Genomic DNA, 71,521 nt, shown 5'->3' with positions numbered 1-71,521 from the left:
CGCCTTCTCACTTCTGAGTTGCCACTGCCCGAAGCCAGGCCGCCCGGCCGACGCAGACGCCACTGTCGCGTCTCCTCGCGCCAACGGCCAATGCCAGAAGCTTCTCTTCGCCTCTGCCCGATCCTCCTTGCGTCAACTTGGAGCCCTAGAGCTCTGCCACCTCGCCGACGCCATCAAATGAACCTAGCCGAACAATTCCAGCCGTGCCCTAGTTCCGAGTCTAACTCAGCCATCGATCGCCTCTTTTGGGCCAAGTTTTGTGCCAGTGAGGTAACAGAATTTGTGGGATACAAGTTTGGGATTTTTGGTATTCAGCCTTGATGTCAATTGATGTGGAATGAGGATTTCAATGAGTGACTTGTTTTGGAATCTTTGTAGGTGTTGTTAGCCATTGCAGCTCTAGCTGTGCTGTTCGTGGACGATCCATGGCTTCGACCAACCTTCCGATCTGAAGTCATCCTTTGATGGTGAGCTATCAGCAACCCACTTGCATTCGGGTAAGTGTTGAAGTTGATTCATGATGCTTAGTAGTTGATGGTAGTGAATTTGATTTGGATAAGTGGATCATTAGTTTATGTGTTCTTGGATTAAATTGATGTGAAGGGAAGGGATGGATCAGATTAGAGGGATTAATAGTTGATATGTTGATCATAGATTCTAAGTTTTGTTGAATATCCTGTGTTTGTAGGATTTGAGATGGATGTGATTTCTTGGACCTGTTGAAGACGGTTGATACGACCTGCGTATGAAGGCGGGTACCTCTTGACTTATCTTTTATGATATTGTCATTGGATATGCATAGTATTTTATAACTACATGCAATGAACATGTTTGCCTTTGGTATGTCACTGTTTGATATCCATAGCATGTTAGGTTTGTCACCTGTGATGTATCCGTGCTTATATCTCGTGATTTGTTGCCATGATTATCTTGTTACCATGAGTATCTTAGTTTCTAGAGTGACATACCATGCTTACTGAGGTTAGGACTAGGATTTGGATTGTTGTTTCTGGCCTGTGTATCTAGATTATCTGATACTTAGGTTTTTGTGCCATATCAGATTTGTGTACCTCTATTTGTATATCATATATGATTCGGGTGTTTAGACCCTGATTCTTTGATCTGTGTATATTGTTGGTACATATGCTATGGAAGAGGGATATGATTTGGGTCTAGGTTGTTATACCTTAGAGGACTTGTATACCCTAGATCCGTGGATTGGCTTACTGATACTGTGGTACCCATATTATGTATATATGGATTTTTCTATGCTGATCAGGATATTCCATACTTATTATGTTCAGGACATAGGTTTTTGATATTCTATCCGACCTGTGTACTCTAGATCTTGGTATGTGACCATCGCTTTTACAGTACCCATTTTGTATGTATGGATATGGTTATGTTGATCGTTTTTGCTATGCATAGTGACATGCATCATGATTGCATCTGTGCGATTGTCGGCTCCACTATGGTTGAGCCCATCGCCAGTTACTGCGCACACCCCCACTCATGGTTTAGTGGTATATCGGACAGGTGTGTGGTTCTGCTGTTTAGCTCCGTTGGTCATATGACCCGGCGTGGTAGCCGGAGTCGGTTCCGTTCTGTTTGGCTCTAGTGTAGCAGAGTAGTAGCCGGCAGACGGTGGACTCTGTTGGCTCCGTTGGTCGGGTGACGTGGTAGCCGGCAGAGATACCTCCCGTCATCGTACTAGGAGTTGAGAGCATTGAGCTCCCCATTTATGATTTGGGGTCACGGGACAGGAGACAGCATCCCGTCCACTCGGTCACTCATCAGGAGTAGTGACGACAGAGTGCATGGTTGTCACAGCCCTACCCACTCAGTCTCACCATTTGTGTGTGAGATGACTGACTGGCGTCAGGGGTGACCAGGACGCATCATTAGCATCATATGCATTGATGCATTTATATTCTTATGATTGTGTTTGCTGCATTTGGTTGATGCATTTTGGTTGGATGCATACTTTTGACCTGCATACAGGATTATTGACACTTTCGGTTTGACGACCCTTTTTGTCTGGATAGGAGTTCCTGGTGAGTACAGCTTCCTCTGTTACCTTTCAGTTTTGCATATTCCCTATATATGATTAGGAAGCTGTATTCCATGTTTATTGCTGTTAGATATATCTTGCTACTCATGTCCATTGGTATTCGCTGAGTTGTTGAACTCACCCCCGTTGACACTATCTTTTCAGGTTGTTTATGGTGTCGCTTGGAGCATCCTGTCTGCTGGTCCCCACGTCACATCAGAAGACATATCTCCGCATTTTTGTTATTTGATCTTGGTATATGAGATGTATGTATTTGGCTTTGTGTGTTCCGGTTTTGTGTTCGGAGTGTTGATGCTGTTATGTGATGTTTTGTACTGGTTGTTGGTGTGTAAGCCTAGCCGGCTAGCAGTCTTTGTGTTTTGGTTTGTATTTGGTTTCTGTCATTTTTTTTCGTGTTTTGGTTTTGTTCCAGCCGAGTGGGCTGATGATATATATATAACTGCGTGGTTGTGTGTATATATATTCCAGCCGCCTGTGGCTGATGTATATTGTGTATGTAGAAAGTTTCAGATTGTCCGCCGTACAGGGGAGGTGCTGCCGAAATTTCTTCGGACAGGGACTCCTCCGGGGCGTGACAATTTATTCTTTGCTTCTGCAGCCGAAGTCATGTGGCGCGCCAAGGCTACCGAGCGGCTGAAATTGAGAGCTGCTGAGATTGAGGCGGCAAAGAATAGGGAGGTCACCGAACGGGGCTTGGTCTTAGCTGGCCCAGCCACCGGAGAGGGTGAGGGGACTCAGATTGTCCGCGAAGCCTTAGCCGCTTCTGCTTCTCTCAACGAGGCCGCGGGCGATATAGCGTCCTCGGCTCAAGCCGGGGTAGAGGGTCGCTCGGCAGATGAAGCTCCCCTAGCAACTCGGAAGCGCAGACGGCAAGAGCAAGTCTCTCAGCTGACCCCATCTGATGAACAGCGTTCCGAGAGGGGTGATGAAGCTCCCGTGATCTCCGGGACGGTTTCTATAGAGAGTACTCCCACGCCGCTCGGCTCTCCTATGGCTACCTCCGAGGTGCCGCCTTCCAGTCCTCCTCGGACTATGCGTCGCCTTAGACGATTGGACGACCGTCCTTCCTCAATCGGCGAGCCGTCCGGTAAAGCAGCTGCGCCCCAAGGGGACCCGAGCGGCCCGCGGTTGATAAAAACTATTCTGCGACTTCCTTCGGAGGAATACTTAGCGGCTGCTGATCGACCCACGGTTCCCGAGCAGCAGATCACTCTCACGGGTTCCCTCGCCAAGGCCTGGGAGGACGCTCGGCTCCGTATCGCGCTTATGACTCCCAGTCAACTAGGCGACAGCAATTTGCAGCAGGCGACTGGGGTATATCCTTTGCCTTGCTGGTTACTTTGATTTAGCTTCTAACTTGATCATATCCATTTGCAGAACTGGGTGGAGCAGATTGCTATCAGCAACCGCTTAGCCGAGCTGGAGGATGAGCTGAAAAAGCTCAAAGCTTCGGGGGAGAGCAGGGGACAATCCACGGCCGCTCTGGAGAAGGCCAAGAAGCTCTTGGAAGTCGAACGGAATAAGTCCTCTGACTTGTCGAGTGAGGTGGCTCGACTCGAGGCTTTGGTCAAGCAACGTGACAAGGAGATAAAGACCGCGACCACCCGGAAGCGCAAGGCTATCGACGATATGGACATGATGAAGGTGGAAAACCGGGGGCTGGAACAACGCGTGAAGGACTTGGATGCCCTATTGACCACCGAACGGGAGGGCCGCTCGGCCGACCAGGCTAAATCTGAAGGGGATTTGAAAGATCTCCAGGCTGCCCTTGACGCTTCCAAAGCCACACTACAAGAGTATCAAGATGGAGAGCCCGGTCGGTCAGCTGAAGTGCGCAAAGCTTTCGTCCGCTCGGACGAATTTGGTGAAAAGTTTAGCGACAAGCTGTCCCTAACTTTTGAAGAGGCCATCAAGGTGACGGTTGATTATCTGAAGACTAAGGGCCACCTACCAGCCGATCTGTCTGTCCCAAGATTTGGCTGTTATGATGGGCTCTATCCCTGACGCCCTTTTTAATTTTGATGAGTGAGGAGTCTTTGGAGTATCTCTCTGCTGTTTCTTGTACGCCCGTCGTTCGGGTTCGACACTGTTATTACTTTTGTCTGTCCGCTGTTCAGCGTAAATGAACTCCTTTTTGTTATTCGTTTGTTCGGCTAGCATTCAATACTTAACTTTTGTTTCAGTCCAAATTTTCTTGCGCTAAGTACGCTTTATAAAGGAGCCGCTCGGTCGTACGATGTCTTTATTCTTGCCTTAACGGCAGGCCCGATCATGGGTCGGCCTCTACAACCGACTAGGACCACGCAGAAAGCTATCCGTCCGGAGGCTTTATAGACTCTGGTTGCTCGCTTTTTAACGTCGATTTTTACCGTCGGAGCTTGACGGTCTTCCGCCCGGGGGGTTTATAGGCGCCGGCTCGTCTCTCGATTTTTAACGTCGGAACTCGACGGTCTTCCGCTCGGAGGGTTTATAGGCGCCGGCTCGTCTCTCGATTTTTAACGTCGGAGCTCGACGGTCTTCCGCTCGGAGGGTTTATAGACGCCGGCTCGTCTCTCGATTTTTAACGTCGGAGCTCGACAGTCTTCCGCTCGGAGAGTTTATAGACGCCGGCTCGTCTCTCGATTTTTAACGTCGGAGCTCGACGGTCTTCCGCTCGGAGGGTTTATAAACGTCGGCTCATCTCTCGATTTTTAACGTTGATTTTTACCGTCGAAGCTTGACGGTCTTCCGCCCGGGGGGTTTATAGACGCCGGCTCGTCTCTCGATTTTTAACGTCGGAGCTCGACGGTCTTCCGCTCGGAGGGTTTATAGACGCCGGCTCGTCTCTCGATTTTTAACGTCGGAGCTCGACGGTCTTCCGCTCGGAGGGTTTATAGACGTCGGCTCGTCTCTCGATTTTTAACGTCGGAGCTCGACGGTCTTCCGCTCGGAGGGTTTATAGACGCCGGCTCGTCTCTCGATTTTTAACGTCGGAGCTCGACGGCCTTTAAGGCTAATTTTAACACAGCCGTTCGGCGAAGCTATTTTCCATCCTTTATCATTTCTGCTTCCTGCATTACAAAGACATAGGCGACCAAAACATATATAAAATTACATCAGCGCACCTCTCACCCAGCCCGGTACGGCTGGAGATGATTCGCGCTCCATGGTCGATCTAGCCGTCGTCTGTCTTCATCCTCCAAGTAGTAAGCACCCGAGCGGAGTTTTTCGATGACTTTGAAGGGGTCCGCCCAAGGAGCCTCCAGTTTGCCGACGTCGCCGACCGGCTTTACTTTCTTCCAGACAAGATCGCCAACTTGGAATGCTCTAGGGATTATACGTCGATTGTAATTCTGCTTCATTCTTTGCCGGTACGCCATCAGCCGGACGGACGCCTTGGCTCGCTCCTCGTCGACCAAATCAAGCTCCATGTTCCTCCGCTCGGCGTTATCATCGTCATAATTCTGGACCCGGACGGGCTCGATCCCAACTTCAACCGGGATCACTGCTTCGCCGCCATACACCAAGTGGAATGGTGTGACGCACGTTCCCTCCTTCGGGATCGTTCGGATGGCCCATAGGATGCCCGGCACTTCGTCCACCCAGCTTCCTCCCAAATGGTCGAGCCGAGCGTGCAGAATTCGAAGAATTTCCCTATTGGCTACTTCAGCTTGACCATTGCTTTGGGGGTACGCCACGGACGTGAAGTGTTGCTCGATGCCATAGCTTTTGCACCAATCTTCGAGCAACTTGCCCGCGAACTGCCGCCCGTTATCGGAAACGAGTCGACGAGGGATGCCGAACCGGCAGATGATGTGCTGCCAAATAAACTTCTTGACCATCTGCTCGGTGATCTTGGCTAGCGGTTCGGCCTCCACCCATTTGGAAAAGTAATCGACCGCCACTAGTAGAAATTTCCGCTGCCCGGTCGCCATGGGAAACGGACCCACTATATCCATTCCCCATTGGTCGAATGGACAGGACACAGTAGCTGCTTTCATTTCCTCCGCCGGTCGGTGTGAGAAGTTATGATACTTTTGGCAAGAAAGGCATGTCGACACGGTCCGAGCAGCGTCTGCTTGCAGGGTTGGCCAGAAGTATCCGGCCAACAGAATCTTTTTAGCCAGTGATCGTCCGCCCGGATGCCCGTCGCATGATCCTTGATGTACTTCTTAGAGGATGTACGCTGCGTCTTCCGAGCTCACGCATCTCACAAGCTGGCGGGAGAAAGCCTTCTTGTAAAGTTGGTCTCCAATGAGTGTGAACCGACCGGCTCTCCTCCTCATCAGCTGGGCTTCATCCCGATTGGATGGCGTAGCTCCCGAGCGGAGATATTCCATGATGGGTGTTCTCCAATCGCTCGGAAACGAGAGGCCCCCCATCCGGTCGACGTGCGCTACTAAAGATACTTGTTCAATTGGCTGCTGGATGACAACCGGCGTTATTGAACTTGCAAGCTTGGCTAACTCATCGGCCGTTTGATTTTCCGCTCGGGGTATCTTCTGGATAATGACTTCTCTGAAATTGGCCTTGAACTTTTCAAAGGCTTCAGCGTAGAGTTTGAGCCGAGCGTTGTTAATCTCAAAAATACCAGAGAGCTGCTGAGCGGCCAACTGAGAGTCTGAATGCAGCGTCACCCGTCCGGCCCCCACGTGTCGGGCGGCCAGTAAGCCGGCTATAAGGGCTTCATACTCTGCTTCATTATTTGTAGCTCTATAATCAAGACGGACGGATAGATGCATCTTTTCTTCTTGGGGAGAGAGCAATAATACACCAATCCCGCTCCCGAACCGAGTGGACGATCCGTCTACAAATATCTTCCACATGGCTTCGGGCTCTGGCCTTTGCACTTCGGTGATAACATCTGCCAAGGACTGAGCCTTTATCGCCACTCGGGGCTGGTATTGAATGTCGAATTCGCTCAACTCCGTTGTCCATTTGATGAGCCGCCCGAACGCTTCTGGATTCAACAGCACTCTTCCCAATGGGCTATTCGTCCGGACGATGATAGTATGAGCCAAGAAGTAGGGACGGAGGCGCCGAGCGGCGAGGACCAAAGCGAAAGCCAACTTCTCGAGCCCAGTGTAGCGAGATTCGGCATCTTTTAAAATATGGCTTAGAAAATATACAGGTTCTTCTCCGCTCGCCCTTATTAGTGCCGAGCCGACTGCTTGCTCAGTTGAAGATAAATAGATACAAAGTGGCTCACCCATAGTTGGCTTGACTAGCACAGGCAGAGAGTTCAAGTATGCCTTCAGATCTTCGAACGCCCGATCGCACTCTTCGTCCCAATGAAACTTAGTGGCTTTGCGCAAGATTTTGAAAAAAGGTAAGCTCCGGTCGGCAGTCTTGGAGATGAATCTGGACAAAGCTGTTATCCGCCCGGTCAAGCGCTACACTTCCCTCAGATTTCTTGGGGGCGGCATATCTTGTAATGCTTTCACTTTGCTGGGGTTTGCCTCGATGCCCCGCTCAGTCACTATGTATCCCAAGAAACGTCCGCCTTTTGCTCCGAAAAGGCACTTCTGAGGGTTTAGCTTAACTCCATATTTCCGTAGCGCTCGGAAAGTCTCCTCTATGTCTCCAAAGAGATCGGGCGCTCGGACTGACTTGATGAGAATGTCATCCACATATACTTCGAGGTTCCGCCCGATCTGCTCCTTGAACACTTTGTTCATCAAGCGCTGATAAGTGGCTCCTGCGTTCTTCAGTCCGAACGGCATTACATTATAGCAGTAGGTGACGTCGGCTGTAACGAAGCTGACTTTTTCTTGATCTTCTCGGGCGAGCGGCACTTGATGATAGTCTTGATAAGCGTCAAGCATACATATCAACTCGCAGCCAGCTGTGGAGTCCACCAGTTGATCGATCCGAGGCAGAGGATAAAAATCCTTCAGGCAAGCTTTGTTGAGATCCCGAAAATCTATGCACACTCTCCACTTGTTGCCCGGCTTGGAGACTAATACTACGTTCGCCAGCCAGCTCGGGAACTGAACCTCGTATATATGGCTAGCCTCCAGGAGCTTCTCAACCTCCGCTCGGATAATGGCATTCTGTTCAGCGCTGAAATCCCTCTTTCTCTGCTTCACCGGCCGAGCGTCCGGTCGGACATGTAGCTCGTGCTGCGCTATGCTCGGCGAAATTCGGAGCAGCTCGTGCGTCGACCAGACGAAGACATCACAGTTTCTCCGGAGGCATTTGATCACTTCCTCTTTCTGGCTTGCCTCCATATCGGCCGCAACGAACGTGGTGGCCTCCGGTCGGGTCGGATGAATCTGCACTTCCTCTTTTTCCTCATACACCAAAGAGGGAGGTTTTTCAGTTATGGCGTTTACCTCAATCCGGGGCGTCTTCCGAGCAGAATTGGCTTCTGCTCGTACCATCTCGACGTAGCATCGCCGAGCTGCCAGTTGATCTCCTCGTACTTCTCTCACTTTGTCTTCGACTGGGAACTTGATCTTTTGGTGGAAGGTGGAAACGGCCGCTCGGAATTCACTGAGGGTCGGTCGTCCCAGGATGACGTTGTATGCCGACGGAGAGTCCACCACGACAAAGTTTGCAGTCCGCGTCCTTCTGAGCGGCTCTTCTCCCAGCGAAATAGCCAGTTGGATATGCCCGACCGGCAGAACTTCATTGCCCGTAAACCCGTAAAGGGGGGTTGTCATGGGCAGCAGCTCGGCTCGATCAATTTGTAGTTGGTCGAAGGCCTTTTTGAATATGATATTGACCGAGCTTCCTGTATCAATGAAAACGCGATGAATAGTGTAGTTGGCTATTACCGCTTTGATGAGGAGAGCGTCATCATGCGGCACTTCGACTCCCTCCAAGTCCTTGGGCCCGAAGCTGATTTCGGGTCCGCTCGCCCGTTCCTGGCTGCAGCCAACCGCATGGATCTGGAGCTGCCGGACGCTCGCCTTTCTTGCTCGGTTAGAATCGCCTCCAGTCGGCCCGCCAGCTATAATGTTGATTTCGCCTCGGGAAGTGTTACTTCTATTTTCTTCTTCCCGAGCGGATGATCGAGGCCGCTCCCTAAACATCTGGGGATTCTCAAGCCTCGGAGTGTGATGTCGCTCGGGAGTCTGTTGTTGTCGCCTGTCGGCTACCATCCGATCGGCTTCACGAGGCCTCTGTCGCCTGTCGGATGATGGCGATCGGCGATGGCCACCCCGGGGCACGGGATGAGCGATCAAGGGAAAACTCCGGCATTCTCTTGTGTTATATGTGTCCGTCCGGTGGAATGAGCAAAACATCGGGGTCCACTTCTTCTTTGGCTTGGGCCGCTCGGCATCTACCTCTTGCACATGTGACCTAGTATGGGGGGAGCGGATTGCTTCGGCCCTCGGTCCTCTGGGTGGGTGAGGAGCGGTGTGAGGCTTCCGCTCGGTAGGAGTAGCCCGCTCGGTAGGCATTTCCTTTCTTCGAGCCGCTTGGGCTTCCTCCACATTGATGTATTCGTTGGCCCGGTGTAGCATATGGTCGTAGTCTCGGGGCGGCTTCCGAATGAGTGATCGGAAGAAATCCCCGTCCACGAGGCCTTGTGTGAAGGCATTCATCATAGTCTCCGAGGTGGCCGTAGGGATATCCATGGCCACCTTGTTGAACCGCTGGATATAAGCTCGGAGCGACTCGCGGGCTTCTTGTTTGATGGCGAACAGACTGACACTAGTCTTCTGATAGCGCCGACTGCTGGCAAAGTGGTGAAGGAAGGTCGTGCGGAAGTCCTTGAAACTTGAGATAGATCCGTCCGGCAATCTCCGAAACAACCGTTGAGCCGACCCCGAGAGGGTGGTTAGAAAAACCGGACACTTCACCCCATCTGTGTATTGATGAAGGGTAGCCGTGTTGTCGAACTTACCCAAATGATCATCCGGGTCGGTAGTTCCATTGTATTCACCGATCGCCGGGGGCACAGTGTTTTGGCAGAGGGTCTTGTAGAATAGCCTCTGAGAATTGACGGTTGATCCGTTCAGGCGAGGCGTCCGCTCGGGGGGCTTTGCCTTTTCTGCTGTCTCGTCTTTGTACTTCATCTGAAGAAGATCCTTGATCACGATTAACTGCTACGGCTTCAGGAGTGCGGAATAGAGCCCGATGGAATGGAACTGTGGCTTGAGGTGCTTCTGCTCGGCCTCCTGATACTGATGTTGCTTGTTGCTCAATCCGCTCGGCTTGCAACTTCTGTTTTTGTTCCACAAGCTTAGTTGCCCTTGATTCGATCAGAGCGTCGAGCTCCTCCGTGGAGAGCGCCACTGTATGCGGTCGTCCAGCTTCATCCATTGCTTCCGATCGGATGCAGGAGTGTTCCCACAGACGACGCCAAATTGATCCTGTCCGAATCGATGAATCAACGGGCGCTGGGCACATGGCGCTCTCCTTCTCGCTGACGTAGATCTACGGCAGGACGTACGGAGCTCCGGCGGACCTGTACAGAAGTCGGGCCGGGAAGGGATTCCCGGCGACGACCCTCCGACGCTCAAGTCAGAAAGGTGAACAACAAGAAAATGGCTCCCGGGATCAGAGATCTCATACCTCCGGTGAAGTCTAAGGGCTCTTTATAGAGCCATGGGAGCTTGGTGCACACAAACCGAGGTGTACACGTGTCCTACACCATACCGCAACATGGGCTTGTCAGAAGAGCATGTCTGACGCCATACTGCTACAATCTGAGTGTCTCCTTGATGGGACAGCAGAACCTTTTGTCGTACGATACTGAGTATGGCCTGGTCTTCGAACATGTCTGTTGTCAGCAACAGGGGTAACTAAGATGACGTACCCGCTGTCCCATACTCTTTGACTTCCTCTTCCCGGATCGGCCATCAGGCCACTTGGCCAGAATATTCACCTTTGGTCCGGCGTAGGTGGTCGTCCGTCGGGGAAGGTTCAGAGTTGTCGCCCGCTCGGCTCGCATAGTCTGACACCCTGGCCGAGCGGACAACCGCTCGGCTTTCACTTTTGATTTGCAATGCGGCCGAGCGGACTACCGCTCGGCCATATGATCCGAGCAGACTATCCACTCGGCCATATGATCTTTTTCCCTTGGAAATTTGGGCTCACGGCCAGATGGTTGTTCTCTCGGGTGAAAATCATTGCCTAGTGATCGGCCTGTCCCCCCCCCCCGCTCGCCGAGCCCATAGGGTTGACCCCCATTTGACTGTTGACCTTGCCCTCATGAGGGTCCCCCAGCCTTACCACCGGATCAACCCTTGTCCTGTTTGTAGATATTATTGGTGGATATAATTATCAATATCTATTAGTGGATATAATTATCTTTATTAGATTAGCTTATTTATAAGTTGTATATGTAAATACGATCTAAACCCTTTAAAGTGATCTAACTTATGTTTATTGGGTTCGATTGTTGGATATTGACCTTGTATGTGTATAACCTTTAGTCCCGTATTTATTATCATTTATATACTGATAATATATGTTCAGTATATATATAGACTTATAGTCCTGCATTTATTATTATCTATGAGCTGATAATAGATGTTCACTATATATAGAATTCGTCCCCAAGGGCTTACGGAATCATCTTGACATAGTTTCTTATTCCCCATTGACAAAAAGCTTTACGGCGTTGTCATCCTTTAAGCCTCTTGAAAGACCTTCCTTTCTGCTGCATCTTCTTCCATAGAAATCAAGCCGACGATGCTAAAGAAGATATGACTCTTCAATCAGGTATCTTTTGTTACAACTTTAGGTTATTCTTAAAGTTCTACATTTATACATATATATGTACAATCATTTTCTCATTGTCTATAATCAGGTAAGATTTTTATATTAGAGTTTAGGATCTTCACCTTATCATCACTTGTCATCATTAATAAAATCAATTCTTCAATCTTATTATTTAATCAATCGGTATACAAGTTATCATGGTAATATCGACATGTATATCCATAGTCTAAATATGATAAATCAACTAAAAAGTGAATCATCGGAGCCAATATCATCAGAGTGTAATATCATATGGATAGGCTAAATGTCTCCTCAGAGTATAAAACTGTCGCATACGTCATCTGACGTACGGGCTATCAGCCCTCACCGGTGGAAGACATAATAAACACAGACCGAGGGTTACATCACGCCAACACGCCTCGGGTGTACGGTCAGGTACTCTGGACCGCGACCGCCACACTACCACAATAACATGTGGATGATCCAGTACTCTAATATAGAGCTCTGGTATAAAGCTAGGCTCATAGTCTTCACTTTTTAATTCTTCATTTACTATCTTTATTATTTCACCTTTATGATTATATTCATCCATTTATCATAATTATTCTCTTTTCAAATTGAATGGTCAATTAAGGTAATATTTTCGTATCAAGTCTATTAATTTATCATTATAGGATCCACAGATAAAAAACTACAAGTATCAACAGATAGAGTATCAAAAGCATAAAGTATGAGAGATCAAGCAAGTCAAAAAGACAAAGTATCAACAGAAGAGTAATTCAAAATATTTCTTTAAATTTAAAAATAACCCTTCCCATATAAATCCCAGTATGAACCCACATGTGAACAAGAAATAATATCAATTATTTATCCTCCAATGATTTAATTATTTAATACCCATTTCACTATTTAAGTATCATTTTAATTCCCATTTTGAAAACAATGATACAACATATACATAATACAATTTATATATTTATTCATGCACAAGGAAATATACAAGAGTAGATGTATCCACCTTATATACAACAAAATCTGCGGGTGTCGGCAGGTCACCGCGCTCCACTCGAGCTCGTGTCTACAAATATAATACAACATAACTCAAATAGTCAAAATACTATCTAATAAGAACCCTGACATGAACATCTAAATTTTTTATCTACAACTTTGATCTCGCTTTCTCGTACCATTTCACATTCCTAAAAGACACCTCCATTATTATCTAATTCTTTACCCATCTTAACCACAATTCGATCAACATAAGGTATATAAAATATACCTTTTATGGATCACTGTGGTTGCTTGTGGCCGTTGGAGAAGAGAAAAGCATAAGAAAAAGGGTTTGCAAGCTTGGAGAAGAAGAACAGAGAGCCCTGTTGTTCGTCGCCGCTGGAGAAGAAAAACGAAGAAGAAGAGAGGGGGAAGGGTTGTATTTTTTTTTCTTTTTTTAAATACTTAACAAGCCAGCTTATTGGAATATCCATTTGTCACGGAACTTAGATAAATACAAAAGCTGAGCTATTCCATAAACAAGTCTTAAGGAAAAAAGACAACAAAACAGAATATTCCTAGATGCATAAAGATGGCAAAACGTGTTCCATATCATTTTACTAGTAAAAACAAAAATTCCAAATAAGACAAACTGTATTGAAAATTTATGTTGTGTCTTTAGTTAAGGAGTAATATAATCAGCAATCAAGTGCTTATAAGACTCAAGAACTGCATAACCACCAGCAATAGTACAATTATGCCAGATTAGAAAGAAGAATAGATTGTTAGGCTATTATTCTAAAAAAGCTAAAGATCGCCTATCAACATTTTCACAATAAAAATCCACAATGTAATTTACCAAGCATAATCTTGAATCTAGACCCTCCGTAGAAATCAAAGATCTTCAAAAAACCTAAAACTATGACAATGACTTGTACCAATGATGCATGTAAGCAGGAACATTCGAGTTAACTAATGCAAACTAGAAAGAGGCCTCTTTGGGCTTTAATTCAAGTTTTCAATACAAGATTTATGCACCACGACTGATATAATGGGTGCACATTACAGATATCAAAGCGATCTCGCTAACAAGTGATCATAAATCCCCAGATAGTGGCATTGTAAAACATATCCAATAGCCAAGAATCGAAAAAAAAAAATTCCAAATATCAAAAAAAAAAAAACTTTGATTTCCACATCAAACCAACCTTAACATAAGGAGGAAAAGAATCTCCAAGAAATTCACACAATAGAGTGAGAGAGTGAATGTAAGAGAGAGAACCTCGAAGGAAGGAGGGTAGCTTTGTAATGGAGAAAGAGTCGTCAGTGTTCAGTGGCGATGGGAGTGAAGCACTGGAAAATGGCGTGGAGCAGTGGCGGAGGAAGTTAGGTCACTGGCGGCACGGAGGAGTGGCGGAGGAGGCTAGGTCACGGCCGGCACGGAGAAGCGGCGGAGATGGGTTTTTCGTGGAGTTTCGGAGGCAGTGGGAATTTCGCGGCAGGCGCGGAGAAGAGTTTTCGCAGAGTGGGGTTTTTCGGGGATGAGTTTTCACGGAGGGGGCTTTTGGAGGCAGTGTTGGAGCAATGAATCCAGGAAGCCCAGATCCTCTGGACCGCAAGATTAGTGAGGATGAATGGTTCCCATTCATCCTCACTAATCCAGATCAAGGGACCATCCCCTGGACCGCTTTTTGCAGTCCAGAGGATCTGCCCTCGAACCCAGGGCCCAAGGTTAGAGCAATTAACCTATTTCATAAGTGGAAGTGGAGATCATCCATCCCATCAATACATACATACATACAAAGAATCCGGCCTGCTTATCAACACGCTTACACTAAAATGACAATTTAATTATTTTAATATGACGAAAATAAACAGAATATTTACATGCATTTAGAGCATCTGTAATGTTATTAACGTGGGAAGCGTTAATGCATTTTTTTTTTTAATGAATATGTAGCATTAACGCATTCAAAACTTTGAACACGTTAATACTACCGTGTTTGAAAAAGTCACCATGTCGGCGTTAATACCTCATGCATTAACGCCCGTTGTGGATGCCCTTACAAGTAAACTTCCTCGAAATAAAATATAACAAACACCAGAAAGGAAGAATGCCTCCCCCATTAAATTAGCCTAATGACTAGCAAAAAACTAAAAATAAAAATAAAACTTCTATGTCCTCGAACATGAAACACGATCAAGTACAATGGAGTGAGTGTTAGTTTCAACCACTACTGTGCCTAGTTGCGTTGTTTTTTGACAATGATTTTAAAAAATCATTGTATTTGATATATAGAAGACAACAGATTTTTAAAAACTGCTTTCTTCTTTTAGTCAACAATAACCATTTTCGATAAAATCGTTGTTTCGTGTTGAACTTTTCTTGCAAGTGTGAGATTGAGTGCATTAGAAATTTTGGTTGCCTATATATATACAAGTTTGAGCTAGTTATAAACTTTTGAGTTGCTCTAAGGGCCATGAGATAGTGGAAAGATACTTAGTAGTTATTATCAAGATACTCATGGTTTAATTCCGGTATATTTATAAGGATTTTTAACCTAGGGATTTTTTTAAATTTGATCAATTTTTGAAATTAAAAAATATTTTCAACCGAAGAACTTATGTCATATCTAATATTTTTAACCCTTATAAAAATATTAAACTCGCAACCAGCCCCGGTCCTAACATTCAGGAGGCCCTTGGCAAAACGATAAAATATTCCCTAATTTTTTTTATTAAAGTAAAATTTATTTATAATGACTTCTTCTAATTTTTCTAGATACAAAATCATCTATAATATTATTAGTTTCAAGATTTTTTAAAAACTCTTTTTCAATAGATAAAATTGCTAATCCATTCAATCTCTCTTACAACATCGTTGATCTCATGTATGTTTTCAGTAATTTTAATTTTGAGAAACTTCTTTCAGCTGATCCTATGGTAACAAGCATAGTCAACAATATCTATAAGCAATTGTAACATTTGGATAACAATCTATATTTTTTACAAAATTAAAAATATCAACTACCGACATTATCTCATTTGGTGAAGTTAGCTGTAGTATTTTTAATTCTATAAACAAATCATCTAACTCAACATCTAATGAATTATCATGCGTAAAAGTGGATGTCAAATTAACACAACATTTTCTCAACTGATCATTATCCAATGATTTTAATGTTTTTGAATCAAACAAAAAACCAAATATATTTTCAAATGTTTTCATTTCATCAAATCTACTTTTCAAAGAAGAAATTGTCATGTCTACAATAATCACAAAATAATCAATTCTAAAATATTCTTCAGGTGATAGTGAAATTTCATCATCTTCTTTCTTATCAAATTATTTTTTTCTAAAAATATGACGTTTCATTGAAAATATTGGCTCTATATTCATATCAGATGCAAGACTTTTAGCAATAGTCAAACTTGTTGCAAAATCGTCATTCCTATATTTTTCAAAATATGATATTACACCATCTAATTATTTCATAACAGAATCAATGCACATAGATTTTGATTGTAACTTCTTACTTATCATGTTTATAGAAAATAAAATATCATACCAAATAATCATACCAAGTAAAAATTCAAAACTTTAAATTGAGTTAACTATACTTTCAGCTTCCCTCTTAGACTTTGCATCATCACAAATGTCACATAACTCTAATAAAGCACTTCGCACTTCAAGAGATTGAAACCTAATAGCTTGAACACTTTTAATACAACTTTCCCAATGTGTATTTGAAAAAGATTTGATAGTTAATCCTTTCATATTATCAAGTAAAACTTTCCATCTTTTAGGAGAACTTGAAAATAATGTATATATGCGTTGAACTACTCCAAAAACAGAAACGGCTTTAACACAAGAATGCGTCATATCACTAAAAGTCAAATTAAGACTATGATAAGCACATGGCATGTATAACGCTCTTGGGTTTATTTCAAACAACCTCTTTTGAACTCCTTGGTGTTTTCCTTTCATATTAGAACCATTATCATAACCTTGACCTCTAATATTTTCAATACTAAGATCAAGTGATTTTAATATATTTTTTAATTCATTAAAAAGTCCAAAACAAGATGTATCATTAACTTTTAGAAACTCTAAAAAATACTCTTCTATTTTCACATTGCTAGATGACATATTAACACATCGTACTATGAAAGTCATTTGTCTTGATGACTAATATCCAGAGTACAATAAAAAATTATTGAAAAATATTTTGCCTCCTTAATTTTCTTAATAATAATACTTCTAACATTATCAGCTAAAAGAGAAATCAACTCATTCTGAATTTTATGACCAAGATAATGATGATGAATTTCATTATTTTGAATGCGTCTAATATGATCTTGCATCACAACGTCAAATTCAGCAATCATTTCAATCTACCCTAAAAAGTTTCCATTACTTTCTTGATATAATTTCTCATTAGATCCTCGAAAAACCAAACAACGTTTAAAAAGACATTTTGCAATTGCTAATATTCTTATAAGAACTTGTCTCCAATGCTCTCTTTCTTTAGAGATTTCTCATTGTAGATCTTTATCAATTGTTTCATTTTTATCTAATCTCATTTTTAATTCCTTCCAAGAGTTCATATTAGTTATATGTTCAATAGAATTTTCATGTTTTTTAAGTCGTTCACTGATATATTTCCAATCTCTAAACCTATCATTTGCTAAAGAACTTCTATTGTTTTCAGATTTAAATAACTTACAACAAAAGCAATAAACTTTATCAACATGTTTACTGTATACCAACCACTTTCAGTCTCTTTCCTCTCCATTACTTAACTTTTTAAAATAATAAGTACTTGAAAAATGTCTAGAGTAGTGATCAAAAGGAAATGTGAGATTTATTTCTCTTATAGGCCCCTTTTCAACTAAAATATCACATGCATTGTTATCAAGATTATCCCAAATTCTTGGGCAGATATATATCAAGTGGAGGAATAAATTGTTTATCAATATTATTATTCTCATTATCTACTACATTAGTAACATTTTCATGCTCTCTTAAATTATCTCTATCTTCATTAACATCATGAATTTCATTAGATTCATCATTAACATCATGAATTTCATTAAATTCATCATTAACATCATGAATTTCCTTAGACTCCTCGCTAACATCATGTATTTCTTTAGACTCATCTATATTATCCCTATTTAAAATTTCTATATTTTCATTAGAACTTGTACTTTTAACAAAGAATTTATTAAGAGTACCTCTTTGTGATTCAGTTAATTGTTCTAGTCTTTTCTGCTTTTTTTTTCTTTCTTTTTTCACATCCAGAAATATGTTTTTTAGGCATCATATTATAATTCACAAAATCACAATTAAAAAGCTATAATTTAGTCTGAGTATAAAAGGAATAATAGCACCTGGATTGAAATTATTTATAGGCTTAGCACTTAGCAGCTTAAGCACCTTGCCTCGGACACAGTAGACTGTAGTAAAACACCTGTTTATTAATTTAACAATTAAGTCAACATTAAATTCCAAATTTACAATTAATTAATTAACAAAAAATTCCTATTCTATGAACAATTAACTAATTAACAAAAAAATCCTAGTACAACATCGTGTAGAGTCTGTAAACTTGCAATCTTGCACTTGCAGTTGCAGAAGAAGAGTTGAAGATGAATAGATCTGTAGCTGCCGCAATCGTCGGCTCGCAAGTCGCAACAGAGTGGAGCAACCATGTAGGGCAGAGGCAAAGGACTGAAGTAGCACTGGCACAGCCGTCCACGGCGCAACGCCACAACCTCGCGGTGACGCGGTCGCGAAGGCGCAGCGACGCCTCGGCGGAGACAGGGAGTCACAGGCAGAGGTGAGAGACATAGAGTTGAGAGAGGTGCAGTCGTGAGATGTGCAGTCTAGCGGAGCGATTCGCCAGAGGAGAGGAGCAGGCAAGCAGCAGCCGCCGCCCGACGTAGGTGAAGGAGAGTAGGAGACGCAAAGCGGCAGAGGTGAGAGAGGTGCAGAATGGGGCGATTTCGCCAAAGGAGCAGCAGCCGACAATGAATTTCGTGGAGCAGTAGCCGGTGGATGAAAAGCAAAGTAAAACTTAACCTAATTCCTAAATAAATGAATATATATATATATATATTATATATATATATATATATATATATATATATATATATATATATATATATATATATATATATATTTATCTACAAAATTTGGGGCCCCTCAAAACATTGGGCCCTGGGCAGACGCCCAGGACCGCCCGTTCTCTGGGCCGGGCCTGCTCGCAACCAAGGATATTTGAGAACATGAATATAATCAAGCCAGATACACAAACATATAAGAACTAATTTCATGTAAATATGAGGTCATTTGGTTTATCGATTGATTTTGTCTAAAACTGGTTGATGGATCAAATGACCTCGGATTAATATGAAATTAATTTCTATGTATTAGTCTACTTCTCCTAACACTACAACAAAAGTAATTTTTTGCAACGCGTCATCAACAGCATGCGTTAAAAGTACACTGCGATTACTACTTGCTACGGTGTACACCCATATATGCGCTGTTAATATTGTTGCACTTGACAGAAACAATAGCGTGCATTAAAAGCACGTTGTGGATATTACTTGCTATGGCATGCACTTATACGTGCGTTGTTACTAATTTACCACAAAATAAATATATATCATAATATTTAATAACCCAATATAAATATATACACATACCTACACTCTATTTCCTAAATGAGAAAAGAATGGAAAATAGAAAAAGCCCTAATCCTTCGGCCATGCAGCTCGTCGCCCTTCTCACCTCCCGTCATAAACTACCACGCCGCCTGGAACCGGAGCTTCGACAATAATAACATATCCGAAAAGGGCATGAGTGATCTCTTCTCTCGCTCTGATTTGAGGAATCGCTAAGAACCCTTCTGTGCTAATCGCCCGTCATTGTGGCAAAAAAAAAAAAAGGCGAAACGCTCGTCCCCAGCGCTCCCGCAGTACCCGACCCAAGGCCATCACAAGGGAGGTAAATCGCAGCATCCGAGTGGGCATGTGGCGGACAGGGTGTAATACGAGGATAGGAGATTTATTCCCCAGCTGCCCTGAGGATCAACCCTGCCGCCTCATTGTGGCAAGTTCCGCCAAGTACCAACCCGGATGACCCACGGGGTCACTAATCACCTATCATGTTCTCACATTTGGTGGCCAAGTGCCTCTTGGAGATTTGTCGAGTGCTGAGTCCGTCGTTGCCGCTAGGGTTTGCCTTCTTCGATTTTGTCTCGCGAACTCTTTGTGGATCCCTAATGTCCACAACCCTGAACTATGTGAGTCTTTAGAAATCACGGGATCTATTACATAGATATGTGATTTTTTTTGGCTAGGTTCTCGAATTTCGAATTAGGCTTGGAGCTGCTAAAGATTCGATTTTGCATTTTGTTTTCAACACATTGATTTGTCGGATAACAAGCCAAACGCACCATGGGAATGTACTGCCGCGAATATGAAGAGGATATGACAATTGAATCCAATTGTTGTGTGTCTTGTGAAATGCTGTGAATGATGTCGAATATGATACGAGCATGATTAAGATGTTATTATGATTATTTTCAATTTTCTCTTGTTCAGTATTGTTTTGGATATTTTTGTTGTGATTTGGATTTGTTGGTTAATTTCTTTTTTCTTCTTTTAATTTCCTAGAATTTCTCTAAATTGTGAATCATTTAGTCTTCTGGAGCAGGATGAAATAAAAATATCATTGTTTTTGGAGGTGAACTTCCTCTTTAGCGAGCATTCATCTTATTACTTCTCAAACTTTAGATTCTATCAGGAAATGCTAATCTTAAAGATATTTTATCTTCTCTTTATGCATAGTTCACCCGATTAATGACAGTCGCTTTTGTATATTGATCTTCATACTTGGACCTGTTGAGTTCTTGTCGTCTTAGGAAGTGTTTCTATAGTTAACTTTGTATGCTATAGATTGAGTTCAATATTTTACATCCTCATTTTTTACATGGGAATGAATGACAATCCATTGAATCAAACACTCTCAGTATCTTATCATTATACAGAAACTATGGAATTTTTAGGATGCTAAACATGAAAACTCCCTAGTTCACATGTCTCAAATTTCAACATTCAACAAAAACAACTACTTGCTGTCCTTCCTAACTATTCAGCGATAGTTACAAAGATGTTATTTTTATCTTACTATTGAGCTCTATGTGGTGCTAAAATGTTTTCAGGGTAACACCTTACCATGTAGTAAGTACAATTAAGATTCATTTGAAAGTGTTTTACAATCATGAAAACTAATCCTTTGAGAAGAAAAGACAACAAAAACATTGTTAGTATTTGTGGGCCAGGGCAAGTAATATTGGCAATTTCATTTGATTTTTTTTTAAGCTTAAGCTAATTTGGACGAACCAAAATCTCAGTTTGTTGTGATATCTGCGTATATGATCTTATAGACTGCATATCTAGTCTTGCATACTGAAGTCGATTGTATATAGGGGATCACAAAATCTCTATGTTAGGCGTCTGCTTAAGCTTCTTTCTAGGACCGACATTAGCACTCCTTCCAACTAGTCGTCTTATTAGCATTATTTCTTATGGCAAACATATTTTTTAATAATAGATATTGTACTCTATTTATTTTCTGGAATTTATAAGACCTATTTACTATGACATTTTGACAAATTTTGCATATTTTGGCATGAGGACATTCAGGGCTGATTATAATCCAAACTAATACCTATGGGAACCAGAATTCACACTTGCAGGTAGAAAATACAAACGTCCAGACTTGGAGAAAAATACAGACATGAGTTAACAAAAAATTTTTTGTTGTGCCTAATAAAAATTAGAGAATTCAATGCTAATAAAGATAACCATTTGTCTCGATTTCCTATCATGGTACCTAGCAAGAAAGATCAAGACTTTTGATGGCAGAGGCCACGTTGCAAAGCTGTGCATTGTGTTTCTTCCTCTGCTCACTGCAGCACTCATGGCGATTTCCAGAGTGGATGATTATTGGCATCATTGGCAAGATATATTTGTAGGAGGTTTCCTAGGTTTTTTTCAGAACCCAATTGGTCATCGAGAGCCTCAATTGTATGCCAAAGTTCTTTATAACTTCTTTTTTAATTAACCTATTTACACTTGTGCAGGATTAGTCGTAGCTTCATTTTGTTACCTGCAATTTTTCCCTCCCCTATACGACCTACAAGGTACTGACTGCTGTTTAGTTTCTTAATTTCCTAGTTCAGGTCGAGTGATAATTTAGCCTTGTGGTTGCGCAGGTTGGATGGCCCATGCATACTTGTAGGCCGTGTTCGACTGTCCAATGCCAGAGACAATGTGCCATTGTAGCCATTTGCTGCCAGCTCCTTGCGCACGAGGCCTTCTGAGGTTGAAAGTGCAGCTGTTGCATCTGGACATCAGGATGGGAGCTACGTGAGAAACACAAGCACAATTCTCGACTTCATGGAAGCTGGGAGGAGAAATAGACCCTAAATCTGGATGCAGAATGGAATTTGAAGATTGATACAATATTCCATCTTAGGTAGCTTGTTCTTAGGGATCATTCATACTTGCTTGTGGAATATTTGTTCTTCTATCATTCCTATTCTCACTTTTTGCTAATAGTAGTTTAGCCTGAATGGTGAGTACTGTATTGAAATGAATTGCTATACTTTCAGAAATGATGCATTCCCAACTTTCATAGCGATGGCAGTGGACAGCAATTAAGACAATGAAATTCAATCAAAGGTTATAATTTATTGTAAAATATTTGGTTTATTGTTGTCATATGTAATTGATTGTTTTATCTATAATGAAATTGATTTTTCATCAATGAAATCAAATGAAATTGATTTTAATGGCTTGCAAATTGACGTGGTAGAAGAACATTAACAGCGTAAGTATACACGCCATAGAAAATACATTCCGTAGCATGCATTGTGTACTACGGAAATTATTATTCGTAGCGCACATTGCACACCGTGAATAATATTTGCAGCGTGCAATGCACGCTGCAGAATGTGTTTTCCACAGCGTGCATAAGCATGCTGTCAATAATTTAAGACTTTTAACAGTTTTTAATTGTGCAGCATGCAATGAACGCTGCAAAAGGTGAATTTGCGCGCTGCGAAAAGCCATTTTTGTTGTAGTGTAATTATATCTATACTCTCAAATATCAATTTGACCTAATATATTAAGAGTAATGATTTTTTGAATATAAATGTATTTGAAAAAAAAATTAACGTCGAAATTTTTAGTAAATCAGTAAACTGATTTTTTAAATCCATCGACCGATTTATTTATTTTTTATCAAAGTTGATTTTAAATAAAATCGATTGATGAATCAAACGATCTCGGATTGATATGAAATTGGTTCTATATGTTTAGCTAATTATCCTGATTATATCTTTGATCTCAAACGTCAATTTGACTTAATATATTAAGAGTTGTGATTTTTTGAACACAAGTGTGTTTGAAAAATTCAATTCGTATTTGAATAATCAATGCTCTCAATATATTAGTGATGGTGACTGGGTTTACCTGTTACTGAAGGCCGACAAGGCAATATTCCTCTGATCTATTTTTTTTTAAAAATTAGAAGAGGGTCAATAATATAATTATGATTGGAACGTAGTCATGATTCGGCCATAATTAATTGTAATCTCTTTTTGGATTTATCTTTCTATCCAAATTATAGTTTAGATCGGAATGGACGACCGGAGGCCGTCTCCTGCTTAGCGCCCGTCCCTTACTCGTGATCATGATCCGACCATAATTATATTATGGACCATTATCTTCTCATCTATAAAAAGTTGGATCAAAAAGATCCTTTCTCACTTATGGTCATTTTTATCATTTTTAAACGCAAGCCGCATATGGACTGTCAGCTGGGTTTAATTTACTAAATTATATTTTACAGGTTTAATTTACTGTGCTAATTAGGCTATTCGCTAATTACGAAGATAAAAATGAAATTAATATACAATTGGGTTTAATTTATTAAATTATATTTTACAGGGTTAATCGAAGGGCCAACGCAACAATATTGAACCACTGGCTATTCGCTAATTATATTTTACAAAGGCCATTAGGTTAGAATAAAATATCCCTTATAATTTATCTATTTATATATAATGGAAGGGCCAACAATATTGAACCACTTAACATGATGATTATCACTTTTTGTTTTCTCCAACCGTCTGGCCAGATAAAACTGTAAACGGAAAACTTCAAATGCTATCTTACCATATATTTTTATGGTAAATTTACCAGCAGGCTATCTTCTGGTAGTAAATGCATCTGTTACGTGTTTAATGATAATATTCGAAATTTCTTTAATAATTTTGTTGAACTTTCCTCCTAATCACAAGGATTTCCGCACTTATTAGGCTTATAATGTTCATTTAAACTTGTTCCATACTATGTTAATGGTATCAAAAAAAATTAACAAATATGTGTTGTTCAAAGTGTTAATGAAAATAAGTATTTAATTAATCTACGTATTCTATCACAACAACTGCTAAAGTTTTTTCCCATTAATTAAAAAAAATTAAATCAGATAACATCGAATATATTACGACTGATTTAGTCTGATTTAATCTTATAGAAATTTTCAATCGGTCATTAAAATAAATCAGGAAGCTCTTGTAATAAGTATTTTAGAAGACCAGTATCTTAAATTACGCGTCCTATTTAAAAAACAAAATCTCTATAAGTATAACATAATTAACTGTTTGTATCTAGATTATAACCTGATACTCTTCTATGCACCACAGTGAGAGGACAATTTTTAATTAATCCAACATCTTAAAAAGACGTCCTTTTGTTTTCATTATCATCAAAATGCTTGGTTTAAAGCAAGCAAACAAACTGTTAGACAAATTAAATATTTATCTTTATAATTATATAAAATAAACATTTTTAATTAATGCTTATTGAAGGGTTAAAAGCTACATAATTGAATATTTTTAATTAATCCTGGCTGAGTCAGCTTCCACTGAAATGAAAACGCGCGAAAAAAAATATCTTTGTCCCGTGCCTTTCCGAGCCGAGCGTAGAGGTCGAAGCCCGACGCTTTAGATCTAAAATTGGAAGAAGGGAGAGAGAAAAAATATTCCGGTTTGATTAGAAAAATTAATGTTAGTAAAAAAATGTTCACTTTGCTCTGTGAAATTTCATCTGTTTTTTTAATGCGTTATGACGTTGTAATAAGAAGTTGGTGTTAGTTCAATCTTCTGAATAATATTTTTTTTTAGAATTTTAATATGTCACATCAATATTATAAAAATTTATTGAGATATTTTAATGATTAAAACTCTAAATATTTTTTTTATACATGTAATTGCATGGCTCCATGTATATTACATCAATTTCAATACAAATATACTATTCTCTCTACAATTAAAAAAAATCTGAGTATAATTTTTTAATTTAATATCTTTATATAGTTTTCATTTCATATTTTAATTGATTATAATCTTTAATTTAATTTATTTATAATTAACAATTAATTAATTAATAAATTTTTAATTTAATATAATTTATTATTTTATTTAATATTTAATTATTTTATAAATTTAATTTAATTATAATTATTTATATATTTTTTTAATTTATCTCATATATATTTATTTTTTTAAAAAAATTATAATTTTAATTATTATTAATTATTTATAAATTGAAACATTATAATTAGCTCATCAAATAATTTATTTTTTAATTATTTTAAATAAATAATCATGTAAATTAAGTATTGACTCTACCTTCAAGAGAAAAAATAAATTTAAAAACTCAAACATGTTGTTGAATTAAAAATTCTAAATCTCATCTATAAACTCATAAAAGAATTTTTAATAAAGTTTTTAAATTTTACGAACTTTTGACAAACTCTGCCGTGAAGATGCTCTTAGTTAAAGGGTTAAATTAAAATTCGCTAAATTCGAATAGCTCCCGGCACATGCACGTTCTCATATTTGTTGCACACGAACCAATGCACGGTCTCTAAGGCACTAACTTAAGTTACCAATATGAAAAGTAAAACAAGATGAACAGGGCATTATGCAAACTCTGTACTATCTTAATTCACTATGTTGCCAACTTCTTAGTTCCCTACGCCTAGCGATTTAAAGTGAAGATTATTGGTTACAATTTAAAGTCAAGATTATTTTTATATTGAGTGCAAACAAGAACGCAGGAGAGATTACTGAATTTAATGGGCCAGATCAATATATTTATCTATGTAATTATGAATTAAATAGTCTTAATTAATGCTTGATTAGTAAGCTTCCATAAAAAAAATTGAAGGGGAGAGAGTTTAGTTGTGATTCATATTTGTAATTATATTATATATTAAATATTTTTAATTAATCCTAGCTGAGTCAGTTTCCACTGAACTGAAAAATATTTTTAATGATATTAGATTCAGAAGCATCGCCCGACTTTGCTTTGATCTCCAGCAGCCTTTTAGCAATATTTGCTCACTACTGAGACTATTCTGTAGTTTGCAGAGGCATCGCCGACTCAACGGCAACGACGATCATCTCCTGATCCATTTTATTTGGAGGTAATCAAATCTCGTATGCATATTACTTTGCTATATTAATCCTTAAAGTATAATTTGCCATCAATCAATAGTTATATTTTACTTTGCTACTCTCTCTGTTTTGTTTTTGCTGTTCTTTTGGCTTGCAGATCTGAAAGAAGAGCCAAGATCTTCTCTCTTCTGCAATCAGATGGCGGTGTCACTGACAGTGGTGGGGGGATGGTTCGCGCAGGCCTTCATCCAAACCTTGATCGATAAGGCCAGCGACAAAGCCATCCAACTGTTTGCCGAACGCCGGGGTTTCGCGGCGGACATGGAAACTCTGTGCACGTCGCTTCTGGAGACTCAAATCATCCTTGACAAGGTACAGAGTAGTCAGAGCAACGACACCAAGTGGAAGACATTGATGCAGAAACTCAAGGATGCTGCTTATGATGCTGAGGACTTGATAGATGAGTTCCAATACCATGTACTCAGGCAGAAGATCAATGGTGAAGAAGAGGACAAGGCAGTAAGTGGCTCCGGTGGCCTTCCAAACATTTTTTCTGCTGCAAAAGAAAAGTTGTTTGGTTCTTCTCATTCCTTGGAGGAAGAGGCCATGAGAGCTAGCGTGGTGGAGATTCAAGGAAGGCTGGAGAGAATCGCTAACAGTATGAAGAGCATCATGAATGTGTTACCACCAAATGATAGAGGGAAGCAACCAGATCAGATGAAGTTTCAGTCCAGAGAATCATGCTCTTCCCCGGTGACGGACATATTGTTTGGTAGAGATAAAGAACTAAATCAAGTGGTAGACTGGTTGTTGGGGTCAGCTAATCAGGTGGAACCAGCGTCGGGATTTCTCAACGATGCCCTATCCGTGTTGCCCATCGTCGGTATAGGAGGGGCTGGCAGGCCCGGCCCAGAGGCCGGGCGGTCCTGAGCGATTGCCCAGGGCCCAAGTTTAGATGGGGCCCACACTGTTAAATATTTATATAATATATATATATATATATATATATATATATATATATATATATATATATATATATATTAATTATTTTAAGAATTAAGTTTTATAAATCTTCACTTGCACCTGCTCTTCCGCCGCACAAGCTCATGGCTCAAGTTCTTGGCGGGGCCCACAACTTTTAAGTGATTATATATATATATATATTAATTATTTTATGAATTAAGTTTTGTAAATCTTCAACTGTTGTCTGCTCTTTGTTGCACCTGTTCTTTCACCGCCACACAAAGCTCAAGCTCTTTGAATTTATGCTGACAATCTCCTCTTTCGTATTCTCTTTACTTCTCAGTTTTCTGTTAGATTTTTTGTTTGCTGCGACTCTGCGAGATCGTGACTGCGTCATAGCGAGGCTGCGTCTTTGCCACTTTTCTACACGGCTGCACTAGCACCTCCGACACGTTGCACCTAAAGGTTTTGAGCTTACGGTGCAGAGATTTACAAGTTGTGGCGTTTGTGGGTTATCATCTATTCATCTTTTTCATCTAGGTGTAATTATTCTAAATGATTTAAATTATAGTTTTATTCCGTTTATTTAAATTATAGTATTGAAAAAGGTAAAATCTTGAAATTAATAATATTATAGATGATTTTACACTTTGAAAAATTAGAAAAAATTATTATAAATAATTTTTATTTTATAAAAAAAAATTAAGGGTCTATTTTAATTGTGTCGCCCCGGGCCTCCTGATTGTTAGGACCGGGGCTGGGGGCTGGAAAGACTACTCTTGCTCAGTATGCGCACAAAGACAACAGAGTTCAAGAACATTTTCAGCTCAAGATTTGGGTCTGTGTGTCTGACAATTTCACTGTACAAAGACTCACTAAGTCTATGATAGAGTCAGTAACTCTTAAAAAGGAATATGATAATATGGAGTTAGAATCTCTTCAAAAAATACTCCATCAGCATATTGCACAAAAGAAGTTTCTGCTTTTTCTCGATGACGTGTGGAGCGATAATAAGAATATCTGGCATAAATTCTGTGCACTACTTAAAGTTGGAGCTCATGGTAGCAAAATCATTGTTACGACTCGAGATATGAAGGTTTCAAAAATGGTTAGCTTGGTGGAACCAATTTTGCTCCATGGTTTAGACGAAGTTGCCTTTCGGCAATTGTTCAACAAATGCTCATTTGGCACACTCGACCCTGAAGACTATCCAGAGTTACAAGACATTGGTAGAAATATTGCTGACAAGTTGAAGGGCTCGCCATTAGCAGCAAAGACACTCGGTAGTGTTTTGCAATCAGATTTGTGCCAGCAACACTGGGACACCATAATGAAGAGCGACATATGGAAAGTAAAACAAGATGAAGATGACATTATGCCAGCCCTGCATTTAAGTTATAAATATCTTAATGAAAATTTGAAGCAGTGTTTTGCTTTTTGCCCGTTGTTTCCTAAAGACTATAAATTCGATAAAGCTGAGTTGGTTCGAATGTGGATGGCCGAAGGCTTCATCGAAGATACAAATACAAAGAGGATGGAAGATGTTGGAAGCGACTATTTTCTTGAGTTTGTTAACAGAGCTTTCTTTCAAAAATACAAATTTGGTGGATTCGTGATGCATGATCTTATACATGATTTAGCTGAGATGATTTCTGCGGAAGAGACATGTAGTATTGAAAATAACAGACAAACAAAGATGTTTTCCACTATTCGGCATCTACGAGTAGAAGGAAAATTGCCGTTGGAGGTCTCTGGATACGATAAGTTGCACACCTTGATGTTGAGAAAAAATTCACCTTCCGATAGTCTCTTTGAAAAACTAAGAAGCATTCGCATTCTGAATGTAAGTCAGTGTGGCTTGCAGGAGTTATCTGAACATATTGGTAAATTGATTCACCTCCGTTACCTTGATATATCATGGAATTCTGAAATTAAAATTTTGCCTGACTCATTATGCCACCTTCATAATTTGCAAACACTGGAGATACTAGGGTGTCATAAACTAGAGTCTATACCACAAGAATTGAGTAAGAAGATGGTCAATGTGAGACACATTAATGCAAATAACAAGTTTTGGGGGATGATAAAGGATGTACAGAGACTAACTAATCTTCAAGAATTGCCAACATTTAGTGTTCAAGAGGACGATGGACTCAGGCTTGTACAACTAAAGGATTTAGCACAGCTTCATGGAACACTTCATATTGAAAATCTTGAAAATGTTGTCGATAGCAAAGAAGTACAGCATGCTGAGTTAAAGAACAAAGTCCATCTAACAGAATTGGTGTTAGAATGGAATCATCAGAAGGATGCCAAGTTGGAAGAGGAAGTAATTGAAGGTCTGCAGCCACACGAATCACTCAAAATATTGACAATTAGTGGGTACAAGGGAGCTAAGTCACCTAGTTGGTTGATGCCAAAAGTTCTATCCAATTTGGAAAAACTTGAATTAGTAAATTGCATGGGATGGGATGACGTTCTGCCATTTATTGGTCAACGTTTGCATCTGATTGAACTTCACATGGACGGCATGCCTGCTTTGAAACAACTGAGTCATGAATTTGAAGGCAAGTGTTTTCCAAAGTTGAAAGTGCTTAATTTATGGAATTTGCCGGCATTGGAGGAGTGGTCTTGGACTGAGGGCAAAGATCTATTTCCCTGCATGCGTGAACTTCGTGTTTGGAAATGTCCCAAACTAAAGAGATTACCTCCCTTCCCTCCTTCCCTAGAAATATTGACAATAGAAGACTGTCCCGAGCTCAAATTAAATAGCAAAACGGAAGATGACGAGGAAGGTGGCTGCTACCTACCGCCCTCACTCAAGGTATTAGAATTGGACAACTGTGGCGAATATTCAAAACTTTTGCCTGAATGCTTGCCTAACCTTCGTTTAGTTACTCGATTGACCATAAGGCATTGCCCACATATAACGTCTATTCCTCCGGTTCAATTGGTAGAACTGCAATTCTTGTACATCTCTAACTGTGATGAGTTGAGACGGATGGAGTGCTTAGGACTCCTTAAATCCCTCGAGCGATTGCAGATTGCAGGATGTCCTATGCTGGTTCAATTGGATGTAGAAGATGAACAAGCAGCGAGCTTGTTGTCATCTCTGCGTAAATTATGCGTGGACAACACTGCTCTGCTTAAAATGTCTCCTCTGAGACACTCACTGCCATTCATCACGGAACTTGTAATTGAGTCATGTTCTGAGGAGGTGATATTTGAGGAGGCGATATTGGTGCGAAGCCTCACTGCTGTTACATCTCTAAGATTCCTTCGTTGTGATAAGCTACGATCTCTGCCGGCAGAGCTGCTGCATTGCCTTCCCTTCCTAAAAACGTTAATGGTGTCTAACTGTCCACAGCTCCAATCACTGCCAGAGATGGGACTTTCTCCCTTTCTCGAAAGACTAGAAATATATAACTGTCCACAGATTCAAGCGATGCCAGAGGATGGGCTTCCCATGTCACTAGATGTTTTCATTTGCTCAGGCGATGTTCATCCAAAGCTGAGGGAGCAGTCAGAAAAGTTCTTCGTGGATAGATATAATAGGAGAGTAAGTACCCTTGATGCCCGTTATTTTCATGCATAGAGAGCTTTTATTTTGCATTCCTTCTATCGTATTTTTTAGTTAATCTTCGCAATAAAAGAATCATAGTCTCTCTTTTCACGTATATACGAGTCATCAACTTTTTCTTTGCCATATAGTTTTTTTTTAATCTTTGATAAGTAGCATTATTTGCATGGCTCATTCTTTTCTTGTCTCTTGTATTGCATGTAATTTACACGGTTAACTTATGAAGGCAAGGTTGGAATTGGAATGATAACCTGGACGATTCAATTAATTATCACAAGAAGGATCTGGTTTTTCAAGGACATGCTATGCATTAAAAAGTGGTAAAACTATCTATTGGAGTTTGTTGATAATAATATTCAAGTAATAGTTCTGTGATATGCTATTTTGGCGATATATGATGTCTTTAGAATAGCTTACTATGGGAACAAGATTTGCTATTGTGTCATAAGTGTGCATTTCTTTAATTTTCATTGTATATGCATGAACTTGCTAAATAAGTATTATGACATATTAATATGTCGTCTTGACATTCGAATATTCTGTAACTATTATTATCAATTTTGTGACTTTTATATTTAAATGTGAAACTTGTTTAATAATTATGTTGAACTTTATGCTTAGTCTTAATTCTTAACTCTATGTTTTGTGGTATATATTCACTTATATTTTGTTTAAAACAATAATAATAAAGATACATGAGAATAATAACTCCTTTGTATCATTCATCGTTTCAATATATTGATTATTTTTTGAAATAAGAAAATTCAATCTTTGTACGAGATTTTTCTTATGCATATAAGATAGTTTTTTTTTCTTTTGTCAGTGTATGATAGTTTGGGATGCAATTTTGGTTGCATTATATATATATATATATATATATATATATGTGAACAATTGATTCTTCCTTGCAATCCACAATGGCCAGAGCTTCAATTCTTATGCGAATTTTGGTTGCATATATATATATATACACACCGTGTGAGCTAGTTATGAACTTTTGAGCTATCAAACACAATCCATCCATGTTGGCCACGTTAAGTCAATCAATATTTGACCACTTCAAGTTACAAGCTCACCAAGTTTCAAAAACACCATTAAATCCTTTCGCACTTGATGATCATGTTGGTGTACTAAACAAACTTAACTCTTTGTATAAACATGTCAAAGCAACTTAATTAATTGCAAAGTATCGTTTCACCGACACTTTCTTTATTTGTAAAGGTCCAGTAGCTCTTGACCTATTACAACCTCTAATATTGGTGATAAAAATAAATTATTGTTCTTATAATCTTATACACATAGTTTAAAGCATATTGATAAGTTTGGAAGATCTCATTATCATTAATGTATGGCTCAAATTGGTACTTGAAATTTGCATAGTATCCAAGTTTTGCCCGACTAATTCTATAGGTGGGTAGCCCTCTCCCTAGTTTGCCCACCGGATACATTCAGAAACGCCCACAGTAGGCAGCCGACATCTAGATAATAGAATGAGATTCAATGAATTGTTCCCAAGCTTTGTCTCCCCTTTAAACCTTTATGTGACGCTATTAGACTTGTTTGAGATTGTTCCATCTCCTCACTCGACTAAGTCAAATTCTCTTGGTCAATTCAGTTATAACTTTTAGACTTCTTGCTTACTGATTGGCAGTGTCGTCTAACATATCTAAGAGGTTATATCTGGTGTGTAAATGACTTGCTTATGAATTGGCAGTGTTGTCTAACATATCGAAGAGGTTATACTTGGGCAAATGCATAAGCAAACAGAGAAAGGTGACCCACTGATATTACTGAATAACAGCCTTCATTCATTTATTGTATGGCCAGATGGCTTCTGCATTTACACCTGTTAGATGAGCTTTGAACTTTGCATATGAAGTTAACAGAGCTGAAGCAGATCTAGTTACACCTGTTAGATCAATACTATTATATATGTGAGGATGCCAACTAGTTTAATTGGTAAGCACTACCCTCAAAATCCACCTTTGTCTACTATATTCAATAAACATTTATCAGACGTGCATATTGCTAGCTATTGCATATGTAAAAAAACCTACATGAAAGAAAATGGGGTTTTCTGTCACTGGTTTTCACTTTTGCTTGTTCCTTTGCAATACTTAGATTACCAGGGTTTAACATGGACCAATGTTTGTTGCCTTACATGGTTAGGATGTGATTTACACAGATTGGGGTCCAATCCTCAATTGAAGGCATTCGAATGGAATCTCTATAGAAGGCATCCAAAGTATAGTCAAAGCATCTTAACTGCCCACGCACTTATGGTTAGTTACTTAAATGTATGGTAAAATTTTGAGGACAAAAGGCCTGGAAATATACATAAACAAGCTGAGACAAGACTGCCAATGCTATCTATCAGACAGATCTTTCCTTGTAAAATTTCACTCCACTAAGAAGATTTTTCGAATCCAGAGAGTACTATAAAACAGTTTCCTTGTATTAAACTGTAAATCATTCCTACTTTGGCTAAAATTAAAGGTAAGGCATGCAGAGCAATCAATATCTTTGGCATTATAACAGTTCTTGAAAGAGAGATGGTCCTCCAGCATATTTATGATACAAGACAGAGAAGAGGACACCATAATGGCAATTCTTGAACAATAAACCTTGCATGAGGGGCCATTGGGAAAGGAGTGCCCTTTTAATCCTACTTTGCTATTCCAACCAAAAAAAAAGGCATCATGCCCTACATAATTTATTGAAAAATTCCACCATCAAATGTGAGACTAGCAAATATTGCAAGAGCATATTTTCATACCAGAATCACCGAAGAGTTCTTCAAGAGAATTGGTGATCGATTCCTTGCTTTCTATTTCTCATCTTAGTGCATTGGTAACGAGATATGTATGTGCTAACCAGCCTCAATTATAAAGTCGCCAACCTTATGAAATAATACCTTGGTGTAATAGCCAAAAAAATTGTTTGAGAGGGCGTCATAATTAGCCTTACCCAAAAGATATTAAATAAGAATTGGAAGTAACATTTTCTTCTCTTTTTTTTCCTCTCTCTCATTTACACTCCTATAAATGATTCATCCTCTCGTTGTCTACCTTCTACCTTGGTTTTGAGAATGGAAGGGCAGGGTAAGAACACTTGGCATGTTAAGGTGCCACACCATGATCCTGGAGCAATCAGCAGGAATTCCCTTCAACTTAGTCTCATCTTCTAGGATGACTTCATGCACAAACTTGATTGAATCCTGAAATCACCATCGCCAACAAGGATTAAATGAAGAGGCTTTATAAAGAAAATGTGGTGGTGGGTAAAGAATGGAAAAACCACCACCAGTTGCTACTAGGACATTAATGCCATGTTGCCAATCCTAATTAGGCGAGGGAGAAACATCTGGTAAACATCTTGCATGGGCTAATAATTGAAACAACTGTTGCCAATTAGGTGGTTGATAACCTTTCTTATAGTATAAATAAATAACCCTAAGGCCACCGGATATCACATCAAGAAAGCATCTAATACATGTGTCACTTAGCACTACAAGAAAGCATCTAATACATGTGTCACTTAGCACTACAATTGATTGATAAGTCAATGAAAGAAAAATGAAAGAGATGGAAGCCATGCATGAGTTAGCACATGGTCTTACTAGCTAATCACCGACTATGCTTCATGTTTCATTTTAAGAAAGAGTTCATGTAGAAATAGAAATATATTTCACCAAGTTCAAAGAATGAAGATAAAAAATTCTTCAAATGAAAACTATATTCACAAAAATGGCAAATAGAAGTTAGATTTGCTTTGAAATCTTTTATGCCACTTAAGTGTTCCATAATTTTAATAAGAAAATGCTGAAAGCAAACCTGTGATGTGTCAGGCAATGAGGTAGGGCGCCCCCACCTCTCAGGATCCCACAATATTGAGCTATTGAATGCAAAGCCAGAAATATTTATTTTGGGGGGTTTATGGCTCTTGTCAGTACTACCGAGCAGCAACTTATTGTCATTGTTCAACTCCTCTAAGATCCATCCTTGTACCTTTGATGAGTTACAAACTGGGCCATCCACAACCACCCTTTTCCTGTTTGTAGATACCATTGCTACTGGCCATGCCCCAAAAACCCTAGAATTTTGTGAGAGGCATTAACACTATTTCAGTTGTTGCTTGAGAAAGCGAAAATAGGACAACACAGTTCAACAGTTGGTGTTATATGCTATGGTCAAGTAGCATGAATGAATAATCATAATAGTTTGGCATCAGTAGCAAAACTGTGACCGTTCTTTGACCATGCATATTAAATTGGGACAATTGAGTTTTTTAACAACCTCTACTGGAGTTTGAAAACAATTACATGAGAGACACCATAGAACCGAAAATAACAGGGAAGATAAATAAACAATTACATGAGAGACAGAGATCTTAACTTGACGTATTGAATTCACTGAAAAAGGTACGGTCCAATTTGTGTATGTCGGTAATTATCAAATAAGATCCTAAAAAGTATGTCAGGTAAAACTATAAGTTCTGTAGCTTGCAAACCAGGTAATGTCCAGTACAACAAAGATGCATGTGCAAGAGATGAAGTGAGGGACAAGAAACCCTGGTAGGGGTCTTTAGGAAAGAAAAAGGTTTTCTTGTTACGGATTGGTTAGTTTATAGAAACGGCATCACCTTTGCAAAGTGCCGGGGCAACTTTTGCATCTTTAATTCTACAATTTCAGTTTTGATTGGTTATGAGTGATTCAATGATCAAAATTCATCCAATTTATTAAACCGTTCAGCAATTTCTAGGGATTATAAGAGAGAAGAAAAAATAAATATTTTTAAGAGCAAGAATTGAGAATCTTTATCATTATTAACTAAGTAAGGGTTGAGAATTTTCAATACCAGCAAAGGGCCAAGCAAAGGTATCACACCTACCGAATAATCAATCGAAGAGAGTATATTTTTCCTTTCTCGCGATGCACACTGCCCGCGCTGAAAATAACGCATTTTGAGGTATATTTGCATGTTTAACGCCTCGAATAGAAAAAGAGGAAAGAAAATAAAAACAGAGGAGCATCAAATTCGAAGATCTGGTTAATTACCTATTTTGATCATGTCAAAGTTCCAATGTTGCATTGCCAACCCACTCTAGTAATGAAACAATTTAATCACAACTACAGAATGAAAAAATCGATTATTGGTTGAAAAGGTCAAAGGCTGTGGAAAGGAGCAAGACTTTTGCCTTTCACTTTTCTTTAGCAAAGTGACGAAGATGGGAAATCTCAATGAATCGGATAAGGATTGGAGTTGCAGAGATGCTAATATTGATTCGAGCTTTTAATTTCGAAACAGATGGCAGCAGGAAAAAAAACAAGAAGGCAAAACGGGCGTACTCGATATGTCTTATCTCCTCGAAGAATTGTAGGTCGTAGACGTTGGATGCGGCAGCGAAGTGAATGATCCCAGTGAGTCGGTGGTACTCGACGTGACTGAGGGCGACGTTCCGCTGGTGGTCGGCCTCCGCCTCCGGGTCGGTAAAGTTCTCCTTAAAGGTCAAATGCCTGTACATGACACCGGTGTTCCGCAGCATAGCTGCTGTGGCACCAGCATCCTCGCTCGCCTGAACGACGATCCACAGCAGCGGCGGCGGCACCAGCCGCAGGGTGTGCGCCAGCCGCCGCAAGAACGCACCTCGGAACCGGTCGTCGCGTCGCGTCGTCGTGACCAGGATCAGCAGCCGCTCGCGCGGTGAAGGCGTCACCGCGGCTGCCTCGCGGGGCGGCGGCGGGTCGACGTCGTTGTCGGCGGGAACAGGCACAGATCTGGAGATCTCAGAGAGGGACCTGTTGCCGGTCGACCCGGCAGGCTCGACAACCTGCCCCGCGGCCTCCAAGGGAGCGGCCGGGACGACGACGACGACGGGCGGTCGCTCGGCGGCGCCGATGGAGAAGAGATTAGCTGCGCTCGGCGGCGCGAAGCCAGTGAAGAATCCGATGACGAAGCAGAGCGCGAAGTGGACGAGCGCCTTCTTCCAAAGCTGGATCCTCTTCTTAGATCGATCCAGCGAGCCCATCTCCCTCGCCGAAGACGCGCGGACGGAGAACCGGAACCAATCCTACGAATCCCACCGACAACCACAATAAAGAATAAAAAAACCACCGCAAGGGCCGGAAACACAGCACGAAAACAGAGCTGCCGACCAGGTGCTCGACGGAATGTCCGAGAGAGAATGAATGCCTCGAAGGAAATAGGAGGAGGGGGCTCGCAGCAGCGATGGCCTTGGAGTGGAGAGTCTCGAAGGAAACCCACCACCTAATGGTTTGGCTTGACCATAGAGGAAGTGCGGGGGTGAATCAAGTAAAGGAGGAGGAAATTTGGTATGGGAACATTAACAAACGGAGGTCAAAGTACAGCAGGAATTAGGCGTGTGTGCTGGCGGAAGAGGAATAAGATGGGAATACACAGGATGATGCAAACTGCTCCTCTAGAACATTTTTCATCTCCCGAGGTCATTTCACTCGAACCATCGTCAATTGGACATTGAAATGGAAGTATGACAGCGTTGACTAGGAGAGATGGAAACTAACGTGGAACGTGATATTTACGTCCCTCGGTTCTTTTCAATTACATTAGCAAAGTCTTTTACGTTGTCAATTCCAATCATTCTAACTTATTTTACAAACTTCAACATACATAATTAAATTAAATTTTGTCCCTGTCACACCAGCTGTTGCAATTTGTGGATGTTGTTATCTGAACTAAATGCCAATCGCGTAGCCTGGCCCATGATCTGATACTGATTGATAATAATAATAATAATAATTTCTATAAAATGAGCTTTCAAATAATTATTTAGTTAATTTTATTATATATTAACGGAGTAAATAAGTGTAACGAGAAATGTTCAACCATTCCACGCACTAATTATAAACTCGCCTCGCGATAACCTTCTATTCCCGGTAACAACGTATACGGCCAACAGTTGCCTCCTTTATCGCTATTTTCAGGCCAACAGCAAAAGCGACACAGCCCGTTAATCCATCGACGACACATTTATAGATTTCTCGCGATCTCTTGCCCCCTTCGCGCGCGCTCCTTCTCCTCCCGCGCACGCCCCTCCGCTTGCTCTCGTCTCGCCGGTCGCTGCCACAGCGCGAGATGGAGGGAAACCTGCTGTCGCCGCACATCCGCTCCGCCAGCGACATTGGCGGCTACCCGCAATGGGTCATCTCCAGCAGCGGCAGTGGCCGATCCTCCTCCTCCTCCTCCACCTCTGCTGCCGTTTGCTGGAAGCGCGTTGTCATTGTCGGCGGCGGCATCGCCGGATCCGTCGTCGCCAAGTCCCTCCAGTTCGTCGCCGACGTCGTCCTCATCGACCAGTACGTACTCGTAAACAAGTCGGAGGCGACGTCTTTATCAATGTGGCCTCCTCGATCGTGCTTGAAATGGGAATTGTTTCTTAAACAGGAAAGAGTACTTCGAGATATCATGGGCCACCATGCGGTCGATGGTGGACCCGGCGTTCGCCGACAAGGCCGTCGTCAACCACGTCGACTACCTCGTCAACGCCAAGGTCGTCGTCGCCTCCGCCGTCGACATCACCGACACCGAAGTTATCACCTCGGACGGCCGCCAGTTCCCCTACGACTACCTCGTCATCGCCACCGGCCACTCTGTCTCCTCGCCGCAGAGCCGTAGGGAACGAATGGACAAGTTCAGAGAGGCCAACGCCAAGATGAAGAACTCGAGCTCCATTCTCATCATCGGCGGCGGCCCGAGCGGCGTCGAGCTCGCATCCGACATTGCGGCCTCCTATCCGGAGAAGAAGGTGACGCTGGTCCACAGCGGGCCGAGGCTGCTGGGGTTCATAGGCTCTAAGGCCGGCAGCAAGGCGCTGGAATGGTTGCGATCCAAGAATGTGGACGTGCTCTTGGAGCAGACCATCGATTTGGACACGTTCCAGGCGAACAAAGGTGTCTACATCACGTCGGCCGGAGAGGCGATCGCCGCCGACGTGCACTACCTCTGCGTGAGAAGGCCCCTGGGCTCGGCGTGGCTCAAGGAGTCGGTGGTGAAAGACTGCTTGGACAAGTACGGGCAGCTCATGGTGGACGAGCACCTACGAGTCAAGGGCTTCAACAACATCTTCGCCATCGGCGACATCATCGACGTTCCGGTAAGCACAGGTCATGGCGCGCGCAGAGGAAGAGAAAATTACCCCCTTTTTTCTTCGAAAAGTTGAAAATTTTGATCAAAATCTATCAATTTTAGTCGCTTGACTCAAGTTTAATTATGTGCTGGACAGGAGCGAAAACAGGGGGTGTTGGCGCAGAGGCACGCGATGATCGTGTCGAAGAACTTGAAAGCGCTGATAAAGGAGGCGAACGGGGGGAAGGAAGCGAAGCTGGGGAAGTACAGGCCATCCATGTCGATCGCGATGGTGTCGTTGGGGAAGAAGGACTCGGTGGCGCAGCTGCCGTTCACGACCATGACAGGGCTCCTCCCTGGGTTGATCAAGAACAGAGAGCTATTCTTGAGGAAGACGAGGAAGCTGTTGGGGCTAGATCACGGCTATACCTTCTTGTGATGTTGGGCATGCAGTTGCAAATCTTGTCTATGCCAACTTTGTTTGGGTTTGCGTTCATAAAGAATTATGAATTTCATACGTAGAGAAAGTTATTATTATTCTGGAGATGAATCTCTCAATTTATGTACTTCTAATTTATTTAGTAGTGAATTAAATATTAATCGGATGAACTCGTGACGTGTATATATATATATATACCCTTAACTTTTAGGATTTAGTTAATTCGTTCGATAATATTTTTAATACATTTGAAGAAGTAAAGCCTTAAAAATTATAAAGCCTAAAATAATTATAATTTGAACTCTTTAAATAGATCAATGAGTTTTGATTGAAATTCACTAACTCGACCTAAACAAGTCTGATTTGAACTATTTCAAATCTTATAGATTTTTGAGGTTACAAGGAGTTCAACCGTGCCCTCCATTATTTATTTCGGCTTCTCTAGAGATGATAAAATATTATCGAAAGAATCATCCCAATGTGAGTCTGATTTGAATCATGGGTCTGATTTGAATCATGGGCCTGATTTGAACTATATCATACTCATGATTCCTTACAACTTCAAAAATCAACAAGATTTGGAATTGGTCCAATCAGATCTGTCTAAGTCTATTAATGGGTTTTGACCGAAATCTAATGATGAAACAAGTCCAATTAGACACATTTTAGCTCCCGTGAATTTCTGAGACTGCAAGGAGTTTATTTCAATTTTTCTAGGGGTGTTAAAATATTATCAGAAGAATCATTCCAACATAGGTATGATATGAACCGTAGGCCTGATATGGAATCATACCAGGTCTACATTGGGTTGATTCTTCCGATAATATTTTAACATCTCTAAAGAAGCCGAAATAAGCAATAGAGGGCATCGTTGGATTTCTTGCTACCTCAGAAATTTACAGAACCTGAAATGGATCCAATCAAACCTATCTAGGTCGATCAATGGATTTTGACTGAAATCTACTAACGGACCTAGACAGGTTCGATTTGACCCATTTCAAATCTTGTAAAATTCTTTATTTGCAAGGAGTCCAACGATTTCCCCCATTGCTTATTTCAACTTCTCTAGAAGTGTTGAAATATTATTAGAAGAATCAATCCATTGTAGATTCATATTAGGCCCACAGTTTATATCAGACACACATTGGATTAATTCTTCCAATAATATTTTAACACCTCTAGAGAAATCAAAATAATAAATGAGGGGTATCGTTAGACTCCTTACAACCATAGCAATTCACAGAACTTGAAATTGGTCCAATCAGACCTGTCTAGGTCGATCAGTGAATTTTGAATTCTAAGGTTCCAAGGAGTCCAACAATTCCCTCTATTGCTTATTTTAGTTTCTCCAAAGATGTTAAATATTATTGAAATAATCAGCCCAACGTAAAACTCATATGGTTCCATATTAGATCCATAAGTCATACTCATTTTTATACTACAATAGAAAATGATCCAGACTCATTCAGACTTTTGCATGGCCATTGAAGTCATTTTCTATTTAAACGAAGGGTCAAAGGGAAGAGTTATAACTTACTCTTCGTCGCCTACAAGAAAGGCTTAGTGGTCAATTGATTAAGTCTTCATTCTGTCTTTATAATTTCTAAAAGGCTTGGTTCTTTGATTCGATTAAATGAATTAGGTAATAATTATAATCAAGGTATTTAGGGTAGGCATTGTAATCTCTTTTTGAATCCCATGGGAAATCGACAATAGTTTACTTCACTTCAATTCAACCTTCGAGAAAGGAAAATCTTAAAATCACAATAGGTACAGGAAAGGAGGATCGCTAGCTGGCTTTCCTTCCTTTAGGTCTAGTGCAAGGCTTGGAAGTGGGATTTCTAACGACCTAGATTGAATTGATTTGCTTATCTAAACTATGCTTTTGAACTCAACCTACATATGCATGTTATGTTGGGCTTGATATAAATCATATCAGACCCATAATTCATATCAAGATTATATTGGATTGATTTTTCTGATATATTTGACACTTCTGGAGTAGCTAAAATAAGCAATAGAAGACATCGTTGGACTCTTTCCTGTTAGGAGATTGTTGGTATAATCATCCCAGGATCAATGTTGACCACTTTAACTAAGCTCAAGTGAAGTTGAACTTGAGTTTTGATGTTTGGACAATATGTGAAAAAGATCAAGTAGGTCAAGGAAGATCGATACTTGACTTGACTAGTAAAGTCCTAATCGGAGGTGATCCGGTGATGACTCAGGAGGGCCCACCTCCGAGAAAGATCAGGGCTTCGATAGGTGTCAAGGTCAAGGGGTCAGCTAACTGACCAGCCGATCGGAAAGCTACCCTTCCCTGATCGGCCGAAAGAGCTCGACGAAAGACGGCCAACCTTACGGCGCACGAAGAGAAAGGATACTCCAGCCGATCAGCCGAGGCACAGGCATATAAGACTAAAGAAGTGGACGACCGAACCAATCGAGAGGAATCCAGTCAGACTAATAGCCGACAAACAGGACAGAGGGGACATGTGCCTACATCCCTTTGGGAGTTAGTGCCGCCGATCCCTTTGGGAGTTAGTGCCGCCGACGATCGGCGCAGATGGACAGGAAATCGAACGGCAAGACAGAGAATCGTACGGAAGAAGCTTCCGCCGCCTCTGCAGAGATATGCTCGCCCCATTATGGTAAGATGTCATAGACACCTTCTCGATGCTAGCTTTTGGGGAAAGTTTGGGGAAGCATGTCCGCTCGGGAAGCGTGTCATCTGCTCATCAATGCTCTACATAAGAAGGGAGATCGCCCTCCGCGGAGGTACGCAGGATACATCTCTTGAAGCTATTATTCGTCACTTTCTTCTTGCTCCTATCTTTACTTGCCGGTGTGTGAGTTAAGCGTCGGAGGGTCGTTGCCGGGAACCCCCTCCCAGCTTGGCACTAACGACTTGTGGTTGCAGGAGCATAGGATCATCAGCGAAGACGAAGAGCCACCTCAGTGTTACTTCCCGACTGCCATCTCCTCAACTTCGGAATAGGATCAAATTGTCGTCGTCTGTGGGAAATTCAACCTGAACCCGGAAGCAGAAGATGGAAGAAGCCGGATGACCTACGACCGTAACGCTGACGACAGAAGAATTGGAAAAGCTAATTCAGGCCGGAGTAGCAAGGGTGATGGAGCAGCAGTAACGAGTTTTGGCCGAACGCCCGGCACAAGAGCCAGTCGTCTCAGGATCCGGCCAACCGAGAGATCAGGTTCGCAAGATCGAACCCGTGGCCAACCAGGAAATCCGTAAAAAATCGGACACGTTTGGACCAGCACCCCAACGCGTCGATCCCCTTCCACCGAGCATTGTTCCGGACGCCCTCGGAGGAAGGAGATCGATCCCGTCGAGACCAGGGCTCCTCGTCAATTAAGGCGCCCGAAAGGGATGCTAGGAAGGGAAAAGCGCCACGAGATGATGATTCGCCCGAATGGGTCAACAGTCAATTCTTGAGAGGAATTATGGAGGATCCCCTACCTCGCCATTACACTCCACTGGCGATCGGGCAATACAATAGGAGTGCGGACCCATATGATCACTTGGCCAAGTTCGACAACGCGGCCACACTGCACCAATACACCGATGGGGTGAAGTGGAGGGTCTTTTTGACAACCTTGTCTAGCGATGGTTCACCAGGTTGTCGATCGGGTCCATCCGTAGCTTCAAGGATTTCCGAGTCACCTTCCTGCACCATTTTGCGAGCAGTCGTCGACATCAGAAGACTAGTGTCAATTTGTTCTCGCTGAAGCAAGGTCCTCGAGAAATGCTCATGACCTATATCCAGCGCTTTAACCAGATGGCGATGGATGTACCAGCAGTCTCCACGGATGTACTTGTGAACGCTTTCACCCAGAGACTCATGGAAGGAGAATTCTTTCGGTCACTCATCCGCCGGCCACCGAGAGATTTCACCCATCTGCAAAAGAAAGCCACGAAATACATCAATGTGGAGGAAGCACAGGCGTCCCGCAGAAAAGAAACACCCGCTGAGCCCCACGCGCCAGCCGAACGAAGGGTGCCCAGCAACCACCAACCCCCGCGTGGACCCCGGGCCACAGGAGTACAACAGTATCCCGAGTCAAGGATGCATGCAGTGCATATGGAGACCAATCTACAGAAGAAGAGCAAAAAATGGACCCCAATGTTATGTAAATTCCACCAGTCAGGAACGCACAACAACTGGGAGTGCCGAGGCGACCCTAATGTACACCGACCGAAGCCGAGGGAATACTGACACCACTCTCCCACCCCGGAGCAGCACCCCGAACGCAGAACCGGGCAAAGGACCGATGGTCGGAAGGCGTGTGACCAAGAGGGGCATCATCGGCGAGAGCGAAGCCCTACTCGCGTTTCCGTCGATCGGAATAGGCATCCTACACGAGAGGAAGAAAATAGAAGAAACATCTCCCGCGGAGAAATCAGAATGATCTCAGGTGGCCCGACTAGAGGGGACTCCAACCGAGCTCGGAAAAGCCATGCTCAGTAGTTATCAATTTACGCGGTGGGTTGCGGCAAGGAGAAGGCGGAAGGTCCCTCATGATGACGCGCTGATCATCAAGGTAGTAATCGCTAACTACACCATCCGGCGGACTTTCGTCGACACGGGAAGCTCGGTAAACATTATTTTTAAGCAAGCATTTGATTTATTACAAATTGATCGGGCTGAGCCCCTGCCCATGGCAACTCTGCTATACGGTTTCACCGGCAACGAAGTCTTGCCAATCGGGCAAGTGAGGCTACCCATCTCGATCGGAGAGGAGCCACTGGTTAGGACTCACACCACGAATTTCATTGTGGTGGATGCGCCCTCAACGTACAACATGATATTATGCCGACCGGCCCTCAACGAGTTTTGGGCAGTGGTGTCAACCTATTGCCAAAAAATTAAATTCCCTGTTGGGAAGCTTGTGTGCGAGGTCCGAGGGGACCAGGTGGTGGCCCGGCGTTGCTACGTTGAAATGGTCAAGGAGGAAGCTAAAGTCGCCAGGAAATGCCCACGGTTGGAAGTGAACGTCATTAGATAAAAGCCTTCCACGCTGGTGTACAACAACAAGGAGGAGGTACAGATACACCCCAGCCGATCAGAAGCTACTACTTTCATAGCCTCCGATCTGCCAGAATTAGAGCTGTCAGACAGGCCAACCCGTGGCGGGGCGGGTCGGCCTGTGGTAGGTTAACCATTTGGCGGGGCGGGGCGAGGCGACCCGCCAACTTGGCGGGTTGGGAAATTTCCAACCCAACCCATTCTAAGGCGGGTTACGGGTTTGGCGGGCCAACCGGCGGGCCTATCAATTTTTTTTAAAAAAATTTAAAAATATTTCATATCTTCAACATTTTACTTTGAAAAAGTTTTCTACAATTAAATGTATACATAAACATGTATTTTAAATATAAATGAACACAAATGAGTACTTATGTTGGATGAAAAGTACTATTTTTATTTCAAAATTATAACAAAGAAAGATAATAAATTGGCCTAAAACTTAGCTTACATGTGTTTTTCAACCCGCGGGCCAACCCAAGCCCGAGCGGGCCGACCGCACGGGTCGCGGACCTAGACGGGTCGGCCCACGGCGAACTTGGGTTGATAAAATTCCAACCCAACCAGCTTAAATTATTTTGCTGGGCGGGCCAACCCGACGGGCTCAACCCAAATTGACGGCTCTAGCCAGAATAGCAAAAGGAGGAGCTAGTCGCCTGCCTTCGAAAGAACCACGACATATTCGCCTGGTCGACGCACGAACTGCCTAGAGACGACCCGAGCGTGGCACAGCATGAACTACACGTTCGGCCAGACACTCGACCAGTCAAGCAAACGAAGCGCGACTTCAGTGCCGAGCAAGATTTGATCATTCGGGCCGAGGTTAACAAGCTGCTAGAGGCTGGACACATTAGGGAGATTCAATTTCCAACCTGGCTCGCCAACGTAGTGTTGGTCTCTAAGCCAGGTAATAAATGGCGAGTATGCATTGACTTCAGAGATTTAAACAAGGCATGCACCAAGGATTCCTACCTCTTACCACGGATCGACCAGATGGTGGACTCGACGACCGGATACGAGTTGATCTGCATGCTTGATGCCTATCAAGGCTACCACCAAGTGCCACTCGCGCTCGAAGATCAGGAGAAGGTCAGTTTCGTCACTGCTGATGGGACGTTCTGCTACAAGGTCATGTCATTCGGGCTAAAGAACGCTGGCGCCACCTATCAGAGGATGATAAACAAAGTGTTCCGAAAGTAGATCGGACGAAATTTGGAGGTATATGTCGATGACATCCTCATTAAATCCCTTCGATCGGTTGACCTATGTGCAGACGTAGAAGAAACTTGTCTGGCGCTGAGGACTTACGGGACCAAGCTCAACCCAACCAAGTATCTGTTCGGCGCTAAGAGCGGGTGTTTTCTGGGATACATCGTCACCGAGTGAGGAATTAAGGCGAACCCCGGAAAAGTAAAGGCGATGTAGGACATGCCACCGCCCCGCAATCTGAAAGAAGTACAGAGGCTGACCGGAAGAATCATGACCCTATCAAGGTTCATCTCCAGGTCATCCGACCGGAGTATGTTGTTCTTTAAGGTATTACGACGAGCGACCAAGTTCCAATGGGACAACGAGTGTGATCTGGCATTTGAAGAGCTCAAAGAATATCTCAGCTCCCTGCCCATCCTAGCCAAACCAACCGTCGGGGAGCCGCTTTGGATTTATCTATCATCCACTGAGTATGCGATCGGATCTGCGTTAGTCAAGCAAGAGGGGGGAGAGCAACAACCGGTGTATTTTTTGAGCCACATATTGAAAGATGCTGAGTCTCGCTATACTGGTCTCGAAAAGCTCGCTTATGCATTGATCCTCGCCGCTCGAAGGCTCCGACCTTATTTCCTGGCCCACTCCATAATCGTGATGACCAACAGCTCCCTGGGTCGAGTTCTGCTCAGCCCCGAAGCATCCGGCTGGCTAATCAAATGGATCACTGAGCTCAGTGAATTTGACATCCAGTATCAACCTCGGACTGCCATAAAAGCACAGGCCTTGGCGGACTTCGTAGCGGAATTATAGAATCCAGAGCCTGAGACCTCATGGAAGGTGTACGTGGATGGTTCGTCCGCTCGCCAAGGTAGTGAGATTGGTATATTACTCATCTCTCCCAGAGAGGACCAGGTGCAGTTATCCATTCGACTGGATCACCGAGCCACCAACAATGAGGCCGAGTACGAAGCGCTCATAGCCGGCCTGCAAGCTGCTCGATATGTCGGGGCCACCAAGGTACTCATGCATTCAGATTCGCAGTTGGCCGCGCAACAGCTGAAGGGAACGTTCAAGATCAATAGCACTCGACTCAAGCTATATGCGGAGGCCTTTGAGAGGCTCAAGGCGAGCTTCCAAGAGGTCATTATGTTAGTGCAGCGGAGGCCGGCAAGAGGGGGTGAATTGCTGAAAACAAAAAGTAACTATACCCTCCTCGTACTTTCAACTCAGTTAGTGCAATAGTTAACAAAATAATAAAACAGTAAAAAAAAAACACAGAAGAATTAACCTGGTTACAACCAAGGAGGTTGTTAATCCAGGGCAGTAGAAGCGCACTAAAAGAAACTCTCCTTTGCTGAAGGCGGAGAAGCCTTTTACACTTTCAAAAGCTCAGAACTATTGCTAGGAAACACTGCAGATTGAATGCTTGAGTTGTTGTTGAATTCCTAGCTCCAGGGGCCTTTATATAGGCCCTAGAAATCTTATCCCGAGAGTCCAAGGCACCACCAACAGGGTTCAAGGCGCCTCCAACTCGATCTGCGGATAAAACTTTATCCGCAGCGCAAACGGTCAAACAGGCGCCTTCAAGCTTGTTTAAGGCGCCTTCAAGCTTGTTTAAGGCGCCTTCAAGCTACAGTAACTTCTGCTACAGTAATTTCCAACTTCTTTTGACTCCTTTTCTTCTTCGCTTTGGCTTCCGAAGCTCCATTCTTTTGGGTGATTGCGGCCAACCGGAATAGGGCTCACCCGAACTCAATTCCCGGCCTTCTCCTCGAGCAGCCTTCCGTCCCGGCTTAACGTCCCTCGAACGCTGCGCACGCTCTTCACGCCCACCGGAGTACTCTTCCGCAGCTCTCTCGTCCTTCGGACGCACCGAGCTCGTCGGCTCCCTTCCCGTGACGTCCTTCTCGCTAGCTGCGTCTTCCGCTCGACTTCCTGTGCTCCTAAGCTCCTGCACACTCAGACACAGGGATCAAACACAGCAGGACCTAACCAACTTGGTTGATCACATCAAAACTACCACGGGTCCAACAATCTCCCCCTTTTTGATGTGCATCAACCCAAGTTCAAGTTAGGGTTAAAAATAGACAAAAAACAGTAATTTTAAAGAAAAATTACTAAACTAACAAGTTAAGAATAATTTTTGCAATTAGTAAAATTGCAACACTTTTTTAAAAAAAATAAATTTTAAGTTTTCTCTAACTCCCCCTAAACTTGTACTTTTCTCTCCCCCTTTGATCACAGCAAAAATGGGGTCTTAAGAATATTGAAGTAAGATTGAAGTTTTTTGAAAATTTTCTAAGTTAAAAATGAATTTTTGAAAAAAAATTGCTAAGTTAAAATAAATTTTCAAAAAAAAATTCTAAGTATAAAAAATCCCAAGTAAATATTCAAATGTTCCAAAAAAAAAATTTCTAAGTCAAGTGAATGAACTTTTAGAATTTTCCAAAAGAAAATTTCTAACCCAAAAAAATTAAGTTAGAATTTTAAAAAAAAATTCTAAGGAATTTTTGTTTATTTTAACAAATATTTGATAAACTTTCAAAGCATTATTTAATTTTTGTTTAATGCTTTTTCAGAAAGTTAATTAAACATTTTCTTTCAATATTTTAGCTTCCAGGTCGTAGCGAGGCACTAGGCCTTCTTGGTTATTGGAGCAACAACCACTTCCTTAGACAAAACTTCCATAAAGAATTTCAATGTTTAATTTTCTCATTGTAAGCTTTTAATTTTTGAAAAATTAATTAAGCACAGATTTTGGAACCCAATAGAGGTTCCAACCTACAGGGTTATTCAGATACTTAGGGGGTACATAATTTTTGGGTATTCTTCTAAGTTAACCCTGATGGTTTCTAATGTACCAGTTCAATTTTCCATAAACTTTAATTTTTGAATTTGGAAATCTATTTAAACATGTATTATTTCTTAACTTCTCAATTTCTAATTTTAGATTTTTATTTTCAGATTTTAAATTTTCATTTTCTTTTTCTAATTGATCTAATTCTTTAGACAAAGCTTTAATAAACTCAAAAGGCTGTTTAGAGTTTAGGGAACGTACCTTACTTACCTCATCTTGCGATGCTCCCCCTTCATCATTGATTTCTCCTTCTGATGTTCCTCCCCCTTCATCTATGCTCATTTCTGAGCTGGCCGTTTCTTCTAGCTGATGGTTGGCCATCAGTGCTAGTCCCGAGAATTCTTCGACTTCGGAGTCGGAGGACGACGAATCATCCCACGTGGCCTTTAGATTGTGTTTGGGTCGAGTGGGCTTCTTGCTCCTTTCCTTACTTTTGCTCTTCAGTTTTGGACAGTCATCTTTGATATATCCTTCTTCGTTGCAATTGTAGCAACGAACCACCCTTTTCTTTCGCTGGAGCTTTTTCGACTGCAATCTAAATTTGTTAGAATTTACAAATTTATTAAACCGTCTTACCAGTAATGCTGCTTCGGATTCGTCGATCGAAGCTTCGGAATCAGGATCGTCCCTCCTTGCTTGTAGGGCGACGTCGAGGTTTGACTTCACTACTTCTTTAGGCTCTGCAATCCGAGACTCGTGAAGTTCAAAGGTAGAAAACAAACTTTCTAAGGTATTTACCTCAAGGTCCTTAGAGATGTAGTAAGCATCTACTAAGGACGCCCATTCCGGAGTCCTCGGGAAGGCGTTGAGCGCGTATCGGATGGAGTCTCGGTTCGTTACCGTTTCACCGAGATTCGTCAGTTGCATTATCAGCTCCTTGATCCGTGCTTGGAGTTGCGATGCCTTCTCGCCGGTGTTCATTTGGAGATTCGTTAGTTGTGTTCGAAGAATGTCGCGCCTCGCTAGCTTTGCTTCCGAGGTGCCTTCGTGGAGCTCTAGGAATTTCTTCCAAAGGTCTTTTGCGGAGTCGTAGCTTCCGATCAGACTTACCTCTTGGGGCGGAAGAACGCTGAGCAAGTGAAACTCAGCTTTTCCGTTCGCCACAAAATCCGCCTGCTCCTTCTTCGTCCATTGGAACTCTTCTTTGTCTTTAGGAGCTGAAAAACCGTATTTCATTGTTAGTAAGATATCGAACTCGGTTTTGAAGAATACCTCCATTTTTCGCTTCCATGTAGCGAAATCTCCATCGAACTTCGGGGGATGGATGTTCGCGCCGGCCATTGTCTTGATCGTAGTGCTTCAGTTGGCGGTTAGTACAGTGTTGGTGCAGCGGAGGCCGGCAAGAGGGGGGTGAATTGCTGAAAACAAAAAGTAACTATACCCTCCTCGTACTTTCAACTCAGTTAGTGCAATAGTTAACAAAATAATAAAACAGTAAAAGAAAGACACAGAAGAATTAACCTGGTTACAACCAAGGAGGTTGTTAATCCAGGGCAGTAGAAGCGCACTAAAAGAAACTCTCCTTTGCTGAAGGTGGAGAAGCCTTTTACACTTTCAAAAGCTCAGAACTATTGCTAGGAAACACTGCAGATTGAATGCTTGAGTTGTTGTTGAATTCCTAGCTCCAGGGGCCTTTATATAGGCCCTGGAAAGTCTATCCCGAGAGTCCAAGGCGCCTCCAGCGAGTTTCAAGGCGCCTCCATCGACTCTGCGGATAAAACTTTATCCGCAGCACAAACGGTCAGCTTGACCAGCTTCAAGCTTGTTTAAGGCGCCTTCAAGCTACAGTAACTTCTGCTACAGTAACTTTCTGCTACAATATTTTCCAGCTTCTTTTGACTCCTTTTCTTCTTCGCTTTGGCTTCCGAAGCTCTGTTCTTTTGGGTGATTGCGGCCAATCGGAATAGGGCTCACCCGAATCCAATTCCCGGCCTTCTCCTCGAGCAGCCTTCCATCCCGGCTTAACGTCCCTCGAACGCTGCGCACGCTCTTCACGCCCACCGGAGTACTCTTCCACAGCTCTCTCGTCCTTCGGACGCACCGAGCTCGTCGGCTCCCTTCCCGTGTCGTCCTTCTCGCTAGCTGCGTCTTCCGCTCGACTTCCTGTGCTCCTAAGCTCCTGCACCCTCAGACACAGGGATCAAACACAGCAGGACCTAACCAACTTGGTTGATCACATCAAAACTACCACGGGGTCCAACACATTATACGCAAGATTCCCCGATCGGAGAACCAAATAGCAGATGAACTGGCAAAGTTGGCTAGTGCACTAACGTCGATCGTCACTAATTGTCCAATTGAGCAGGTCTCCCTAGTGGCGCGCGTGGACCGAGTAGGAGGAATACCATTTCCGGAGGATTGGAGGACACCCATCGTGAAGTTCCTCCAATCGAGAGTTCTAACTGGAAATCATGATGCCGATCAGAGTTTGAGGAGGAGAGCTGCTCGGTTCACACTAGTAGGCGAGCAACTATACAAAAAGGCATTCTCCCGACCTCTGCTTAAATGCGTGGGCTCGGAGGACGCCGAATACATCATCCAGGAGGTACATCAGGGCTCCTGCGGGGGTCATCCGAGCGGACGGTCATTGGCAAGGAAAGTCATCCTGGCAGGATATTTCCGTTGGAGCAATCCCAATGGTCTGTGCGACCATGTGTTTTGGTGTTTGGGCAAAGGGTTTAAGTTAGGTTCACCCTTGTATTTGATATGTGTATTTGAGTTGTGCAGGTTTACAGGATACACATATGACTCAGGTTGATGGCTTCGAGTCCGGTGAAGGATGGAGCATCCGAGGGACCGTGGACAAGGCAGCGAGGACAAGGGCCGAGGGAAGCGACTTCGAGGCATACGCGAAGGATGACATTGGGGGACGAGCCGCGGGCTTGAATGCATCCGAGGGACGAGAGCCAAAGGAAGTAAGCTTGAAGGTAAGAGGTCAAGGCTGCAAAGAAGCGTCAAGTGAGTCATAAGGGTGAGGGTATGAGTGCACGAGAGATTGTACTCGGAGTAAAATCCTAGTTTTAGGATTTTACTGTAGCAGTATTGTAGCAGTCGACTACATGCTGGTGCAGCCGACCGTGCAGTCGACTGGGTGCGAACAAAATTGTTTTGTTCGTTCGGTCAGTGGGGATCAGTCGACTGCATATTTTAGCAGTCGACTGGTATCGAGCCGTTGGGATGTAACGATAGAATTTCCACAGAGGGCAGTCAACTGGTAGGCGAGGTTTTCAACCCGCGACATATATAACCAAGGCTTGGAAGCTTGGTTATCCCGGACAAAATTAGTAGTGGTAAACCCTAATTAGTAGTCTACTAGTGTCAAGAGTCTTGGTTGGTGTTGTGGTGAGGTTTCTCCACCCACAAATAGCGACTTGAGATAGCCGGAGTTTGCCGGGGGCTAATCCACCGACGGATCGGGATCGTCCACCTCAAGGACACGCCGTGGAGTAGGAGCCCTAATCTCCAAATCACGTTAAACGAACGTGTTAGCGGTTTGCTTGTTTTTCTTTCCTTTATTATTTAGCTTATTTGTTTTAGTATTATTCCGCTGCGCAAGCTAACGTTGTAGGAAGAGCGAGTATTTGGAGGTGTCGTCTATCCAACCCCCCTTCAAGCCGGCCACCGATCTCCAACAATTTCTAACCCACACTCCAGGAAGATGCAAGCCGAGCAGTCGCCACTTGCTTGTCCTGCCAAAGGTATCACAGTTTGACTCACCAACCTACCACGGAGATGAAGGCATCCACTATGGCTCCCGTTTGACCAATGGGGTATGGACATAGTCGACCCTTTTCCTATGCCGACTGATCAAAGAAAGTTCTTGCTGGTAGCTGTGGATTACTTCTCCAAATAGGTGGAAGTCGAGCAGCTAGGAAGGATAACAGAGAGTATGGTCAAGAAGTTCATATGGCAGAACATCATATGCCAATTCGGCATTCCACACCGGCTCATCTCTGACAATGGGATACAGTTCACCGGTCGAGAGCTGAAAGAGCGGTGCGAGGGCTATGGCATACAACAAGCCTTCACCTCCGTGGTCTGCCCCCAAAGCAATGGACAAGCAGAGGTAACCAACCGAGAGATTCTCAGAGTACTGCGCGTCCGACTAGATCACATGGGAGGTAGTTGGGTGGACGAGCTGCCTAGTGTTTTATGGGCGCTGCGTACGACCCCCAAAGAGGGAACTGGTGTCACTCCGTTCCATCTGGTATACAGCGGGGAAGCGGTAGTCCCAGTAGAAATCAGAGTCGAGTCTGATCGGGTGTTGCATTACGACGAAGGAAACGAGGAGCGGAGGCTGATGGAACTTGACATGATCGATGAAGTTCGTGATAAGGCAGTCGCCCGGCTGACAATGTATAGGCAAAGGATGCGACAAAACTACAATCGGCGGGTAATCCCTAGATCTTTTCAAGCGGGCAATCTCGTATGGAAGAAGGTCAAGCCGGTCGGCGATGTCAAGAAGTTAGAAGCTCCATGGGCAGGTCCGTTCAAAGTATTGAAAAAGCTACGCTCAGGCGCCTACTATTTGGAAGACGCGGAGAGAACCAAGCTGGATCGACCGTGGAGTGCGAACCACCTCCAACCCTATAAAGCTAGGTGAAGAGGTGTACGAATGAATTCATGTATCCCTCCGTTTGTATATACTTGTTAAATGCAGGAAGAAAACAACTCAGAGTTTTCCTCAAGTCCTCATTTAAACCCTCGCATCATCGGCGATCGAGCGACGACCTTAAACTCTCGGATCATCGGCGGTAGAGCGGCGACCTTAAACCCTCGCGTATCGGCGGTCGAGCGGCGACCTTAAACCCTCGCGTCATCGACGGTCGAGCGGCGACCTTAAACCCTTGCGTCATCAAAATTGCACCCAAATCATCGGTCGGATAAGTATGGGTGGAAATGATCGCCTTGTCATATTCGAAAAGCCACCGAATAAACGGAGAAAGACATAGAATATGAAACAAACCCAAGTTGTGCCTAAAAGTTTCTGCTGACCAGGTACTTACGAAGGCAGACAAAAGTACAATTCAAAGATTTTCTAGCAGGGTGAACAAAAGGAGAGGTTTCTAAGGGTTCATTCCAAATAAGCCAAAGCGTCGTCAGGGATGGAGTCGTTGAGCTTATCGCGGTCAATGATAGTGCCAGGTAGATCGGCAGGCAGGTGCCCCTTTTTCTTGAGTTGATCAAAGATATTGTCCATGGTGCAATCAAAGAGTCGAAGAACCCGGGCAATGAACTTGTCAACAAAGGTGTCAGACCGGATGTAAGCCACCTTCATCTCCTCGAAGCGGCTAGGCTCGCTTTCTTTATGCGCCTCTAGGGCCGATCGGGCGCTCTCCAGGTCAGCCTTCACCATCGCAAGATCAGCATCCTTGTCGGACAGCTGGCTCCTTAAAGAGGCTTCTTCAAACTCACAGGTTTGCCATTCGGCCACCAGGAGGTCCTCCGCCTTCTTCAGCTTATCTTCTGTCTATTTCAGCTTCTGCTCGAGAGCCCGGGCCTCCACATTCTTCTTCTCCAGGTCATCAACGACCCTTTGCTTGCGGGTGTTGGCGAGAGTGATTTTGCTCTCGAAGGTAGTGATCTCTTTTTTGAGTCAGTCGATGTACCCGACCTGCTCGGTGCTCTTACCCCGCTCGGCGGTTAGCAGCTCTTCACTCTTGGCCAAGTCGGCCTGCAGTTGGGCCACCAAAGTGTCGTTCAGACCGTGAGTGGTCCCCGACTGGCCGGGAGCTTCCTTCAGCCATCTCAGCTCAACCTCCACAAAAGCGAGCCTCTAACACATCGCCAGGCCGTCCACCTAAAACTGCAGAAACAAGAACCCGGAGTAGATCAGAGATGAGGCCAGACAAGTTGGTGCAAGAGATGAAAGAAAAACTCACGCTGGTGAGTTGCCTAGTGTGGCTATTCGCCAGCACACCCGGGGGGGGGGGGGGGCACGTGCATCCTCCCACACCTCAGCCAGGTGACCTCGAATGATGATCCAGTGCCCGGTCTGATTCGCCGAGCCCCCCGGTTTTGATAGCTCTTCGGTAAGAAGATGGAGGGTGGCAGTGACGCATCTGCGGCCGGACGGGGCTGAGTGAGATGAAGCCGACCGGCCAGGGCGAGAAGACGAGGGCGCGAGGCAAATGCTTGACCTTAAAAGGCGACCCTGACCCGACTGCGGCGGCAAGCTAGTGAATGGAGGATCGACAAGAGGGTCGGAGGGTGTCCGGTCGGAGGAGACATTGGCGGCCTCCGACACAGTCGGTCCGGAAGCGCCCGTTTGATCAGTGATCCTTACCGCTGAAGAAGCTGAGCGGGCCGCTTTCTCTGATCGGCGCCTCTTGCGCGTATTCTCGAGCGGCGTCTCCGATAGCGAGCCCTCTTCTGGAGTGGGTTGATTGGCTAGGAGTTCTGCGAGCGATGCACCAATCGTCGCTCCTTCGATAGGCACCGAACCCGACTCCCCATCGGCCTCCTGAATGCTGACAAGCCTGCGCTCGGTGGGTGTCTGCTCTGGAAGATCGTCTGGTCGAAATCCGCGCTCGGCCAAAACTTCGACCACTACTTGGTCAACGTCGACATTAGTGAGTTTCGATTGCCCAACCAAGCGTGCTGTCATCATGATGTCGTCTATAAAATAAAGAGAGGAATCAGTTAGACAAAGAGAAAAGAAGCGGGTGAATAGTTTACCTAAGTTGACCGGCTCGGATGGGCTGATCGGGCTAAGATCGAAGAGTGCCAGAACTCCTTCCTCCGGCAACTTGTTAATGTTGAACTTCTGACCGGCCAACATGGAGGCAGCATGTAAGTAGGCCGGAGTGCTCTTATAACGGGACAGTGAAGGTTGGGGTCCCAATGAAAGTTGTCAGGTGGTTTGGAAGGGTGGTCGATCGGGAAAATGAACAAAAAATAAATACTCTCTCCAATGCTTATTGGAGGAAGGTACTCTATCAAAAAAGACCAGGCTAGGGCGAGCTTGCAAGAGGAAGGTGCCTGGCTGATCGGAAAGCTTGGGGTAGTAAAAGCAGTGAAAGACCGAGGGGATCAAAGGGATGCGATGCAAGCGGAATGAGATAATTACCCCGCACAAAAGGCGAAAAGAATTTGGGACTAACTGGGAAAGGGATAAGCCAAAATATTTACAAATATCTACAATAAAGGGATGAAGGGGATTCACAGGTCGGCAGCAAACTGGTCCCGGAAGAAGCAGATACAGCCTCTCGGCGGAGCGGACGGTCGATCGGTGGCCAACGGAATGTGGATCTCATAGCCAGGAGGAAGTTCAAAGGTATTAGCGAGAGTCCGAGCATCGTCCTCGTCGGACTTGGACTCCATAATGTCGTACCAAGGACCTGATGCAGGGGGCGAGGGTTGTGAGGTATTGTCCATGGTCGAAGAAATAACTGAGAAGAGACGGGGAGAAGCAAAGGAAAAGGTGCAAAGGGTAGGTAAAGGAGTTCGTCGGAGGGATGTCGGAGATGGCAGAATAGAAAGAGGTTACAGAAGGAAGTAACGGACTCACCGGAGGTAGGAACAGCGAGAGAAGCAGGAAGATTCGCCGAGGAACACTGAGGAAATCGTCGGGAACGAGAACGCTTAGTAAAGGTGGAAGGCGGCGGTCGCAAGCTTATAAACATCAAAAGGCAAGGCTAAGCCATCCGATCAGTAGCATGAATACCTAGAGACAAATCTGGTCATTGAATTCAAATCACCAAAGGTCACGTCTCATCCGGTCACCTCAAGGGTGCGACGACAGGCGGTGACATGTGGCATGCGCTCATGGGGCGGTGGTCATAAGAATTAAAGAGGCATGCTCCGCATTAACACCTCAGATCGGTGCGGGTTCCGAGATATTTTGCGGATAGGTAAGGGGAAGTGCCACGACAACGGCTCTACGGGCTGAGTGAGCAAGAATAGCGGACCCATGGTCAGGCACTCCCTCATACTGACCGGCCGGCCTGTTGAAGTCATCACCACAGGAAGAAAACCGAGGCAAATCGACAGAGCTCCAGCAAAGAGGCATAGCCGACTGGAACGCCGATCAGGGAGTGATATTTTCACACCATTTTGCCCAGTCAGTCAGACTTGCAGCCTCCTTCGATTAGACTTAAATGGGAGGCATGTGATCAGGTGATGACTCAGGAGGGCCCACCTCCGAGGAAGATCAGGGCTTCAATAGGTGTCAAGGTCAAGGGGGGTCAGCTAACTGACTAGCCGATCAGAAAGCTACCCTTCCCTGATCGGACAGAAGAGTTTGACGAAAGACGGCCGACCTTACGGTGCACAAAGAGAAAGGATACTCCAGCCAATCAGCTGAGGCACGGGCATATAAGACTAAAGAATCGGCCGACCGAACCAATCGAGAGGAATCCAGTCAGACTAATAGCCGACAAACAGGACAGAGGGGACACGTGCCTACATCCCTTTGGGAGTTAGTGTCATCAATCCCTTTGGAAGTTAGTGCCGCCGACGATCGACCCAGATGGACAGGAAATTGAACGATAAGACAGAGAATCGTACGGGAGAAGCTTCCGCCGCCTCTGCAGAGATATGCTCGCCCCATTATGGTAAGATGTCATAGACACCTTCTCGATGCTAGCTTTTGGGGAAAGTTTAGGGAAGCATGTCTGCTCGAGAAGCGTGTCATCTTCTCATCAAAGCTCTACATAAGAAGGGAGATCGCCCTCCGCGGAGGTACGCAGGATACATCTCTTGAAGCTACTATTCATCACTTTCTTCTTGCTCCTATTTTTACTTGCCAGTGTGTGACTTGAGTGTCGGAGGGTCGTCGCCGGGAACCCCTCCAGACTTGCCACTAAAGACTTGTGGTTGCAGGAGCATAGAATCATCAGCGAAGATGAAGAGCCACCTCAGCGTTACTTCCCGGCTACCATCTCCATAACTTCGGGGCAGGATCAGGAGGTTAGGTAAAGGAAAGTTCAAGTGAGTCAAGTAGGATCGCACGTTGGCAAGGACAAGATCAATGAGATGGTTGGCAAAAGAAGAAAAACTAAGTGAGTCAATGTTGACTGGACACTTGGTGTGAAAAGTCCCAGTGAGTGAAGTCGGACAGTGAGGAATGTCCTAGTGAGTGAAGCCAGGTTGTTGGAAAGTGGTGGTGAGTGAAGCCAGATAATTAGAAAGTCCTAATGAGTGAAGTTAAGTAGTGAGGAAATCCTGGTAAGTGAAGTCAGGTAGGAAAAGTCTTGGTGAATGAAGCCAGACATTAAGAAATCTAGGTGGATCAAAGGTTAACTGGACACCTAGTACTTGGAAGTCCAAGTGGGTCATGGATGACTAGATACTTGCCATGAGGAGAAAAGTTCAAGTGAGTTAAAGGATTGATTGAACACTTGGTGGAGAAGTCCCAATAGGTCATAGTTGATCGGAGGTTGGGCAAGGGAACCCTAGACTCAATTGAGTGAGTTAGGGTTAGAGTAATTGATTGGGCAATTAATTGGCACAAGTGTCAGTCAATCAATGGATCGATTGGAAGTGTCATTGCGAAGAGGGACGGTAAATCGATCAAGTAATCAATTGAGCTAGAACTCAATCGATCATCAGGTGATTAATTGGGAGATTGTCGCAAGCAAACAGAAGGGTTCCCAATTGATCATCTGGAGGAGAAAATTGTGACAAATAGGAGCTTCTTGATCGATTGGTTGATCAATCAAGAGGAGTTTTTTTACGAAGCACAATAGCTTCCTTGTGAGAGCACAGAGTCGATCTAGATAGATTGAGTGATTGATCCAGAAGCGCGTAATATATCGATCAGGTGATCGATTGAGAGAAAGAAAAAAAGTTGTTGCAAGATTTAGACTGCTAGATGCACTCAGATTTGATGTGATAATCGATTGGAGGTAATGTCAATCGATTGGGAACCCTAAATCGTGAGGTATAAAGGCGTTTGTAAAGATTCAAAGGTAAGTTATTCTTCTCTACACTCTCCTCTAGTTCTTGGAAGATTCAAGGCAAAGTGCATTTACATTTCTATGTCTACAAAAGGCAATTCTAAGCAACAAAAAATGCGCAAAAAGAAAGATTCAAATAATGTTGTGTATTCATTGTATTTACTTTCATTTCTTGTTGTATTTGTGTGTTCTTGTGAGAATAAGTGTATGAGTTTCTTCGCCTCCGGATTATTCTGAGAAGGAGTGATTTCATAGTGGATGAGATAGTGAGAAGAGTGGATGATTGGATTAGTCACCTTAGGAGGTGGATACCAAATAAAATCAAGGGTATTAGCATTATAGAGTCTTCGCTTTAATTATCCACTGTAAATCATCATTAAGAAGCGAGTGGAGCTAATCATTCCCCTTCTAGCTCCTCGGAGTGTCCTAATATGTGATATCAAAGCAAGGTCGCTCTTCACCAGACTCATTATCGGATAGGGCAACGAGCTAGAGGAAGAAGAAGAAGTTGAAGCCCCAAAGTCAACAAGTCAAAGATTTCATCTAGAGAGCTCAACTTCAAGATGGATTTCTAAGATGGACTCAGATTCGATACTTGAGCACCTCCACCATTTATATCGTCAAGCTTCGATCTTTGGAAATCAAGAATTAAAAATTTCTTCATGATAGAGATAGAGCAATGGTTTACTCAAATGGAGTGATTTGAAACTCTAAGTGATAACAAAAGCAAATTCATCAAGAGAAGCAAATGGAGCAAGGAACAAATTCAAAGATGTGGGATCAATGACAAAATGATCAAATTATTGGTCAATTTATTTTCAAGTAAACAAAAACCCACATAGACATCAGTGGAACAACAACGATTTTAAGCAAAAACGGATGTCTTTGAGTATTTCACACCGGGTTTTTTCAAAAACCGGTGTCTATGAGCGCAGATTTTAGCTCATAGACATCGGTTGTTTAGGCGATGTCTATGAGCGCCCTTTTTTTTCGTTAATAGACACCGATTTTAACAGCAGTTTTTAAAACCCGGTGTTAATGAACCAAAATAAAATATTTTAATTTTCCCACCAGCCAAAATTTATAGTACTATGAAGTTCCCTCCAAACCTAAATCTATATCGCACCCCTTCCTCCACGCGACCATCTCTCTCGCCTAAACCTAAACCTAAACCTCCGACCATCCGACCATCTCTCTCATCCAAAACCTAAACCACCGACCATCTCTCTCAACTTCATCTCCCTCTTCCCCCTTCCTAGATCGACGCCCCTTCTCTCCCGATCAGGATCAAGACACGACGCCCTTGCTTCTCCGTCCAACCACACCGCATCTCCTCCAACTCCTTCATTTGGTTGAGAAGAGGAGGCCTTCTTCTCATTCTAGTAGTTTTTCCTTCATCCATCTCCGGTCCAGCATTCACTGCCACCGCTCGAGTCCTTCTTCACATTCCGGTAATTTTTCCTTTATACATCGTCGCTACTGAAGTTCTTCCTCATCTTCGACAGTTTCAACTTCTTGATCTCTTGTTTGCAAGTATTAATTGATTGATGCATGCAATGTGTTTGATGAATTTCCTCAAACACTACCTTGAGTTGATTTTATCATTTTTGTTTGATAGATTGAGGAGTTGTTAGTTCCTGTTGCTAAGTTGGTTTTATGTAATCCTTGAACTATCAAGTTTCTTTTATGTCTATGCTAATTCTTTTCACTGATATGTCATGGTTTCCGGTTTAGAAATTTATTGGTATAATGATGAAGTAGTTGGTTTCTAGTTTATGAAATTTATTTGTATCCTTTTCTTGGTAAGCGTAGTTGGTTTCTTGGAGGACCCGCATAGTTAATTTATTTGTATAATGATGGATTAAGAAATTTGGCTCATTGTTGTAATTGTCTTGATATTTTTGATTGATTTTAGATTCATTATTACAACAAAATGGACAAGGCATGGATGGCAAAGGATAGATTATCACATGAGTTTGAACTTGGACTAGAATCTTTCTTGCAATTTGCGCTGCAACATGCTACTAATCCTACTAGTATACCTTGTCCTTGTACGAATTGTGGCAATCTATGGAACAATAATATTAACAGCATAAGGGCACATGTGTACTGTAATGGTATAGACTTAACATACAAAAAATGGATATGGCATGGGGAAGAATCTATATTAGGAGATTTAAAGAAAGAGAATGATGCAGCTGGAGAAAGTGAAAACTATTTTGCTGATAAACCTATAGATATGGTACACGCTGCATATGAAAGTTCAGAGAATCCAGATCAATTTATAAAATTACTTGAGGATGCTGAGAAACCCCTATATGTTGGCTGTACTAAATTTATAAAGTTATCTGTAATTGTGCAATTATATAACTTGAAAGCGAAATACAGCTGGAGTGATAATAGTTTTACTGAACTACTTGTCTTGTTTAGAGAAATGCTTTCCGTTGACAATGAATTGCCTTTATCTTTATATGATGCAAAGAAAAGCTTATGTGCAATGGGGATGACTTATAAGAAAATACATGCTTGCCCTAATGATTGTGTCTTATACTGGAAGGAGTATGAGGATTTTACCGATTGTCCTACTTGTGGGTTGTCAAGGTGGAAGTTGGCCAAGAATTCTAAGATAATTGAAGGAGTCCCTGCAAAAATTTTATGGTACTTTCCTCCTATTCCTAGATTTCAAAGAATGTTTCGGAGCAAGGAAATATCTAAGGAGTTAATTTGGCATGCTAATAAAAGAGTATGTGATGCCTATATGCGACATCCAGCTGATGCACCTTGTTGGAGACTTGTGGATCATAATTGGCCAGATTTTGCTTCTGAGACAAGAAATCTAAGGTTGGCCATAGCAGCCGATGGGATCAATCCTCATAGTTTGATGAGTTCTACATATAGTTGTTGGCCAGTTATAATGATCACCTATAACCTTCCTCCATGGTTGTGTATGAAGAGAAAATATATGATGCTCACGTTGTTGACTTCTGGTCCTAAACAGCCGGGAAATGACATTGATGTGAACTTGGCGCCTTTGATTGACGATTTAAAAGAATTATGGGAAGTTGGTGTTGAAGCATATGATGCACACCGAGAAGAAAGATTCTTGCTTAGAGCTGTCCTATTGTGGACAATTAATCATTTTCCGACATATGGAAACCTGACAGGATGCACTGTAAAAGGATATCAAGCATGCCCTATCTGTGGTGAGAAAACTTGTGCAAAAAGGTTGAAGCATAGTAAAAAAATGTCATTTACAGGTCATAGACGGTTTCTTCGTAGAGATCATCCTTATCGAAGACAGAAGAAGGCATTTGATGGGACACAAGACTTTACTATGGCCCCAAAACCACTAAGCGGTGATGAAGTTTTAAAAAAAGTAGAAGGAATTGCATGTCGATGGGGAAAAATTAGAGCAAATCTTCAATCGAAGGAAAATGATGGTAAGTCCTGCTGGAAAAAGAAATCGATATTCTTTGAACTTGAGTATTGGAAAGATCTGCATGTTCGACATGTGCTTGATGTGATGCACATAGAGAAAAACGTTTGCGAAAGTTTGATTGGTACATTACTTGATATGCCAGGAAAGACAAAAGATGGAATTGCAGCAAGAAACAACCTAGTGGATATGAAAATTAGGGGAGAATTAGCACCACAAAAAGGGGAGAAAAGGACATTTTTGCCCCCAACATGTTATACATTAAGCAAGGATGAGAAAAGAAGACTTTGTAATTCATTGTTCGGAATTAAGGTTCCCACGGGTTACTCCTCCAACATCAAAAACCTTGTCTCAATGAAGGACCTAAAACTAGTTGGTCTTAAATCACATGACTACCACATCTTAATACAACATTTGCTTCCAATTGCCATCCGTGGTGTTATACCCAAGCATGTCAGAAATGCTATCACAAGGTTTTGTTTCTTATCCAATGTGTTATGTAACAAAGTAATAGATGCCTCAAAGTTGGATAATGTACAAATAGAAATTGTGACGACGTTGTGTCTGTTTGAAAAGTATTTTCCACCTTCATTTTTTGATATAATGGTTCACTTAACAGTTCATCTCGTGCGTGAGGTCAAGTTGTGTGGACCAGTTTGGTATAGATGGATGTTTCCATTTGAAAGATATATATGAAAACATTGAAAGGTTATGTGCGGAATAGAAATTGACCAGAAGGATGCATGGCTGAATGTTATATTGCTGAAGAAGTTGTAGAGTTTTGCTCAGAATTTCTATCTAATATGAACACGATAGGGATTCCATCAAAGCATCGTGAAACAATACTCACTAAGTCCTTGTCAGGTGCCAAGGTGCACTTCTGTTGTCACGATGAGTGGGAACAAGCACATCGTTATGTATTGGAAAATGAAGCTGAGGTTGATCCTTACATTGTGTAAGGCCTCTAGTTCAGTAATAATCTCCTGAAATTGTTTAAAAAAATATCTGATTAATCTCTTCAAAATTTTTTGACTAGGGAACATATGACACACTTGAAGCAAAAATTTCCTATTAAAGGTGCAAAGTGGTTACAAGATAAGCACCACAGAAGTTTTATTTCTTGGTTCCATGAACATGTAAGTACCATAAATATTAGCATGTTTACTATTGAACACAAGAACTTTAAGAATTCTAATAATTAAACCCCCTTATGATGAATTGTAGGTTACAAATACAACATCATCTTCCTCCAATCAATTATCAGAAAAAGTGAAGTTGTTGGCAAATGGACCTAGCAAGCAAGTGCTAAAATAGTCTTGTCTAGTTATATGATTGATGGGGTCACTTATTACACGAAAGAACGTGATAATGTTACAGTTGTTCAAAACTTGAGTGTAAGCTTGCTCGCACAAACAATGCAAGTTGCAAGTTCAAAGGAAAAGAATCCAATTATAACAGACATGATATATTATGGTGTGATACAAGAAATATGGGAGCTCAATTACCATGATTTTCGAGTTCCAATGTTTAAGTGTGATTGGGTAGAGAATAACACTGGTATTAGAGTAGATGATAATGGTTTCACCTTGGTAAATCTTAAGAGAATGGGATTCAAATCCGACCCATTTATCTTGGGCACTCAAGCGAAGCAAGTATTTTATGTAGAAGACCCTCAAGATCCCACCTGATCTATTGTACTTTCAACTACAAATAGAGAGTATTTTGAATACATCACTGATGATAAGTTGGGAGATCCTTCAATCCACTACCAATGCTTCACAAAAGGGATGCCATCAATGGATATTGACGAAACTGATGACAATGAACCATCCTGTATTCATGGAGATTGTGATGGGATTTGGGTTGACAATGAGAATTTTTAGTTTGGTAACTTTATTTATGGTTTATATATGTGACTATTTACTTTATTTTGGTAACTTTGGTTCATTGTTTGGTAGTAGTTTTTTTTTTGAAATATATGAATGTTTACTTTGTTGTGATTTTGAATGATATGCTCTGCTCTATTTCAAATTCTCACTGTTATGATTAGGTTTTCGACACTATGAACACTAGAAAAAAAGGCCCATTTAGCACGTGATGATGATAAGTATTCACACACAAATGCAAAAGACAAAGAACAAGATCAAAAAGAGGGTGCTGAGGATAGCCAGGACATAGGATCAGACGGGGCGGCCCAAACAACAAGATCAAAAAGAGGTCGTACACAAATGAATAAGCTTGTTGTTCAAAGGGTTCAGGGAGTCAAACAAAGTGTCAAATTTAATGAGTATGGACAGCTAGTTGGCCAAAAGGCTTCTGAATTACAAAGTTTTATTGGTATGCTTGCTCGGAAAAAAGTTAATATTAATTACCACTCTTGGAAGCAAGTGCCGAATGAAGTTAAGAACATGATATGGGAATCCGTCAATGTAAGTAACATGATACTTTCTTATGTGATGCATTTTTTTCTTTTCTTTTATTTATATACTTAAGATATTTGTTTGTGTAGTTGACATACCAACTGGACCCAAAATGGAGGAATGGGTGTTTGATCTCTGCAAACACCAAGTGGCGTCAGTATAAAACTCACCTCACCAGGACATTCATCCAGCCAAATAGAAATAATCCGAAGCTTCTCAATAAGGTACCTCAAGGGCATTGCATTTCACGTGAAGATTGGAGTAGTTTTGTGATTAATCAGATGTCTGAAGACTTTATAGTAAGTTGTTTAAGGTGGTCTTTTTAAATTCTAGTTGATATATGTGGTTATAATTCATCTATCACTATGTAGAGGAAAAGTGAACTACAAAGTCAAAGAAGCAAGGCAAACTTATACCCTCATCATCTTTCTCGAAAAGGATATGCGGGTTTGTCTGAAGAAATAGTAAGTATTTAGTTAACATTAAATTCCTACTTATGGTTGTCATAGTTGGTGTTGAGTGTGTTGACTTCATGTGGTTTTTTGCTTACAGTCCAGTGTTTTATGTGATGACGATGAGATAAATAGAGCCATCCTCTGGAAGAGAGGGCGGCTCAACAAAGCTGGGGAATTTGTTGGTGATGAGTTGAAGCAAACAGTGAATAAGATTGTAAGCAAAAGTATACATAAATTGCTTATTTTGTACATATATGATATATGTATATATTTAAAGTTATTGTATTTGGATGCATGACAGGATGATTATATTGTCCAAAAGAAGGATGGTAAGATGCCCTTTACCAAACCATTTGAAGATATTCTCACGAAGGCCTTGAATTCTAACGAACATGGTGGACGTGTGAGAGGCATAGGAGCAAATGTCACTCCATCATCCTTCTTCAAGGTTGCTAGAGGGAAGGTGCAAATTGATAAGGCTGCCTATGAAAGGCAACAGAAAGAGTTTAAGGAGGCAAAAGCTATGCTTTCTGACCAAGGTGACAGAATAGAAAAATTGGAAGCAATGGTGTTGAAACTATCTGGTCGAGAATTTGAGAGTGAGGAGAAGGGTAGCTGCTCAGTTAAACCACAATGCCTCCTCGATATAAAACCTGAAGTTGAACGTCATAGGCGCCTCTCAAATGAAGGCCTAGAAGAACATGATGATGATGATGTGAAATTTATTGAGAAGGATTCGGCTTTATAGGTTAAATATATATTTCACGTTGATATTATTATCCCATCGTTAGTATCTAATGAATCTTGTAAAGCACTATATGTTGAAGATTCATGAATTGTTTGTCTTATAGGGAAAAGCAGTGATGTTGTTATTGCGGCCTAACGACAAGATTGTTGTATATGGGACAATTGTCTCTGTTAATGGATCTGGCAACTTTATTAATGATGTTCCATTACCCATGAATTGCATGAGGATTGTCATTGCTAAAGCAATTGATCAATTAGCACCACTGCCTGTTGCAATCCCGTCTGCATGTCAGAGTATTGGGGATGTTGTAGGTGGCCATGTGGCTTGGCCTGTGCACTTAATCAGCATGCGGGATGAGGTAAATGTGATAAAGTGTTGTCTAAATTTTGTGTACATTTAAAGTATGTCACATATCTAATATATATGGTTGCATCTACATATGTAGAAGACCAGGAAGAAAAAAGTTGACAACAGACAAGAGAAGTCTAAGTTACAATCGTCCAATGTGCCAAGACCCTTACACATCTTATATAGTTATTTTCAGCGTCTTGATGAAACAGAGAATGTGATTTTGGAATTAGTTCCTGATGTATTTGGCATGGAGCGCACAGTCCATGTTAATTACGATGACATATTTCCCTTTTGTGAATTGAAGCCAATCACAGACACTTGCATAGTTGTGTATATGTGGTAAGCTTTCAATTGAATTGGACTTTATTTATGTGTTTCATTAATTTAGATTTCATCATTTTTTGGGGATATTTTCCAATTGTAGGCATCTATATAGAAAGATGCAGGAAAAGATGTTGCTGCAGGATTACAGATTGGTGGATCCAGTGCCTGTGGAATATATACCATCAAGAAATCAGAATAGAGATTTCATCCAAGAACAGTTGAATAAAAGGGCTTGTTACTTAAGCAGTAGGCTAATTGGTACCTCATCTGGTCAATTGGTTGTTGTGCCATGCAATGTTGGGTGAGTAAGAATAACATTATATATCACTCTCACTTGCATATTTTGAGAACTTGCAAGATGCATATATACACTAATTAATTATATTTCTTTGTGTAGTTTTCACTAAATTTTGACTATCATCAATATTGAGAAGGAGATTATTTTTTTGTTGGATCCTCTTAGTCACCGCATTCGTGATCAAGATTGGAAATATGTTGTCAACATGTAAGTTTTTTGGCTTCTTTTCTTACCTTTGTTGAAACATGTATGTATTTTGATGTGGCAATACAATTCCCACGGGTTATATGCATGAAGGGCCTTGAAAATCTATAATGCGGAGGCTGGAAGGAAAGGGAAAAAAACAACCAACATGGGTAGTTGTCAAGGTATGCCCTTTTGATTAGCAACTGTTTCACTATCCTTGAAGGAGTTATTCCAATATATTTGTTGCATTTTCCAACACTGTTTCAGTATCATAATTGATACAAACTAATTGATTTTGATTGATTATGAACGTCTCTTAGCTTTTGAGATCATGCTGCTGTTATGCTTTTCCCCTGGTGCTTGATGTGTTTCTATGTAGTCTTTGAACTTCTCTATTTCAATTTTGGCAGCTATGTGCTCGTCTATGATTAATAGTTCAATAGAATTCAGGGTCACTGATTTGTTATATGATGCTCTTGGTCCTTCCATGATTTTTGAATTCAACCATTATCATGCCTAGTAATTTGTTGTATGATGCTGTCGGTTCTTATCAATCTCTACACTTTAATTAGAAGGAGCAAATTATCTATGTTATATTCTAAGTAGCATATACTAAGTGTCATATATGAAAGTTTTAGATTTTACAATGATTTTTTTTTGTGCTAAATTGCATATGTAAATGTGTATCGGTGTATATGCGGATGCGCGCAATTATCCTTCAATGAATTAAGCATTATGAACAATAGTGTTCCACAGCAGCCTTTAAAAACTCAGTATTCTATTTTATTTGATACATGTACACATTTGTTTTAGTTATTTGACATATGGTGGATTATTGGGTCCTGATCATGAATTAACTTTGTATAAAGTATTGTAGATTATCTTTGTTGCAAGTATCAATTAGAAAGGGACTTTCTTTGGTTTAGATATTTTACATTCCAAATTTAGTTTATTGGTAGTTCTCAACCCAAAATCAGATCACTAAAAAGCTTTCAAAATGCTTGATTTGAAGCGTTAGAAGGATAGAGATCAGAAAAACTAGACTGGCCATTTCCAGCTTTACCATTTCCAATAAATAAATCAAAATTGCATCTTTACCATTTCCAGCTTTCAAAATTGCATCTTTACTAATATATTATTTATGTGTTTTTACAGTTTACAAATCTCAAGTACTCCAGAGTTGAAATTGATGAAGTGTGGTTCGAGTGGGTTGAATGCATGCTAGATTACATTTGAAGTGCGGTTCTACCTTGATGTGTTGTTAAAAGAATGTTCTACCTTGATTTTGATATCTATTAGTTTTTGATGTATAAAGAATGTTTGGGTATTTTATGGATACTGTTGTAAGAAGATTATTTATATAATTTGTGAATATTTGTGTATTTTATGGATATTGTTGAATGAAAAATATTTGTGTAATTTGTGAATATTTGTGTTTTTTTTTTGTTACTGTCGATTTTTCATTGTTTCGGAAATCAAATTTGTGCTGTTAAAAAATACCCATATTACATCGGTTTTCAACCGGTGTTATTAACTAATATTACATCGGTCATATACCGATGCTAAAACTGGTGTTATTAACATACAATATTACATCGGTTTTACACCGTTGATGAAACGATGTCGTTAAGTGATACTACACCGGTTAATAACCGATTCGAAGACCGGTGTCGTTAAGTGATACTACACCGGTTTTAACCCGATGTCTAAAATGACAGACATTTTACATCAGCTTCATAGACATCGGTCGAAAATGTAATAGACATCGGTGGAAAATCGATGTCTATGAGGGTTTTTGTTGTAGTGACTCGAATGGAGTGATTTGAAACTCTAAGTGATAACAAAAGCAAATTCATCAAGAGAAGCAAATGGAGCAAGGAACAAATTCAAAATGTGGGATCAATGACAAAATGATCAAATTATTGGCCAATTTATTTTCAAGTAACATTTTGAGTCAAATTAGATATTATGAAGATGTCAAAGAGCTATGGAGCAAATTGGTGAAGCTCCATGAAGATTTATCCTCAATTGAGAGCAACGACAAAGACAAAGAGAGAAACTCTTTTTTCATGTGCATGAGGATTTGGAGGTTGAGAGATGCTCCACATGCAAGGATTGAAAAAGTCAAGAGGCATCCACCTCAAAAATTAAGGGGGAGTGTAAATCATCAATGTCGGATCAAGAAAAAGCTTCTATATCTGATCGAATGAAGATTGTGCCACATCTATATGTCAAGAAAGATCAAATGGAGGATCTTGTGCCACCCTTACATGTGAAGGTATAAAAATTTCAAATTGTAAAAATAAAAATCCTATCATTTGCTTTTAGTGTAGGAACAATGAACACTACAAGAGCAAGTGTCTAAAGTTGACCAAGAAAAAGAGCCAAGTGGCACCCAAGGACAAGTGGAAGCCAAAGGCCGTCGACTCCAGGTACGCAAGGGCAAGGAGAACAATGTGTATTTTTCTTGCAATCAAAAGATATATTACCAAAACTAATGTTTAACAAGAAGAGATCCGACTAAGAAGAAAGAAGAAAACTCAAGTCAAGAGGGAGCTTCCAAGAATAATACTAAGGTACGATTAGTTAATAGTATTTCTTTGTGTCATGATATAATAGAGCATGCTAGATCCAAAGTTTATCATTTCAATGATATATATCATAAAAGTAGGAAGTATGATAAGGTTAAGGAAAATTATGTAGTGTATCATGCTAGAACAACTTTACCTAAGGATAGAAAGGTAGAAAATGACTTAGGTAAGAAATCTAAAAAATAGATATTTGCCTAAAAATAAAATTGTCCAAGGATTTATGGAAAAATCTAAATTTAAGGACTTAAGCATAGAAAATCAAGTCTTAAAGTCAAGATTTGATAAATTAGAGAGGACCCTTATAAAAATGACAAATGAAAAAAATAGACTAAGAATAAAAATCTAGGTCAAAATAGGCAAGAACCATTAAATGGTAGGAGGGGTTTGGGATATAAACCTAAGTCTAAGAAAAAGGTGTCCTTATACCATAGAGTTCCATATAGCTATGAAATTAACCCTAAATCTAGAAGTCAAGTCAAGATAACAAGGGAAGTTATCCATAGAAGTAACCTTGAAAAGACTAGTATGACTAAGGCTCCTAAGAAGCCTTAGAGAATCACTAAAAATGTCACAGGTGAAGTTATCCCTAAATTTGACCATGAGGAGTCTAGTGTGACCAAGGCCTCTAAAAAGGCTAGGAAGGTTATTAGAAATGTATTAGGAGAAGTTATCTCTAATGAGTACCTAGATTACCCAAGGAGCACCAATAAGTTTTGGGTCCCTAAGAGTGTATTTTCTACACTCTAGGTTGGTTTAGAGAGTGTCAACTCTAATTGAAAAGGTAGTTAACCCTGTTGGTGCAATTGACCTCTAGGGTTTCGATGTTTGATAATGCACCTAAGTCTAGTCAATTTGACCAAAGTTAATCTAAACAGGACTTGATGTTTGGAAGAGAATAGTCTAGTCAGGACTAGATGACTAGTAAGAGTAAGTGTCTTAACCGAAGGATAGGCAAGTGAGATGTCCTAACTAGAGGTTAGGCAAGTGGAAGTCCTAATGAGTGAAGCTGAGCCCTAGTGAGTGAAGCTAGGTGGTGGAAGTCCTGGTGAGTGAAACCGAGCTCTAATGAGTGAAACTAGGTGGTGAAAGTTCTGGTGAGTGAAGTCGGACCCTAGTAATTGAAGCTAGGACATGGAAGTCTTAGTGAGTGAAGTCGGGCCCTAGTGAGTAAAGTTGGGCCCTAGTGAGTAAAGTTAGGTGGTGGAAGTCCTGGTGAGTGAAGTCGGGCCCTAGTGAGTGAAGCTAGGTGGTGGAAGTCCTGGTGAGTGAAGCTAGGCGGTAGAAGTCCTGGTGAGTGAAGCCGGGCCTTAATGAGTGAAGCTAGGCAGTGAAAGTCCTGGTGAGTGAAGTCAGGCCCTAGTGAGTGAAACTAAGTGGTGGAAGTCTTGTGAGTGAAGCTGGGCCCTAGTGAGTGAAGGTAGGTGGAGGAAGTCCTGGTGAGTGAAGCCAGATAATGGAAGTCCTAATGAGTGAAGCTAAGCAACCCTAGGGAGGTCACCCTAGGTAATGTGTGACTGAGGATTAGGCAAGTGGAAGTCCTGGTGAGTAAAGTTGAACCCTAGTGAGTGAAGCTATGTGGTGGAAGTCCTGGTAAGTGAAGTCGGGTCCTAATGAGTGAAGTTAGGTGGTGGAAGTCCTGGTGAGTGAAGTCGGACCCTAGTGATTAAAGCTAGGTCGTGGAAGTCCTAGTGAGTGAAGTCGAGCCCTAATGAGTGAAGCTAGGTGGTGGAAGTTCTGGTGAGTGAAGTCGGACCCTAGTGAGTGAAGCTAGGTGGTAGAAGTCCTGGTGAATGAAATCGGGCCCTAGTGAGTGAAGCTAGGCGGTGGAAGTCCTGGACAGTGAAGCCGGTCCCTAGTGAGTGAAGTTAGGTGGTGGAAGTCCTGGTGAGTGAAGTTGGGCCCTAGTGAGTGAAGTTGGGTCCTAGTGAGTGAAGCTAGGTGGAGGAAGTCCTGGTGAGTGAAGCCAAGCAATGGAAGCCCTAGTGAGTGAAGCTAGGCAACCCTAGGGAGGTAACCCTGAAAAATGTTGACATTGTTTTACTTTATTATTTTATTTATTGTAGTAACCCAGTGTGTAGTGTTGACAGGTCTGAGGGGGTCTAGATATGTCAACGGACCGACTGGATATTTAGCGCAAAGTCCAGTTGGGTCTGCGAACCGGACAACTAGTAAAGTGGTAAATTAAGATAAGTCACTGGAGGATAGTGACCTTGTGAGAACGCATCCTGGTTGAGGGGACAGTAGGCGTTAGTTCAGATTAGGTCCATTTTAGATAACTAATCTGAGACTTTGACTAGTTTCTGGTCCTGGGAGAACAGAAACTAATTACTACTTATTATTATCGTTCTAATACTTGTT

General features: G+C 42.0%; 5 protein-coding genes across 8 annotated transcripts; 4 read left to right on the top strand and 1 right to left on the bottom strand.

Annotated features, from left to right (window-relative positions):
• Positions 1-26,141: 26,141 nt before the first annotated feature.
• On the top strand, positions 26,142-27,229 carry LOC122017350. The gene is made up of 2 exons (XM_042575296.1): positions 26,142-26,291; positions 26,420-27,229. Exon 2 carries the CDS (start codon positions 26,461-26,463, stop codon positions 27,190-27,192), a length of 732 nt encoding a protein of 243 aa, XP_042431230.1. The 5' UTR covers positions 26,142-26,291; positions 26,420-26,460; the 3' UTR covers positions 27,193-27,229.
• A 918-nt stretch (positions 27,230-28,147) lies between these two features.
• Positions 28,148-30,820, top strand: LOC122056040 (putative disease resistance protein At3g14460). The gene has a single exon (XM_042618171.1). It carries the CDS (start codon positions 28,148-28,150, stop codon positions 30,818-30,820), a length of 2,673 nt encoding a protein of 890 aa, XP_042474105.1.
• A 2,475-nt stretch (positions 30,821-33,295) lies between these two features.
• On the bottom strand, positions 33,296-37,095 carry LOC122047523 (beta-1,4-xylosyltransferase IRX9-like). 4 transcript variants are annotated; one of them, XR_006130587.1, is made up of 5 exons: positions 36,154-37,092; positions 34,639-34,897; positions 33,881-34,022; positions 33,582-33,719; positions 33,296-33,509 (listed from the first exon to the last, which is right to left on the bottom strand). XR_006130587.1 is itself a non-coding variant. In XM_042608876.1 (5 exons), exons 2-5 carry the CDS (start codon positions 36,831-36,833, stop codon positions 33,685-33,687), a joined length of 1,101 nt encoding a protein of 366 aa, XP_042464810.1. In that variant the 5' UTR covers positions 36,834-36,875; positions 36,961-37,095; the 3' UTR covers positions 33,296-33,684. The 4 variants fall into 4 exon arrangements, 2 of the variants coding, with proteins under 2 accessions (XP_042464810.1, XP_042464811.1); XR_006130557.1 differs by having other exon boundaries at positions 33,582-33,704; XM_042608876.1 differs by having other exon boundaries at positions 33,296-33,704; positions 36,154-36,875; positions 36,961-37,095.
• Positions 37,096-37,918: 823 nt separating this feature from the next.
• LOC122055259 (apoptosis-inducing factor homolog B-like) lies at positions 37,919-39,495 on the top strand. The gene is made up of 3 exons (XM_042617006.1): positions 37,919-38,139; positions 38,228-38,936; positions 39,066-39,495. The coding sequence occupies exons 1-3, from the start codon at positions 37,919-37,921 to the stop codon at positions 39,345-39,347; spliced, it is 1,212 nt and encodes a 403-aa protein (XP_042472940.1). The 3' UTR covers positions 39,348-39,495.
• Positions 39,496-42,812: 3,317 nt separating this feature from the next.
• On the top strand, positions 42,813-43,585 carry LOC122054163. The gene is made up of 2 exons (XM_042616087.1): positions 42,813-42,943; positions 42,988-43,585. Exons 1-2 carry the CDS (start codon positions 42,813-42,815, stop codon positions 43,583-43,585), a joined length of 729 nt encoding a protein of 242 aa, XP_042472021.1.
• The last annotated feature ends 27,936 nt before the right edge of the window (positions 43,586-71,521 follow it).

The sequence above is a fragment of the Zingiber officinale genome, chromosome 1B (assembly GCF_018446385.1).
Source record: "Zingiber officinale cultivar Zhangliang chromosome 1B, Zo_v1.1, whole genome shotgun sequence".
Lineage (NCBI taxonomy): Eukaryota > Viridiplantae > Streptophyta > Magnoliopsida > Zingiberales > Zingiberaceae > Zingiber > Zingiber officinale.
Note: the sequence above shows the minus strand (reverse complement) of the source record. Positions and strands in the feature narration are given on the sequence as shown.

Bases quoted from the DNA above. Each gene is read 5' to 3' on its own strand.
- LOC122017350 (XM_042575296.1), top strand. From the start codon at position 26,461: ATGGCGGTGTCACTGACAGTGGTGGGGGGATGGTTCGCGCAGGCCTTC.
- LOC122056040 (XM_042618171.1), top strand. From the start codon at position 28,148: ATGGAGTTAGAATCTCTTCAAAAAATACTCCATCAGCATATTGCACAA.
- LOC122047523 (XM_042608876.1), bottom strand. From the start codon at position 36,833: ATGGGCTCGCTGGATCGATCTAAGAAGAGGATCCAGCTTTGGAAGAAG. The intron at 34,898-36,153 runs GTACGCCCGTTT...ACAAAATTCTAG, and splicing joins GAGGAGATAAGACATATCGA to GGTTTTTGGGGCATGGCCAG. The intron at 34,023-34,638 runs GTTTGCTTTCAG...TGGTGATTTCAG, and splicing joins CATTGCCTGACACATCACAG to GATTCAATCAAGTTTGTGCA.
- LOC122055259 (XM_042617006.1), top strand. From the start codon at position 37,919: ATGGAGGGAAACCTGCTGTCGCCGCACATCCGCTCCGCCAGCGACATT. The intron at 38,140-38,227 runs GTACGTACTCGT...TTTCTTAAACAG, and splicing joins GACGTCGTCCTCATCGACCA to GAAAGAGTACTTCGAGATAT. The intron at 38,937-39,065 runs GTAAGCACAGGT...TGTGCTGGACAG, and splicing joins GCGACATCATCGACGTTCCG to GAGCGAAAACAGGGGGTGTT.
- LOC122054163 (XM_042616087.1), top strand. From the start codon at position 42,813: ATGGAGGATCCCCTACCTCGCCATTACACTCCACTGGCGATCGGGCAA. The intron at 42,944-42,987 runs GTGGAGGGTCTT...ATGGTTCACCAG, and splicing joins CAATACACCGATGGGGTGAA to GTTGTCGATCGGGTCCATCC.